Source organism: Dipteris shenzhenensis, chromosome 27, assembly GCF_047967505.1.
Source record: "Dipteris shenzhenensis isolate YYH24624 ecotype China chromosome 27, Dip_SZ_1.0, whole genome shotgun sequence".
NCBI lineage: Eukaryota > Viridiplantae > Streptophyta > Polypodiopsida > Gleicheniales > Dipteridaceae > Dipteris > Dipteris shenzhenensis.
The window spans coordinates 5,341,768-5,402,715 of NC_141622.1; the positions used below are offsets into that span (position 1 = coordinate 5,341,768).

General features: G+C 43.1%; 2 protein-coding genes across 4 annotated transcripts; one reads left to right on the forward strand and one right to left on the reverse strand.

Moving 5' to 3' along the window:
* Positions 1 to 10,914: 10,914 nt before the first annotated feature.
* On the reverse strand, positions 10,915 to 28,973 carry LOC147883779 (amino-terminal glutamine amidohydrolase). 3 transcript variants are annotated; one of them, XM_087398783.1, is made up of 6 exons: positions 28,771 to 28,973; positions 28,527 to 28,632; positions 28,147 to 28,224; positions 19,252 to 19,328; positions 11,428 to 11,552; positions 10,915 to 11,278 (listed from the first exon to the last, which is right to left on the reverse strand). In XM_087398783.1, exons 1-6 carry the CDS (start codon positions 28,833 to 28,835, stop codon positions 11,109 to 11,111), a joined length of 621 nt encoding a protein of 206 aa, XP_087254909.1. In that variant the 5' UTR covers positions 28,836 to 28,973; the 3' UTR covers positions 10,915 to 11,108. The 3 variants fall into 3 exon arrangements, with proteins under 3 accessions (XP_087254909.1, XP_087254910.1, XP_087254908.1); XM_087398784.1 differs by having other exon boundaries at positions 10,916 to 11,278; positions 19,198 to 19,328; positions 28,496 to 28,632; XM_087398782.1 differs by having other exon boundaries at positions 10,916 to 11,278; positions 19,198 to 19,328; positions 28,771 to 28,971.
* Positions 28,974 to 52,634: 23,661 nt separating this feature from the next.
* Positions 52,635 to 60,658, forward strand: LOC147883780 (C-terminal binding protein AN-like). The gene is made up of 7 exons (XM_087398515.1): positions 52,635 to 53,677; positions 53,922 to 54,090; positions 54,191 to 54,321; positions 57,425 to 58,240; positions 58,386 to 58,433; positions 58,608 to 58,724; positions 60,257 to 60,658. Exons 1-7 carry the CDS (start codon positions 53,018 to 53,020, stop codon positions 60,329 to 60,331), a joined length of 2,016 nt encoding a protein of 671 aa, XP_087254641.1. The 5' UTR covers positions 52,635 to 53,017; the 3' UTR covers positions 60,332 to 60,658.
* The last annotated feature ends 290 nt before the right edge of the window (positions 60,659 to 60,948 follow it).

Consider the following 60,948-nt stretch of genomic DNA (forward strand, 5'->3'; position numbering starts at 1 on the left):
CGATTTCTCTTGGGCCATTGTAGAGGCCCCACTACATCTCTACCATTGACTCTTGATGATGAAAATAACGCCCGCCCTACTAGAAGCCAATATATCAGTTGAAGTAGGTGGTTGGCTGCCTAAAACGAGTGCTCATCTTGAACACTAGATCTGCCACAATGTAATGCTGGATACCATTGAGAATGAACTTGTGAAGAGGGCAAGAAATTTTGGGCTAGAATAGGAATTAAAAACAAATCCTGTAGATCCATGATCCTAAGCTTTGTAGGACCAAGCATGGTGATTTCAACATTTCCAATTCACACGGGGAATTTTAATGTTGAAGAACATGCTCATGTCATTAAAAAATAGAAGTGTAGGTAAAGGTATTTGTGATGTACATTTGCTTTGAAATGGTGTTGCTCTGTGTGGCTACTTGCTCTCTTCCTATAGAATCAATCAAGTACACATCTTCTTAGTCTAATGGACACTGATCTTCTATAGGCATGTGGAGATCTTCAATGAACAATGTGGTTGAATTTTTATTTTCCGTAACATCTTTCTAAGTATGATTCATGATACTGTATACAATTATCAATAGCCTCAAAGTGAAAGGAGCTTAACTTCATTCTTTGCAGCATTTGCTCAATCCGCCATTTTTTTTTGTAGCACTAAAATAAACACAAAGTGCTATATTAAGAATAACTAACTTAAATTAGAGCATAGATTTCGAAAATATGTAAAGATTTAAAAGATGCTTTCTTCATTTTCTTCTACATAAGCGACATGGAGAGTGCCGAAAGGAGTGACTTGAAAATGGGGTAATTGAGTAGTGACCAAAACCATGGGAAACAAGATACATTATTGTTTCTATATCATGTTTTGAGCTCCTTCCGTCTTTCTTTTACCTAACATATGCAACTTGGAAATACAAGATGTGAGCTTTTTCTTAGTATTTGATCCTACCCTTTTGTTTTGTAGCACAGTGCAACTTAGCTAGTGGACTTAAAGTTTAACCTTTGACCTATGCCTATGTAGCTTAATTTGGAATTCTTTGTTCAAAAAGAGATCCACAAACATGATTTAGGGGCCTTGTCTGTAGGGTTTGGAACACGTACTCATTGTGGATGTCCTTGGCAGCGTTTGTGTAGAATAGGTGGGGGACCATGTGCTTTTCTGGGATAGGCCTTACGTAACTATTGTTTACGAATGTAATGTCATCGAGTGTCTGCTTACCGGCATGGATCCTGTTCAGGATCTCGAGGAATGGGCCCTCTTGTTGGTGCATGGGTATTGCATTTCAGCTATCGAGCAGGATCCAACCACAGACATTCCCCTTGATTGTTGCGAGAATATCCAGGCGTCCTTTATTGGGCTTGCCTAGCAAAGGTCGCCAGAGAAAATGATGTCTACTCCGCCAAATGGCTCATCGTGGTTATGCTTTATTTCTCGCATTCGCATGGCTGCTACCACGAATGTGTTTAGTCCCACAAGCGCGACCTCGTCGATGACCACTACCTCCACGTTTCTATATAGTGTGGATAGTTCTTGTAGCTTGTCCCCGCCCAGGGTTGTGTACGAACTGGTCAGTAGTGGCAGATGTAGTGCCGCGTGGATGGTGTTTCCTCCGATTCCCCTTGCCGCTTTTCCCGTGTGGGCAAGTAGCAAGGCCCTTGCAGCTCTAGATTGTTTGTGTCCTTGTGGATGTAAAATCGTTGTGGCATGTGATCTCCAACCTTTCCTTTCTGTGCGAGATACAAAGCGTTTGCTTGCAATTCACATGCAACCTGTCGTAGAAGATCATTGTTTCTGTTGATGTTCATTTTGTTATGCAGAGATGGTCAAGCGTGTTGGTGCGAAGGCAGTCGTAGAGATGGACGATGAAGCTATGTCAGTCGTCATAAGAGGTACATGTGACTGTTAATCTGTCAATGTTTTCTTATCCATGTGAGATGTGCAAATTCTGATTTCTAGTTATTCATCCACGCGTGTGTAGAGCTAGGTGCGAAGAAAAGAAACATGACGAAAAACGTTGTCCATCACTTTCTAGTTCTCCGGTTATGGTCTCGGGTCCACGCAAACCTCCTGCTCAATCTGGTTTATTGAGAAATTCTGCTATTAAGTTCACTTCGTCAAGCCTTTCAAGCAGCAACACAGGAGGCGTACGCTCAAGGTAATTCGTACAGTTTTTGTTGTTGTCATTTCTGATCTGTCTTTCTTATGTTCGATTGCAAATACGTTTGCAAGGTCTCTTCTCCAGGAAAATAGGTTCCCTAAATACTGCTATACCTAGAAGTCTTTTCAAGTCGTCTTTCTTTTGGCATTCTGTGACTGTGTCTTACTTGGAGGTGGAGGATGCATCCATTTCTCTTGAGCGGGTGTCTGCAGATACTCTGTGTTTGTTTCAGCGAAGAGTGCTCTGTTCACGCATAGCGAGCAAGACTCCTTTCTTTTGGCATCCCATGACAGTTTGTTACTGGGTGTCTGCAGATACTCTATGTTTCTTTCAACGAAGAGTGCTCTGCTCACACATAGCGAGGATGTGTTGTTTTCATGATTTGTTTTACTTTTTGGTGTTCGTTGACACCCTGAAACGATTTGGAGATTGTGTAAGAATACAGCTTCATTAGATTATTAGATGATACTACAGCTATTTGTTTACTGTGGTGGGCGATAACACAGTTTCACTGTTACTGGTTGGCAGGGTGGACACTAGTGCTTTTTACCAATGAAATGTAGCAATGAAACCTTTTTGAGTTGTTGTGCATGATGGGATTTGTTTAATAACAAACGTATTTGTTTAATTACAAAAAAAATTAAGTTGTAATATTTAAAGGTGCACATGGTCTATGAAATTTAAGTTGTAATATTTGAAGGTGTACATGGTCTTGAAATCTAAATTATACTAACTTAGGTTGCACATGATGTACGAAATATTTTAAATTGAGCATAGTGCATCAAGCAAAAACAACTTAAGAGAACCTAATAAAGCAACAACTTTAAATAGACAATAAAGCTAAAGATAAAAGAATGTGTGTTACATTTGGATTTTATCTCCAAACCACTTTTGAGAACGCTTCTAATGCACCATGCACGCATTCAACTTTCACCAACAAGCAAGTCAATTTATTTGAGGAAAACGCCGAGCAATGAGATCGAGCAACCCTTGGATGAGATTCCAAGCCGCGCTCTTCAAACTCCACGTAAAAACAAAGCATTGGCTCTCACACTTGGAGAGGGAGGTAGCTGCTACTTTTCACTACATTCTGATGCAACAACTTTGGTAGTGAAGGGCGAAGAGTTTAAAGGATATGTGCACTTTGTGTCGGAGTCAAGCATAGCTCATTGCGTGCCCTTTGCGGCATGGGCATTGCCAATGAAGCAAGGCACAATCTCCACAATAGTCAACACATTGAGTGTTGTTATTTTTATAAAGGTTGACAATGACAGTGGGGTAACAGACCAAGTGATCGTGGTGGCTAATGGACCGCGCGATCAAGACCGTGCAGTCGTGTCTTCCTTCAAAGTTTTGGATGTTTGAGCGTTCATGCATTCCATTTATAAATCATTTGCAGCTTTCATTTGTGACCAAACGTAAGAGCGTCCTGACGCGATTGATTCAAGAGTACAATGACGATGGCATCGTCATGTACACGCTAAACAATGTCTCCTAAATGACAACAAAAGAATGCTCTTGGCTTCTATGACTTCAGCATCCTTGCAGATCTTCCTGATGGTCAAAAGAAGACGGATTTGTAGCAAGTATTCATGGCTCAAGTTTCCAGGCTTGGTTACGGCCAAAGAGTAAGTTCTTTGCTTCCCCACCATTCTTTGCATGCATCGAGAACTAATACTTTTGCCTCGTTTGTGTTGGCCAAGTCACTAGAGTACTGCATTTCACAAACCTGAACGCACAACTAGTGGAGTACCAATGCGGTTCTTGTGGCCGTACATGTGTTAGTCATGATGATCCATCGCATCCTTATTGCCACACATGTGCCAACATCCAATACATCGCAAAGGTCCCATTGCTGAAAGGCTGCATTACTCACCGCATCGTGGCGATGATGTGACGGCGGTGACCATCCGAGGCGCACATGTTGACACTTTGCTTGGCACCCCTACACCCTTCTTGGATTTGTATAAAGAAAGTGTCTTAGGTGTTAGGTCCATGATCCTTGGCCTAAAACCAAGCGGTAGTTTCACTATCAACATTTCAGAGCACTTGGTGGCTTTTGAGCCAAATGTATGAAGTCTTGTATGCCTTTGTATTTGTGCTTCACACTTATGAATGGAGTTTCTTTTCTCGCTTTTGATTGTAAATGTGATTACAAAGTGAGTCATTCACAAGCTCCATCATCGCAGTATACTTGCACAAAATGGGTGATGAAGTTGATCTACTTCAATATGACAATATTAAGTGGGATACACTCAGGAGGAAACATCCAACAAACCATGACTTGCTTTTATGCATGCTTGAGTTTTTTCCTTTGCAAACATACGCAATGCTTGTACACGTCCTTTGCCACTCGATCTTCTCTCTGAAGGGTTTCCTATTACATCTCTCTAGAAAGAATTGCTAGAGAATTTGCATATGTCTACTCCCACTATTACGCCAACCGAATGCATTGTCTCCATTATCTCGAACGCAGCAAACTCGCGTGCACTGTTGTAAGATTGTCTTTTGCGTTTAGGCGATGTTTCCAATGCTGCTTCAAAGTAGCTTGGAAAGATGCAACAGGTACGCATGTTGCCTTTGTTGTTAACCAGCAAAGTGTAACCACGCACATCTTCATTGTAGATGAGCTGTGTTGTCCATCGGAGATATCTCTGATCCACCCAAGGAAACGCAAATGTGCTTATGCTAACTGGTAGCCAGAGCATGAGTAGCATTTGCTGCATTTAGTGCAAAAAATGCCAGAAGCACCCGCAAAAGCCCTTGCATTTACCCACTTGGAAACATTTCCAGAAGCTGGACACTCTTTATATGCAATTATCAAACATATGTACAAAGCAAAAAAAGATTACACGCTTCAGCCTAGCAGCCAGTGAACAACTGCCCCCACAAATTTTGCGACAACACGTTCTCGGTGAACGCTCTGGAAGGGCTACAGCTCTGTCAAATGGTCATGGAGCAGTTGCCAGCACACAAATTCATCCTACTGAAAGCAAGGCTGCTAAGAAGTACTTGTGCAGCATACGAGACACACCTTCATTTCCTTGTGCTTGCTGCAACAGCCTCGAATTCAAGGGCAAGATGAGGCAAGTATCTCTTGCAATGGCAAGCTTCATGGCCCAGCAAGAGATCACAGTGGACACTCAGACCGTTGGTTGCCTTATTTGCAAGCTTTGCCAAGTCCAAATGCATAAAGGCAAAGTTTCGCAACATGCCTTAAAAAAACATGCCTCTAAACATGCAAACACAATATGTTTGCATGCTCAATATCTTAGAGGCACGCTTAATCACGAACAGGCTTTTATGATAGCTTGATAGTCATGGTCGCTTTGAAATGTAAACTAGAGTACACGTAGGACTACATGAGTGGTCTCGTGCGACCTACACTAACGCTGCGTGCACTTAACGAGCTACTAACGACACCATTGCACAGAGAACACAATGTTTGTCTCAACCACCTTTGGTCTGAACACATTCGAACAACAGATGGTATGAGCAATGCGGAGCGAGCAGCCACACTACACAACACAGCAAATCGTAGACTTTGAAGACAAGACAATCAATATTGCACCATCACAAGGCTTCACTCCCCTTAGCATCATCAAGCACAAACATTGCAAAGAGTTCGCATTTCCAAACCTTTTCTATGGCTTCCCCAGGAGATACAACTTGCCTGCCCGTACCTCTTACCAAGACATTGCTCGTTGGGAGTTGACTAACAGTGACAGACGCTTTGCAATTTACATCGAGAATCTTTTCTTCAAAACTATGAAGGTCCTCGTTGCATGCGTGCTTTCATCTTCTTGGATTCGAATGCGCAAAGGCCAGTTGCATGGGCAGAAAATACAAGCGAAAGACATTGCACAAAGCACAAACATTGAACGGCTTTTGCAATTAAACATTGGCTACTGCGACTTTGAATGTTTGCGAACTTTGGTAGACTACAAACACAAACTCAAGAAAAACCTCTTTGCAATGTTGAGGCAACTTGGACCACCTATGTTTTTCCTCACCTTGTCCGCTGCTGCAGAGAAAAATTGGGAGCATCTAGTACATTGTTTGCACAAACTTAAACCAGCGCCACCAATGCAAACATCAGGATTCGATGCAAGCAATCTATGCAAACTTATTCGTTCCGACCCAATAACAATAGCAAGATACTACGTCCACAAATTTCAGCGCTAAAGAAGTTACTACGGCAAGACAAGGCAATCCTCGACAAAGTGCTTGACTTTTTCTTTGTCACTGAATTTCAAAACAGAGGAAGTCGGCATGACCACGGGCTTTTGGGGATAGAAGGTGCACCCGCTTATGGCGAGTGTGCTGCTGATGCAATCGAGAGCTTTGTCGACAACTACATAACCACAAACATTGACAAATTCACGCTGGTGAACATAGACATTCAGAGAGCCAAGCATAGGAAAACTTGTAGAAGAAGAGGGAATTCATGCCGGTTTCACTTTCCTCGCCTGCCCATGGCAACAACAACAAAAAATTTGATCCCACCTGAGGAAACGATGCCCACCAGTACACATAAAAAAACCTATAAGACAATCGTCTCTTTTTTGGAGCAAGAGTCCAACGAATACCTCACCTTCAAAGAGTTCTTGGAAGTTTTATTGTTCACTGAAGAAGAATATCTTTTGGCATATATTCCAGCCAACACTTTTTTTGCGCAGACATCCAAAGGATATATACACAAACAATTTCAACGTTTCCATTTCCAAGCTGTGGGCTGCAAACACAGACATTCAATTTGTTTTAAACCCCCATGGTGCAGCCACTTATTGCACCTCTTACATGACAAAGGCCAACCATTACACAGCAAAAGCCATGGCACAAGCCTTGCAAGAATCTTTTTGATATAGCACATCAGTAAATGAGCGCATTCACTGAGTCAAAAACGCAATCTTGAACACAACACATAAGCTCCCAACAAGTTGCATACCTGACATTGTCGCTACCGCTCACAACCGCTTCAAGGGAGTTTTCCTACATAAACACAAGTGACATCGAAGAACACACAATGTTTCTCAAACTGTGGTTTCAACTTGAGAGAATGGACCCCAGCAGCATAGACATCTTCTTCTCTGACGTAATCACCAAAAACAAAAAAAGGCCACCACAATTGCTTGGTTTGTGCCTTGTAGAATTTGTATGCACTTACACCACAACAGGCCCTGTACCCCAAAGGTGAAAATTATGTGCTTCAACAATTACAAAGAGACAAAGGACCCCGAGAACCACTACAAGGAACTTTGTTTGCTTTACATGCCATTCGACAGTGACGAACCTTCCATAAATGAAAGATTTTCCACGTGGCACGATCTCCAGTGCCAAGAACAACAAATAATAAACATCAACAAGAACAAATTCAACAAGGCCACCTCATTTCTTGAGCGGCAATGTTGCACATCAGCAAGGTTATCATCCACAAGCACAAGCAATAAAAATCATCAACGTGACATCAAGTTCGACTTGCGCGTAGAGTTACAAGGAGTCAACAAACAAAACCAACTCAACAAGATGCTAGATTTCACTTTCATGTGCATGCAAAACAAAGAATTCCACCGTCATTTTGCGAAGGTTAAACACTAAGCAGTGACTAATTGTTGAAGACATCATGCTAAAAAAACTGTCGGAACAGCAAACACCTTTTTGTCTATTTCTATCAGGAGATGCTATTTAATGCAGAACACTTCTTTAATGCAGAACCTCCAATCAAAATGCGGATATATATTCAATTTAACTGACCTTTTTGATGATAAATGGACTATATCCCAAAACCTTAGAACCGATCATAGAGATTACCTAGACTGATTGTGAAGCAACTTTGCGGAGATTGAGGGGATAACCATGAGTAGACGGGCTTATTTTGGTGTCTGAAACTATTTTTGGCCTGCCTTTAGGTAGCCTTGGTGAAGGTTCACCTTTCAAAAACCAAAAATAATTTCTAGCATTTTTTAGACGTGTTTTTTTTTTGCAAATTCTTCAATTGGATGGTGTGTTGACTTTAGAGCATGTCTTTCAAATTTGGGTGTGCTTTCTTTGGAAGTGCATTCATTCCCTCTCTCTCCTCTTCCATTTCTCTCTCTCTCTCTCTTTCTCTCTCTCTCTCTCTTTCTCTCTCTCTCTTCTCCTTCTTCCTCTCTCTCTTGGTAGGCCACATGAATGAAATTCGTCTTGTTAAGCCAATCTACTTCTTTGATGAATGGACCTGAGACTAAATCTTTGGGCAAGTCGTTGGGATTCTAAACCTTCGAGGAGATTGCAAGCTTACCTTGATTGAACAAACTTGTTTGATGCAAGATGAAATGACTGAGCTTATTTTGTCTTTGATAAGTGGAGCAATTTTCAACCTCTAGTCAAACCATAGAGATTAGTTAAAAAATGCTTCTAAAGCCCCCATGAGATCACATCAATACCTAGCATTTTGTGCAAGAAAGATATATCATTTGGTTCGCCAATATTTTAGTTTCTTCATGTTATGGTATTACTCTTTTATCCTATAAAACAAGAATTTACTTATGGTAATGCAATGAACACAATAAAAAGAGGGCCCTTTAGCTAGTACTTAGCCGGTGGTTGATAGATTCTAATTTAAAACCATAAATGCATAAATTGTCCTCTGCATTAACTAGCATCTTGAATAATAGCAATGCCTTAAAAAGAGGCCCCAAAATTTGAGAAGACACGATTGCTCATAAAGCTAGCTTCCCATCCATTGGTCCCTTAAATGTACAATAAGGTCGCTTATTTTCCAAACTTCTTGTCTAAGCATTATCAAGCCCATATAACCTTTTGAAAGTTTAAGCTATTTCACAATATTGACCCTTATAGCAAATTCTTTCCCCTAGACCCCTTGGAAGAGCAGATCCCAAGAACAAATCCACAAAGCTTTTCAAGTAGAATCCACTTTCTTACCCTTCAATATCACAAGAAGCTTTTATGAATTTGTTGCTCTTTTTTTTTTACCGACAAGTACTTTAAACTTAATGTTTTCTTTCTTCAACTACTATGGTTGCAACTCTCATAATAAAGACACTTTTAGATGCTTTATTTAAATAAAAAACACGCCACCACTATGTGCAATAATCTAATTAAAAAATATAGAAACCCAAGCATATTATTCCTATCATAAAAATATAAAATTTCAACTTTATAGTAATGTGATAAATGGATTCAACCACTTAGACCTCTTTGGTACAATCCACTCTTATTTCAAAAACATTTCTTCATTTTGCTAAAGCTTTTTGCATAAACTTGGCTACGTTGCTGTAACTCTTGTATGAGAGGATCAATGCCCCATTAAAAAACATGCATTGTGGTGTCTCATTTGAACGTGCGAATCTTTGATGGATACGATACTTTGCGCATGCCTCAACCTCACCCACTTTAAGGGTTCGTGCAAAGTATCATGCCCATCAAATATCATTTGCATGGTTGGGGACGTTTCTTTTCTTGTTTTCCACTAGTCATGCACGAGGGTCAAAAAACACGCTTTGGGATGTCTCATTCGAAGGTTTGAGTCTCCAATGGATATGATACTTTGCATGTGTCTCAATCTCATCCACTTTAAAACCTATGTAAAGTATTATGCTTATTAGATATGATTTACATGATCGGGGATACATTTTTCCTTGTTTTTCACCACCGATCATGCACAAGGGTAAAAAAGTACACATCAAGGTGCCTCATTCGGATGTGCGAGTCTCCAATAGGGACGACACTTTACACAAGCCTCAATCCCATACTCTAAGGCCAGTACAAAATATCGCACCCATCAGATATCGTTTGTATGATCAAAGATGCATTTTTCCTTATTTTTTACCACCCGTCATGCACCATATGAGAACAAAGGTACTTGACACCATGTTGGGTGTACAGGGTGCCATCTGGACGATGACATTGATAGTCTTATGGACACAGGTACGGAGATGGAATGAAGCCACCATGCGAGTTTGTGAGCTGCCATGTGAGCAAGCAAGATGATTGGTAGTGAAGCTACTGTCTCTTTGTTAAAATTAAGAGAGCCACATGGACCACCAAACCCACCTAAGATGGTTATCATACAACCCTAGATTAGGGTTGATTGGGGCCTACCTGCCCTATCTAGATTGGCCCAACCCTAGCGCCAATCTACTATTACACAAGGCCTTGTGCCCTATAAAAGGCCCAAGTGGGGAGCATTAAACATTTCAGTTCCAGGGCACTCCAGTGTGTAGACCGACAAACCGTTGGAGAGTGCATGAGTGCAACAAGAAAGGGCTCAACCTAGAGCAACTATTGAAGCTTACTACAGAGGCATGCAACAATTTAGAGAAGATCCTTTACATAAGGTGGAGCATATGATCCTTGTGGTGGTACATTACCTCAGCAGAGTTGGTTGCAGGTTTTGGTACAATTTTGAAGCTCCGATTCTTATTTCGACATCTATTTATGTGTACCTTTGTGGTGTTCTCTCTCCTAGATTTGCAAGTGCTTTCTATCTTCTTGTATGTACACGTGTTGTAGTGAGGCAATAGGTGTTGTATCCTGGCATGTCTTCCGCACTAGATGTCATGTATTCTCAGTTAATGATTACAAGGACTTTGGTTCATCTACATGTTGTATCAGCTATGCTATGCTATATACAAGTGTAGGTTCAATTTTTCCGACACATACCACCAAGCTGTTTTTTAATAGCAATGCTTTTAGGCTTAAATTTAGGAATGACAAAGGACATGTATCATCTTATCAAGGTGGCTTGCACTATTAAGGGGTTATCAAAAAGACGAAACCTAGGATCAAATGAAAACCAATGTTCACAACCTCCCTAACTTGCCATGCCCAAACAACAATCCTATATCAAAAGGTATTATACTCATAAACTGAGTAGTATCCTGACTTGAGCAAAAGATGTTCTCTTTACCAATCTAATTACAGAGAAAACTGAGCCCTCGGCCACCAGGAGCTAGGTTAGACTACCCAAAGCATCACTTGAAGAGAAGAAATCCTGAAAATGTGTCTGCCTTAGGACAACCCCCAATCTTTGACCTAAGCTCTTCTTTGTCGAAAACGCATCAAGGGATATGCTCTCATCCAACATGGTGATATACTCCTCTAGATTATGCACAGCTCCATCTGCAGAGATCAGCATGACAAAACACAGGCTCTGCCTATATGACTATAATATCAAACAGTCCTCCCACCCCACAAAAAAAAAACAACCAAAAACAAAAGAAAGAGGAAAAATAAAGGAAACAGTACATAGAGTACATTCAAATGCTTACCTTCTCCAATAATGCAATTATATGCTGGTGGGGGCATCTTCCAATCCCCTTCTGGGGTTCTCATATGCCTTCTATCAGATGCAAAATACTTCAAAAACAGTGGAGCTGCAACAACCCTGAATAGCCTGCAACAAAGTAATCTCCGACAGTCGTCACTGTTAAGCTTGAAAGGAACAAAAATAGAAAAAGTATACTACAATAAATGTTAAAGGCCCCCCAAAAGTCAGTTGTAAAAGAGCAACGCGAAAGAAAACCTTCAAAATCTTATTGTACATTAATTAAATCGAGGAACATAATTGTGTAAAAGTAAAACAAGAAAGTACAGTTCTTAATTTTACAACCATTACCCACAAGGCTACAAATCATGATGGAGGAGGCTGGGGAAAAAATAGTCTTTGCATTTGCTTACCTAACCTTCAACTGCTCATGAAGACGTGCTTAAATTACTTTTAATAAAGTTATGGTACTAGAAGCTTGAAGGGTTATCTGGTCACTTCTTTCTCTCTTTATTAGTGGGTAATTCTATTGAATTCTGGTGTAGACCATAGTATAAACATATGCACTCACACATACAAATCCACACACCCACACATACTCGAGCATCCATTTATACAAAGTCTTCGTACTGAGTTTCTGTTGGCACTCTGGAGGTGAAGGGCAGACTCAGCCATGACGAAGGCTAGCACTAAAGGAGAAGGCTAATCAAAAGGTAGTCCAAGATATCTTCATTCAAGCTACAACTGCTTGTGAAGACTAAACGATTGCATTTTTATGTATATGGTCAAGTCTGTCAATGTGGGTGATGGCACTGAGTAGTTAGATCTAAGGCCAAAGGCCTTGGTGCATATGTCACTAGGGCGTGATTTTTTGACCTTGCATGCGGCTTGCATGTGGGCAAGACCCTTGGAAAACAATAGGGCAAGGCCTTGGGTTGCTAGGTGAGCAAAGGACCCCTAGGCATAAATGTGCTTAGGGGTACCCGTATTAATTATTTGGGGCCAATGGAGTGGTCCAAAGAGGGGGCTAAGGGCACCCAAGACATATGCATGCCATGTGGCACTTTCCAAATGCACAGCCCCTTAGATGCATGTTGATGGAATTAGCAAGAAGGCTACTGGAAGCACCTAGGATCAACAGAGGAGCTCTTGGTCGGATGATAGATGCGAAAAAGGCTGGTAGGTGCCGGACTTAGATCACGTGAGCTGAGAGGATTGAGAGAAGGATACTGTACAGTGAGCCAAGGAGAGGATCTTGTATGACATACACATGGACTGTGTACGGTCTATGCACAAGCAAGTGTACGGAGTACTCACGGGTGTGTATGACCATCATACCGGCAAAGTATGGGCTCTGCACAGGAAGGTGTACTGGATAGCGTACGGATCTTGCACCGACAACCTATGCCATCGTACGGATTGCATATAGGCTGAGCACGGCCTCAATACGGACTGCTTGCAAGATCGTGTATGGAGAGCTAAATGGCTGTGAACAGATCATGTGCGTACCTTGTACGGACTGCTCACTAGCTACGCACGGCCATGGTACGGGCTGCTTGCTGAACAAATTTCGCTCAGGCTGAGATTGGCTTGATGTATGGATGGAGCAAGGGCCTGCTCACGTGAGTGCGCTGGGAGCCAGCCTAGTCACATGTAGTTGATTGTGAGTTTCTCTGAGAGTAAGTGGGCACGCCGGGTACCTTGGCCTATTTCTAGGCTGATGTTAGAATAGCTACTGGCCCTCCTGCATTTGCTGCAGCATTATCTCTCCAAAGTATGGGTTACTGACATATTGCTCCCTAATCTCTTCGAGATCCTATGGTAAGCAATGGTCACATTATTGACCTGGGGTCTTCGAGACGAGATCTACTACTCTATTCTGAGCTCCCGGTGTATGGACAATCTGAAAACGATACAGAGACATCATATTTTCCCATTTCATGTGCTTCTCTAAGAGCTTAGTCTGTGTTAGAAAGTATCTTAGACTCTGGTAGCAGTAAAATCTGCACCCCAAAGATAGTGCTTTCATGTATTTATGGCATGTATCACAGCTAGCAACTCTTTCTCATAGATTAGCATGTGCCTTTCAGCATCTCATAGTCTCCGGCTTTCATAAGCCGCTACATGACCATATGATGAGGTGTAGCCCCAACATATTCTCCGCAAGCATCACAATCCAGATCAAGGAGTTTGTACAAGTCAGGGACTACAAGAATTGGCTCTGTAGTCAACTTCCCTTTGAGTGTACTAAATGTTGTCTTTTGTGGTTCACCCCATCTAAAATTTGCATTCTTCTTAGTCAAATCATGCACGGAGGCAGCAATGTCTACAAAGTGCATGATAAATCTCCTATAATAGGAACAGAGGCCCAAGAAGTTGCGTACTTCATGCATAGTTTTTAACTCGGCCATTCCTGAATGACTTGTATCTTAGCAGGATCCATCTGTATTCCTTTCTTGGAAATAATATGCACTAGATAATGGATCTCTTCTAGGAATAGAGCTAATGATTACACAGCTCTTGAAAAACAATAGCAAGATGTTCCCTGTGCTCTTCTTTGGATTAGTAAACACTATGATGTATCGAAGAAGATACTAGTGAAATTCCTATAAGGATGAAATTTCATACATCATTCTGTTAAAGGTGGCAGGGGCATTTGTCAATCACCAAATACTTGTATAAACCAAAGGTAGTGCAGAATGCGGTCTTATACACATCCTATGGTTGTAGGCACACTTGATGATGACCACTTTTTAGATCTATCCCACTAAATACTGAAGCTCCACAAAGCTATTCCAGCACATCATCTATGCGTGGAATAGGGAATCTATTCTTGATGGTAGTTTTGTTTAATGTGCAATAATCAATGCACATACGAAGGCCTCTTAGGGTACTCGGCAGCCACATGTCGCTCATTTCCACATCGGAAACACCTCCCCTCTTTGTGAAAAATGGCAATCTATTCGGGGGTAAACTGGGAGTTTCCCTTGTAAGCTCTTGGCATCTGAGTGCCCCTCGGCTTTTAGGTTGAAATCTCTTTTTCTTCTCAACCTTGGAGAACTCTTTCTTTTCAGACTTGGGAAAATCAGGTTGCTTTCTTTCAATAGTCCATGCCTGCAAAGATGGCACGACGGCAGGGTCCTGCATGTACATGAGACTCGCTGCTAATTGCATTATATCATGTATGCCTCTTATAGGCTGGGTATTAACCACATCTTGTATCTTTTGTGAGTGACCATCCCTATACTTCCCGAGTTGGGTTTTCTTAGAGATCTTTTGAAAAGGAGCAACCTATAGATAGGCATCCCAGAATTTTTAATTGTAGACATCTATTGTATCCCCTGCATCCATATGCAAACTCTCCCAACCAAGGAGGATGTGGTCTTTGAATTGCATAGGCATAAATTGCTTATAAAAGGCTTTCTTAAAGCCCTTCCAATCCTTTCGAGCCAAGCCATCTATGGTCTGTGCACTCCACCATGCACTAGTTGTGCCTGTCACATGCAAACTAACCATGCGCAGTTTTGAAGACTCGTGAAAGCTCTTTATATCAAAAGCAGTATCAAATTGCCTTAAAAACTGCATAACCTTTTCAGATATGACCATACTGGCCATTAAAGGTGACAAATTTTACAAACTTCCCACCTTTGAATTCCCAAGGATTTGTTGCCTTAGTTGCTGCATGTTTTCGCTTGGATGTCCTCTTCTTTCTAGACTTAGGTGCCGACAACTCAGGAGAAGAAGATGAAGATGAAGAGGTGGAACTAGAAGAAGAGGAAGAAGAACTTGAGGAAGAAGGGCTTGAAGAAAACCTAACCTTGAAGGGGGGGATGTGAGAGAATGGGGAGAGAGAGAGAGAGAGCAAGAGAGTGAGAGCTAGAGAGCTGAAAGCTTGAGAGCTGAGTTGCCATAGAAGAGTGTGAAGAGTACAACTCAAAAAGTAAGAGAGAGGGTTTTATCCTAGTGACAAAACCTTAGTAGTCACTAACCATAGTTAGTGAACTAACTGCGGTTAGGGAGAAAAACCTCTTAAAGAGGGAAAAGTGCCCCTAACTAGCTTATTAAATTACATTGGTCACTACTGAATTATATCTATAATTCTAACACCCCCCTGCAGTGCCAATGTCATGTACAAGGATGATCAATCACCAAACGGATATAAGTTCAGGGCACTACGAAATGCCTCAAACTTTTCACGTGGTAGTGCTTTGGTGAAAATATCTGCAACGTTGTCACATGTGGACACAAAGATCATACTCATCTCTCCTGCATGCAACTTCTTTCTGTACGGAAGCAGGACCAGTACGGAAGTACGGAGTACGAAGATACAGAGTACGGAGTACGAATGACAATACGGAGTACGGATGACTGTACAGAGTACGAACGACAGCGCCACACGTGTTGCAGATCTGTACGACGCAGATCTGTACGGCGGTACGGACGGCATTGAACCGTATGAGACTGTACGACGATGAGCTGTACATCCGTACAGTCGCACGGTACTTCGAGTTTGCAGGTACGGAAGGTATGGATGCACTTCGAAACTGCAGGTACGAAAGGTACGGATGCAGCAGGAGCAATACGGCAAGTACGGTACGACAGGGTACGGACGTGCACATACCAAGTACGGATTCCGTATAGTCGTACGGACTGTACGGGCGAGCTGTAGCAGCAGGAGCGTGGGTTGTAGGCTGGAGCTGAACAGGGAAGAAGCAGGGAGCTGGATCAATTGCTCTGATACCAAATGTGAGAGAATGGGGAGAGAGAGAGAGAGAGAGAGAGCAAGAGAGTGAGAGCTGGAGAGCTGAAAGCTTGAGAGCTGAGTTGCAATAGAAGAGTGTAAAGAGTACAACTCAAAAAGTAAGAGATAAGGTTTTGTCCTAGTGACAAAACCTTAGTAGTCACTAACCATAGTTAGTGAACTAACTGCGGTTAGGGGAAAAAACCTTTTAAAGAGGGAAAAGTGCCCCTAACTAGCTTATTAAATTACATTGGTCACTGCTGAATTATATCTATAATTCTAACAGGGGATAGATCGGACATCCGTCAATGGAGACCAAGCACTTTACTAGATACCGCTGACAAGATCTTGCACTTAAGGCCCCACCCGCCATGAACGTAGAATGGTTTTATTTAGGAACGCAGCATCCTAGATAATATCTTCACCTTTTGAGAGGCAGTGAATTGGGCCAAGGAGGAGTCGCAACCTCTTGCTATCCTTCTCTTGGATTTCGAGAAGGCGTATGATAGAGTGGAACGGACCTTCTTGAAGGGCACCATGCAGAGATTGGGCTTCTCGGAGAGGTGGATCAAAGGGGTCTCAGGTCTTTAGGCAGGGAACTACAGTCAGGTGATCATTGGGCGGTACATAGGCAAGGCCTTTTCTCTTTCTCACTCGTTGGCAAGGTTGCCCCCTTGCCCCCTTCCTCTTCCTTTTCGTTGTGGAAGGACTGGGCTATCTTCTGCACTCTCAGGCGATAGGCCTCACAAGATGAGGCTCTCGATTGTAGGCTCAAGGAAGCGGAAGGAGGTACAAACGTAGAGCAGAACGCTGAAAGCCGTCACATCAACAACTAACAAATGAAAGTACAAAGTACAAAATAAAGGAGAGCCCTAGGACAGTGTCCTAGTGGTACCACTAGTACTAGGTGTCATAAGATACTTAAAGTACTAGGTGACCTAAGACACTAAAAGTACTAGGTGACCTAAGTGCCAATAACTAAAGCTACATGGCACATACCAAGGCCCAGAGGACATCAATACGACTAGGAGATGATGGCCAACAAACCCCGCTCCATGGTATGGGCTGAAGTATTTTGAAAACGTCCCAGAATACCTGGTATTTTTTTGTCATGGTGGCACATGTTCATCCCAAGGGATATAGCCACCTTTAAATGTACAAGGAGCTAGATCATGTAACAAAGGGAGCCAAGTGTAAAGCCTATCGAAAGACTTCAAACTTGGGACGAGGAAGTGCCTTTGTAAATAGCTCTACTATGTTGTCCTCTGTGGGAAGGTAGGAAAACTCTCTGTCTCCTGCTGACAAATGCTCTCAAACATAGTGATAGTGAACCTCAATGTGCTTGGTACACGCATGAAACACTGGATTACACGCAATAGCCAAAGCACTCTGGCTGTCAATGCAGACCATAGTGGAGGATGTCTCGTGGATACCAAGATCTGCAAGTAAATGTCGAAGCCAGACACACTCTACTATAGCAGTGAAGGCTGCCCTGTACTTAGCCTCACTGCTAGATGTGGCACTTGTTGGTTGCTTCTTACTAAGCCAAGAGATACATGAATTGCCAAGCAAAAAACAGTTGCCGGTATGTGACACTCTGGTGTCGGAACAACCTGCCCAGTCACTATCCGTGTAAGCATGCATGGTAAGTGAACCCTGATCACCATAGAAGAGGGCTAAATCCTGAGTGCCTTTGAGATATCTGAAGACTCTCTTCACTGCCTACCAATGTTGTGAACTCGGCATGTGCATGAACCTGCTGAGCTGGGATACTACATACTGTAAGTCAGGTCTGGTGTGGCACAAGTAAATGAGACATCCAACAGCGTGCTGGTAAAAAGTGATATCACATGGTGGGCTCATCATGAGCTGAAAAATTGAAGCCAGGGTCCGCAGGAGTAGAGATTGGCTTGCAATCCTCAAACTGAAAACGATTAAGGAGCTGTCCAATATACTTGGACTGTGTCATCATGATATCCCCCTCAACATGAGCAAACTGAATGCCCAAATAATAGTGCAATTGTCCCATGTCTGACATTTCAAAAGCTTGCTGCAAATCAGCCTTGAAAGCTGCAATATGCTGAGTATCAGGCCCCGTGATTAGCATGTCATCCACATATAAAATCAGCACTAAAAAATCAGATCCACTCCCACAGACATCAAGAGTGGGTTAAGGTGCATGAATTTTAGCATACCATGCACTGGGTGCGTGCTTCAAACCATAAAGCGCTTTTCTCAGCTGGCATACCTTGTTTTCAGAGCCAACAACCTCAAAGCCAGGAGGTTGTGTCACATAAACTTCTTCCTACAGATCCCCCTGAAGAAAGGCAGTCTTGACGTCAAGCGGGGGCACTTGCCAATGGTGATGGGCTGCAATGGCAATGACACATCTGATAGTAGTAATCCTGAAAGTGGGAGCAAAGATCTCCTCAAAGTCAATGCCTTGTTGTTGGGAATACCCTTTTGCAACAAGACGGGCTTTGTGTCGATCTATGCTGCCATCAGATTTCCTTTTTAATTTGTAGACCCACTGGGTACCAATGGCATGCTTGCCATGAGGTAGATCTACTAATTCCCATGTGTCATTTTTGGCAATAGATTGTAGCTTAGCTCTCATTGCATCCATCCACTCTTTGCTGTCAAAAGCATCTTTATGGCACAAAGGCTCTTCATTGCAAGCTGTGGCAAGGAGTGCAAACTCAACAAAGTGACGATGCATTTGTCTATTCCCTGATCTTGTCCGGGCAGCAAGAGGTTGATCTTGTTTGCTGTCCCTCAATGTGTCAAGAAGCCATCTAGGGACTTGCCTTTGCTGTCTTGATCGAGTAGATGAAGATTACTGCCCTTTAGTTTATTGAAGGCCGGTTACAGTAGGACTTGGAGATGCAGAAATATTTTGAATTACAAGAGTCAAAATTTGATATTTCAAGCAAAAATCACTGAGCTATCTTCTCAACGTGTACCTTTAAGTACATGACGGGGGTCAAATATGGTAAGCAAGTGTGCATGTGAACTAATGATTCGAGAATTCACCTGTGGAACTCTCGACGTAAATGTACCTTTGGTCGAAAAGTTTCTTTCACGTACTCTGAAAAAGGTGTCGGAAATGGAAGTTGTGTGTCCAAATCCCATACAGCCGCATCTGAACCCTTCTTAGAAAATGTCTGTAGAAACAACCATCCAGCCCAAAGAGAAGGTTATGTTGTCGGTCGTCATATTCAACAAATGCTTGCAAACACCTTCGGAGAAACACACAGATGCAAGCTACATCTTTGAAAGCATAACATGGAACAAGTGGTCATATTGAGTGGCCGTACTTGATGGAGAAAATACCTACCAAACAGTTCATACTTGAAAATTGTTCACTAGAGGTAAGGTTTAACAAAATAAAAAGGAAACAAGGCATCATTATCTCTCCGGGTGCAAGGAAGTTAAGACTATGCTTTGATACCTGACCATGACAAGAGGGCTTGAGATTCAACAGGCCAAAGAAGGTTTTTTGTGGCAAAAGAACCAGGAAGTGGCAGTAGCTTAATGATCGTATTAATCAAGTGCTGGTAGAACAGTTCGTTATCTAAAGGGGAATCCATGGTAAACCAAAGCAGGAATGTCCACTCCATATTAGTGTCACCAGGAAATGTGTCTCAGAGCTCCCGAAACGCCAAAACATTTCAGGCATTGAAACGTTTTAGTGAAATCTTGAAAAGGCAGGTGTTTTACTGCTTTAAATTATAAGCATTTGTTTTAAAAAATGTAAATACTTGTAAACTAGCTTATCTTTTTTAGTGCTGTTTGAATGCAGCCATTTCAGGGAAACCCTGAAACATTGCATTTTGAAATGTTTTAAGAAAACCCAAAAGTGAACATTTTCTGGTGACTATGCTCCATTTTGCCTTTCTTGAACAAGAAAATGATTCCAATTGTCAGACTAAGAGACCTGCCTTAAATGCAGCATACACAATAAATAGACAAGTAAATATGCACCACAGAACAAATCACAGGGGAGCTAGAGCGCTCCTACTTAGAAACAAGGACACCGATTGGCCCCAAATGTTGGTGCCCCTTGCGGTGTTTATTTAACATTCATTTGAAGCCAAGCGGCTGATTACAAAGGTCTGCACCATAGACAAACCAACGCCCGCAGACTCCCCGTCTAGCCCACCCTGTAATTCCCTGCTCAACTTCAAACGGTGAACAACATCCAATACTAGACAATCCTATATCCTCAGCCAACCAAAGTATGCAACAGACCCCAATAGCATCCACTGTCTGAAACACTCCTGCAATCACACATCCAAGTGCCCAACCAGCCAAACACGGCTGAACAACTGCAAGACAAAGCCCTCAACAGCTGAACTCTGGTGCAATCAAACAACCAAACACTTCCCAGTGAGTTTCTTCAATCTATAGCCTCCCTGGCCACTGCCAAACAGCATAAATCAACCCTTCTTCGCGAGGAAAGAAACCCAAACACAATAACTAGCCAGCAACCAATCGAGAAACGGCAAAAACAGGAAAAGACGAGCCTTCTTCTACCCGGAATCCACAGAAGAAAGGTCACCCTAGCTGAAAAACCCTAGATCCTACGGAGATAAGCTGATTCCGCACTGGCACAGCCCAGAAGCAGCCTAGAATAGAACACCCACGCCTGGAAAGATACCAAAACCAGCCACAACACCCGAAAAGCTCCAGAAAATCAGGTCTTAATCTCCTGCAAAGCCTGAAAGCCTGAAAAAAGCAAGTTGCAGTTCACCCGGAGCAGCTTGGTTAGGTCTAGAACTCTGGAACAGCCCTAGAACCAATCGCAAGCACCTAGAACAGCCTAGAAGAGCCCAAAAGCAAATCGCAAACTGGAACAGACACCCTGGCAGAAATCGCCACCTGCAACAGACTCCTGGATCAATTGCGATTTGCTCTGGCAGGCCCTGGATCACCTGGAACTGGCCCCTAGGTAAAAACGAATGTCCCTGGGAGGCTCTGGAACACCTGAAACTGGCCCTTGGGTAAAAACGAATTTCCCTGGCAGGCCCTGGATCACCTGAAGTTGGCCCCTGGGTAAAAACGAATTTCCCTGGCCGGCTCTGGAACACCTGAAATTGGCCCCTGGGTAAAAACAAATTTCCCTAACAGGCCCTGGATAACTGGCCCCTGGGTAAAAACGAATTTCCCTGGCAAGCTCTGGAACACCTGAAACTGATAATCTGGCTCCTCTGTAACTGATTTGGCCAACTGCATCCAAAAGAAGGGCTCCCTCCCCCTTTTAAAGCCCTAGGCTCCAAAAAGCAGTGTTTTTTGATTGCACCACTCTTTTGGCCCCTAAAAGCAGTTTTTTAATTGCACCACTCTTTTGGCCCCCCTGTTGCACACTTTGGCCCTAGGAATTAATTGCCTAGTCACTGGGCGCATATTCACTATTTACAAGGGCCCACTAGGAATTGTAATTCCCCAAGTCCCGCCCCATGGTCAGACCCTCACATCCTAGAGGCTCAAGGCAATCACGCGCAAATTACGGGAGTCGCAAATCAAAAGTCCCAAAATTTCACGTCCTCGTGACACCAGGTCCTTCAAGAACCTGCAGTTTAGCTGTCACAGCTTCCAATTACATATTTACCTCTCTGACCTCTTGACCAAGGGTCGGTGTCTTCAGACCTCCTCGATAGAATTTACGTGTATATGGAGATGGTGTCCTAGCTGCCACTGTAGCATATCAAGTCTTGTTGGCTGGAATCGCTAGGGTAGAGGGAGGATTTCGAGGGAGATTTCGAAGAAAGGCTGGGCCACTCTATGTTGGCCGTATCTGAAGAACCCCAAGCTGAGACTAACTCCCACCCTAGGCTAGGGGTTTCAGCTCAACCTGAAGTGGGGTTTAAAAAAGTAAAGTTAAAAAAGGAAAGCTGCTGCTCCGAGTTGAAGGTGAACGACCTCCAAACTAGAACTGATACTGGTAAAGGGGCCTAGAAAAAGAGTTTGAGCTGTGATCCATGTGGAGCTCTGTCCCGCGACCCTGCTTATGCTTAGTCGACCTTGTTGAAGAGGCTAGTTGCTAGTGGCGCTGGTTGGATTGCTGTCGGCGGCGCAACTAGAAAGCTTCCTAGATTCCATTCTGATTTTCCAGCAGCCCTTGGGAGGCCAAGTAAGCAGTTGATTTCTGGATCAGTTTGCAAGCAACTCCTGAGTTGGTTGAGATGTTGGGTTTCACTTGAAATCCTTGAGGCCCATCTGTACACAATCTAGTTTGTTCGTTTGATTTCAGCCTGCATACTACTTGGATCCAATCAATCAGAGTATCCATTGAAAACTCTTTCATTGAAGTTCCATGCATCTGTCCTTAGCAGAAAGCCAACGCAGTATTGTACTTACCATATGGCACATTGCCTACTGAGGCTTCTTTCTGCAAGGTTGCATACCTTCAGCCAGGGTAGGATGGCAGTTATGCAAATGTGGCCTCGTTGCCTGGCAAACCAAAGGGAAGTCTTGAGTTGACCACACCCAGAGAGATGCACAGTACTGCCATGCTTTACAAGCTACTTGGAAACAACTCTTGCAGCATAGTATCCAACACTTTGATCCGCATTTAGGTGGTTTGTCGCAAATTGGTTTTCATGAGATTTTCTTGACGTTCAACTAGCCAGTGTTGTGTTTCCTCACCAGCCTTTTGCATCCATTGCTTCGAATACATGATGACTCTCTCATGTTCCTCCTTAAACATAGGACAAACAATTCATGAGCTCAAATAGTGGATGAGCTCAGTCTTTGTGTAATTGGCATTCCAAACGCTGGGCTCAAGCATGTGCAAGTGTGACTCATGGTTCATCACAATTTGCCCAATAAATTGATCGAGCCATTCCTCAACATCAGCTCGTTGCTCATCTCACCTTTGTATCCCTATGCTTGTCATTTCTTGCATGCGCGTCAAGCAGATGTCCCCTTTCCATTGGGAAAAGTGGGCGTCAATGTTTTGGGGCAAGTTCTGCTGAGACTGTAACTGATCCCTGTTGGGGACTCTGATTATATGAAGGTTGACCCTTGACACACATGCAGCGGGGTTCATGAACCGATATGGTCAGTGCTTAGCCCAGCCTTTGTTTTCTTGACCTCACCTGCCATCCATCTTGCCAGTCTTGGTAGCTATGAGCAGACTCCCTCTTTATTTTCCTGGTTGCTATCCAACGCCAGTCTCCCCTTGGATACTAGCTTACAGACACTGGAAGCATCAGCCCTTTGAGTGCAATATGTACATATTGCACTAGCTTACAGACAATGGAAGCATTGGCTGAGTGCAATATCTCATAAGAATTTGTCACGAGATCATTCTATGGCAAGGCATCACTAGGCTCCTTTCCTGTTTTGTTGGCTAATGTATTGATGGCCTCTACATGTTGCCGGCTCCACTTAACGAGCATGGGTCATTTTTCGATTGGGAGTTATGGCCGTGTCTCAAGAGGATGTTGCTCTTTGCCACAAGGCAATTCCAGGGGCTGCTGCTAGAACATGCAATGTACCATCGTCACTACATAAACAAACTCATCATCATCTCTGCTGGAACATGAAGGTATCTACTCGCCTGATAGGGCCCCCCAGCGACAGAAAACGCCCTATTAATTAATTACTTGGGAAGGCAGCCGGTGGAAATCCAGATTAACCTAAGCTTGTGAAGTACAAAATCCAATTGTTACGATTAATCTAAGCTTTGCAAGTACAGTCTGCAGAAGCCTCCAGAAGCGACTGGAGGCAGAAGAATCCAAAAGCTCTCCCCCTCTATAAATCACTCACTCTCTCTCCCGCTCTCTCTCTCTCTCTCTCTCTCTCTCTCTCTCTCTCTCTCTATCTATCTACATATATATATATATATATATATAAGGAGGAAGAAAAGGGGGAGGAAGGGGGAGAGAGGAGGCATTGAGCAGGCGGCAAGGGGAAAGGAGAGGAGTGGGAGGAGAGAGGGAAGAGGGAGGCAGTGAGGTGGAGGAGGGAGGGAGAGGCTAGAAGGAGAGGGAGTGGAGGGAAGGAGAGGCTGAGAGGCGAGGGAGGGAGCAGCGAAATGTTGAGACTGGCATCTCCAGGGTAGGCTGGCCGACCAGCTCCCACGCAGCAGGGGGGCCAGAGGGGGTAGGCTGGCCGACCAGCCCCTGGCCGACCAGGCTCTGGCCGACCAGCTGGTCGGCCCAGTTGGCTGACCGACCAGGCTGGTCGGTCTAGGCCATCTGGCCGACCCCCCCCCGGCTTTCCCTATAAAAGGGTCTTCCCCCCTTCCTCATCTCTATCAGTAGCTCCTCAAGGCTCTTGTCTTCAGCCTGCTCCTGGCCATCCCCACCGGAGCCTCCCCTCAGCTGTTCTGTTGGCTGCCCACGCTCCCTCAGCAGATCCCTCCTCTTCGGGGCTCCTGCCTCCTCGCTCCAGGCTTCTACAGTTCCCCTCGTTCCAAGGTTCCTGCCTCTTCGCCCAGGCTCCTTCAGCCTCCTCTTTTCTAGGCTCCTGCCTCCTCGGTTCAGGCTCCTCTAGCCTCTTCGCTCCCAGGCCCCTGCCTCTTCGCTTTAGGCTTCTCCAGCTTCCGTGCTCTCAGGCTGCAGCCTCCTTGTGCCCCTTTCTTCTGCTTCAGTTCAGCCCCTTCTGCAGCCTCCTTGTGCCCCCTTTCCTATGCTTCAGTTCAGCCCCTCCTGCAGCTCCTGTTTCTTATCCTGTTCAGGATACCTTGTATTTCAGTTGCTGCCGTGGTTTATGGGCTGAGTTACAGCAGATCTGTTTGTGGCACATCTTGTTATCTCTAGTGTTCTCTGTGTGGTTCTGTAGCTTCAGTTTGTTTGCATCTTCCGCTGCCATTTTTAATATGGTATCAGAGCACCAGAATACTCTCTGATCTTGGAACTCCTGTATTGATGAAGTTGAAGAAGCTTGTCCTCGTCAGCAACTCTCTTTCCCGCTGACTACAGAGCTCTCTTCTTCCCCCTATATATATATATATTTTTTTGCTGCCTGTCGGCAGCCCTGTTCTAGACTTTGATCTGTTCACCAGCCCCGTTCTCTTCAGCCCTTGGTTGCTGTCCACTCCCTGGTTTCAGTTATGGCTGATGAAACAAAGGATTCTACTCCGGATCTTCGCGTTCCCCCTATGTCCAGTTTCTTTCAAGAGTCTGACAAGCCTGTACGCATTCCCACTCTTCCTACATTTCCAGATGCTCGGCACTTAGATGGGACCAACTATTCCCTTTGGAAAATTCAGATGGCGTCTGTATTGGAATCTTATGATCTTGCTGAGTTTGTTGATCCCGGGATCCCTCGTCTGTCACCTGAGGAGGAGCCACATGCTTCTCTTATTTGGGACAAATTGAATGCTCGTGTACGCTCGTTCATCTTTCTCATTTGTCAACCAGGGGTTCTCAATCATATCAAGCACCTTACTTCTGCACGTGCTATTTGGGAATTTCTTGATGGCATGTATCTTCGCGTCACTCCAATGAAACGTATCTCCTTGGAAGTTCAGCTTCGTCGCCTCGATCCGGCTACTTCCCCTTCCATACGGGACCACATCAATAAAATGCAGAGCATGCATCAGGACATCATCCATGCAGGCAAGGCTATCTCTTCCGAAGATATGGCTATTACTCTCTTATCTCATGTTATTACTGACAGTCGATATGCAGCATTCTATTCTTCTCTTATTACCTCTGGCCGCCTCAGCACCATCACTTGGGAGGAACTTGTCCCCATGATGATGGATCAGGAGGAACAGTTCATTAAAACCTCTGATGGTTCTTCTGAGGCTCTTGTGGCCCACCGTCCCAAACCTCGATCCAAGAATGCCCCGTCCTCTGCCACTAACTCATCTTCTTCAGATCCCTCCAGTGACCGTCCTGCTCCCAAAGGTAATTGCAATCACTGTGGCACTCCTGGCCATTATTGGCGCAATTGTCCCTACCGCAAACACAAACGAGCTGACGTACCCCTGGCCGCTGCGGCTGATGCCTCCCTTACCCCCACTCCTGCATTTGTTCACCTTGAGCTCTTGAATTCGGTACCCCTTCCTGCAGTAGAGTCATTGGCTCTCCATAGTTCCGATGCTCGTGAATGGATCGTTGATAGTGGGGCCTCTCGGCATATGACCCCCTCCTCCTCGCTGCTCCAGGATCTCACCCCTCATTCTGGTCGTGTCTGCATCGGCGACAAGCATTCTATTCCTGTTCATTCAGAGGGCTCTCTTGATATTATTCCTGATGGCAAAGGGGTAAACACTCTTCTCGTGTTCTTTATGTTCCGTCTCTCGGCTTTCATCTCCTTTCGGTTCATCAAATTTGTCAAAACAATATGAAGGTTGAGTTTGAAGCGGCCTCTGTTACCATCCGCGATCGTGCTACCGGACAGCCGGTTTGGACCGGCCATTCTACTAATGGTATCTACAAGCTTGTCGCCCTTCCCTCCCTTACAGGAACCTCTCTTGGCGACCTTTGGCATCTCCAGGGTAGACTGGCATCTCCAGGGTAGGCTGGCTGACCAGCTCCCACGCAGCAGGGGGGCCAGAGGGGGTAGGCTGGCCAACACCCCTGGCCGACCAGCTCGTCGGCCCAGTTGGCTGACCGACCAGGCTGGTCGGTCTAGGCCATCTGGCCGACCCCCCCTGGCTTTCCCTATAAAAGGGTCTTCCCCCCTTCCTCATCTCTATCAGTAGCTCCTCAAGGCTCGTCTTCAGCCTGCTCCTGGCCATCCCCACCGGAGCCTCCCCTCAGCTGTTCTGTTGGCTGCCCACGCTCCCTCAGCAGATCCCTCCTCTTCGGGGCTCCTGCCTCCTCGCTCCAGGCTTCTACAGTTCCCCTCGTTCCAAGGTTCCTGCCTCTTCGCCCAGGCTCCTTCAGCCTCCTCTTTTCTAGGCTCCTGCCTCCTCGGTTCAGGCTCCTCTAACCTCTTCGCTCCCAGGCCCCTGCCTCTTCGCTTCAGGCTTCTCCAGCTTCCGTGCTCTCAGGCTGCAACCTCCTTGTGCCCCTTTCTTCTGCTTCAGTTCAGCCCCTTCTGCAGCCTCCTTGTGCCCCCTTTCCTCTGCTTCAGTTCAGCCCCTCCTGCAGCTCCTGTTTCTTATCCTGTTCAGGATACCTTGTATTTCAGTTGCTGCCCTGGTTTATGGGCTGAGTTACAGCAGATCTGTTTGTGGCACATCTTGTTATCTCTAGTGTTCTCTGTGTGGTTCTGTAGCTTCAGTTTGTTTGCATCTTCCGCTGCCATTTTTAATACGAAACACAGAGGTAGGGAGGGAGGCGCACAGATGAAGAGGGAGGGAGGGAGACTCGCAGATTTAGGTTAATTCGCAAATGCGAATTGATAGCTTAGGAGCTCGGTTATTTTGCAGATGAATATGAAACAACAAATTAATTAATAGAATAGGTTGCAGACGCGAATAGGGAGATGCAATAGAGTGGCCCTGCAAGGGTTTAAGTAAAGGGTACCCAATTTATACCGCGAGCTCAAGTGTATAAGAGATAGCTTGTCACATCTAAAAGATAGGTGTTATAGGTTCAGAATTGTCCCAACTCAATTTTCAATATCTTTGGTAGATTATTACTAGACAAAACTACTTGCAACATTTTATCATCCTTCTGGTTGTCTGAATTGGATTTCAAGGTGTCTCTCAAGCACAATATTTTCTCACACAAGCTATGATTTCATTTGTCACAATCTCATGAATTTTAGTGATACTCTCCCTGACCTGGTTTTTTTAAAGTCTTTCTACTCCCTTGGGCTGTACGTCCAAGCCTCATCCAAACATGGAAGGTTTTCTTTTTTAATTCAGTTATCCACTTCGTGTTGCTTTGGCTTTCTGGCCGATGCTTTTCATCTTGTCTCTGTGCTTACTTCTTAATAGAAGGATCTTTTTATTTTTCCTTTTTCTTTGAGAACTAATGCAAAAACGTAAAGAGGTGTCTGCTACAGGGGGATGAGCACTCAAAGACACAGAGGTGATAGCAGAAGGATAAGAGAGAGACAACAAGATTGAACCTGAATGCAAATGACATGATAGTCCCAAATGGTGAAGCCATCTTCACTTGAACTGGCTTTCTGCCGCCAAAGGGGAACCTGAATGTCATCCAGTGCAATCCAACATGCGATAAATTAGACAAATGCTAGCACATTATCGGCCCAGCAACTCGAAACGAGACATTTGCATTGGGTGACGTTTGTAATTGATACGAGCAGAATAGTATCACTAGAGCAAACCGTATTTGCCTAAATATTCTTTTTAGTAGAACCTGAATGAAATAATTGTAAAAGCACAAGATTTGTAGACAGAAATCGATGACTATGACTGTCACGAGAGACGGAATTTGTGAGTTCACGGAAAATTAACTCTACTACAAGCACTCGGCCTATAGAGTTGCCTGTCTTCCAGCATTGGAAATGAACACGACGAAAAGGTCCGAGGCATCATGTGCTGCAATGTCACCCTGACAGAGCTGCTTACATACTAAGAAAACGTTCTCCTCACTGTAAAGAACAAACCCAGAACGCTAAGATTCGCGCAATAATTATTTCTTCGAGTACCATTCATAAACCAAAACCTTATAAGGAACCAAAAATCAACGCAGCATGAAGAAGAATGGAACAGGAGGGGAGAGGACGTGCCAGTAACATGCAGTGTAGGTGAAGTGGCTCAGGCGGTCCTTCATAGGGAGCTCCTCAAAGGACATCTTGTGCTTGGAGCTTATCTCGGAATAAAGCTATCCACTATGCAAGATGTATGATAGTAGGAACGACACGATTGTACGTAGTTTTTTGGAGATGCACCGTACCTTCTTCGTCAAGGTCGCTGGTCAGCTGAGATCTAATCTCAGTCGTCCATTTGCGACCCAAGGTTTGTGTAAATAAGAGAGTGGTAAGACCACTAAATGAAGTTTGTTCCAAATTGTTACAGAATAGGAGGGGAATGAATCACTCAAACCTCCACCCAAGATCTCTCCAACTCTTACACACACTCAACTCAGATAGATGATCACAGATGCAATAAACACTCACTTAGAAATAACTTAGACGGAGAGAGAGAGAGAGAGTATATTCATCCACCGGATGGTGGGCAAAAAAAACAGCTCATAGGGAGCAATACAAAATACAGCAAAGTGCTGGAGAATACTGAAGGACTCTCTCTCACACAAACTGCTCCAGAACTGAGTGCACAGCACAGCCTTGGAAGGAGGCTTTTAGTCTTGCACGAGATGCTGGAAACAATGAAGGAGTGGGCCTTTTATAGGCACTGCCCAGGTCCCTTGGGTTGACCGACCAGCAGGGTCGGTACCCTGTCTGGTGGCCGACCAAATGGCCCTAGAAAACCGACTAGGGTTGGCCATGGTCGGTGGCCCTGGTTGGGCCAACTTCAGGCCCCTATTTAAGGGTGCCCTGTGCAGCCAGTCTACGTAGCTGCAGGCGCTTCCAAGTGAGGCCTAAGGCCCCTGTTTCCCTGCTGTTGCAGGCAGCAACCAGCCCGTGTGCTGGTTGCCTATGATGCCAGCCTGAGTCTCTCTCTTTCCCAACCCTCCTACCTCTCACTGCCCCTTGTCCCCTCAAATCGGGGGCTCACAGGTGGGCACAGTGAGTTTCTAACACCCCCCCTCAATGTCACAACTGTGGGCCAATCCCCATGCGTTTGATGAGGTGCTCCATCTGTTCTCGAGGAAGTGCCTTCGTGAAGAGGTCAGACAAGTTATCGGCGGTCGAGTAGTACATAATCTCGATCACGTCGTCAATGATGAGCTCTCGCACAAAGTGGTAATGAACTTCGATGTGCTTGGTCCGCGCATGGTACACTGGATTCTTTGCAATGGCTGTGCAACTCTAATTGTTGCACATTAGCACTGTTGCGTCCTCTTGAGACACATCCATGTCCTCCAGAATCCACCTCAACCACAGTGTCTCACAAGCTGCTGTACACGCAGCTCTATACTCTGCCTCTGTAGATGAAAGGGCCACTGTGGGTTGCTTCTTACTCAGCCAAGAGATGGCACCAGATGCAAGTAAGAAACAATACCATGTTGTCGATCTTTTGGTGTCAGCATCACCTGCCCAATCACTGTCACAGAACCCGCCTAGTTCGATGCCTTTAGTGTAGGTGATCCCATAGGTGCAAGTACCCTTTAGATACCTCAGCACCTGTAAACTTGCATCCTAATGACTCTTCCTAGGAGAAGCAGAGAACTGGCATAAGAGCCCAACTGCATAACAAATATCAGGTCGAGTATTGGTAAGATAAAGCAAACTTCCTACCAATCGTCGGTACAAGGGAGTATCGATCGGCTGAGATGTGTCGTGAACACTTAGCTTGTTGAGCCCGACCTCCATGGGAGTTACTGCTATCCTACAATCCTCCATCTGAAATCTCTTCAGAAGTTCTCTGCAATATTTTGCCTGTGAAATGAAGATCCTGCTGTCTTTGGCCTGCTTTACTTCTATCCCAAGGAAGTAGTGTAATAACCCAAGGTCAGTCATCTCAAACTCAGACATGAGTAGCTCCTTGACCTGAGAAATCTTCTTAACATGGTCACCTGTCAAGATAAGATCATCAACATAGAGGATGAGTACCAATCGCAACCCCTTCTCAATGAACAAGTAAAGAATTGCCTCAGAAGGACTCCAACTTAGCCCTATCTTCTGAAAGAATACATCAATCCTTTGGTACCAAGCTCTGGGGGCCTATTTCAGCCCGTATAACGCCTTCTTCAACCTGCAGACCCTTAATGGGGACCCTGGATCTTGAAAGCCTGGTGGCTGCTCCATGTATACCTCCTCCTCCAGGGTTCCATTAAGGAATGCGGACTTCACTCATCCCCATCGTTTTGGTGCATAGGAGGAAGCATGGGCTGCTCTCCCATCGACTGCATTGCAATGTGCACAACCTCTCCGACCTTCTCGCAGATTTTGCTGGCCCATATGCTTCTCTGCCTCGGCTTGGGTCGTGCTCTAAAGCATCACCGATGAAGCATTCATGAATTTAGCCTTTATGCCATCAAGCGTGTGCATTGCAAAGTAGGAGGTATACCCTTGGGTGCTTCCGAAATGATAGCGTTTGGTTCTTGCTGTTCATAGCCATTTAAGCTGCTATTTTCATTAGAACTCTTCTCCCCACAACATCCTTTAGTATTTGCAGCTCGAATCACTTGACAATGACCATAGTTTTGTCCTGCATCCAAAGGCATCATCCATGGCTCTAAAGCATGGTTTGGCTGCATGCCATGGAGTGGCATAACATGGTTGGACTGCATTACAAGCAACGGCCTGACTACATTCTCCCCAGATGTTGGGTGTCTACTGTTATAGGCTTGCATAGCCTTTGGCATCACTCCCCTCAGCATCATAGCTCCAAGTTGCTCTATGGCATTTGTATCTCGACATTTAGCATAGAACATCGTTGTCAAATCTAACAGCTGAATATGTAAGGTACAACCACCATCATATATATCCCAACCGTGCAAGGTGTTTCGTGCTTGCAGTGCACTAGCCTGTGAGGCAAAATGCATTTCAGCTTGGGGTCCATTGGAAACTTGATGCATAACAATCTTCTCAATTAGCCCAAAAGGCAAAAATACTTTAGGTTCTCAGCAAAACCAGGTAGCCGAGAGGAAGCATAGAACCACACAGAGACAGGGCTTGCTATGCTCTGAGGGAAGAACCTTTCTAAAGCCTATTGGAGTGAAGCTATCAATACCGCCGTACACATTCTCAACAGGACCAAGATGAAGGCCATCAAGGACAAGACTCCATATGAGGCATTTTATGGTAAGAAGCCCTCTATCACTCATCTTTGCATTTTTGGTTCTAATGCATGGGTGCATGTGCACAAGGAAGACAGGACCAAGCTTGATTCCCAGAGCAGAAAATGTATCTTTGTTGGGTATAGCGAAGAATCCAAGGCCTATCGACTCTTCGACCCAGTAAAGAAGCAGATCCTTATCAGTCGAGATGTTGTCTTCGAGGAAAAGAAACCTGAACCTCAGGAGGAGAAAATTGTTCAACCCTTGAACCCACCCCGCCCCAGGTTGACCATCCAAGAGGTGGCAAAATCAGAAGCTGATGTTTCACAAGATACTGAGGAAGAGTAGGATGTTCCAGAAGCAGTTCCAGTTCCTCCTCCCACTGAGAAGCAGAAAAGGTTGCCCCAATGGTACCTAAGGACATTGGAAGAGTCTCGGGTCACCGAATTACCTGAGAGTAGCAGTTTCGGATTGCGTGGGACCCAATGTCTTCAAAAGACCCCATCCATGAATTTTGCGTTGGTGGCTTAGCTTGACAGAGCCAAGGACCTTCGAGAAGGCAAAGGACAATCCAGAATGGCAGGCTACCATGCAGGCAGAGATGGACGCTATCCTGAAGAACAATACTTGGGACTTAGTGGCCAGGCCCCCGCGACGGAAAGTCATCGGCACTAGGCGGGTATACAAACTTAAATACAAATCAGACGGTAGCTTGGATAAGTATAAAGCAAGGTTAGTGGTCAAAGGTTTTGCTCAAACTGAAGGCATGGATTTTGATGAAACTTTTGCTCCCACAGCCTGCATGGTTTGTGCTGTGGTGAGTTGTCGCTTGATCCCATGCTTGCGACAAAATGTGTTGAACTCATTTGAGGTGAATTCTCCCCCCCTGTCTGTGCGGAACGTCTTGACATCCTCCCCTGTCTCCTTTTCAACTCTGGCCTTCCAGTCCTTAAACTTCTCGAAAGCCTAAGACTTTTTAGCCAAACAATATACCCAAGTCATTCTACTGAAATCATCCACAAAGAGAAGTGAGTACCTGGATCCTGCCCACGATGCTGTAGACATTGGCCACAAATGTCGGCATGAACCAACTCAAGTGGTTTGCTAGCCCGAAACGAGGCCTGTTGTGGGAACTTATCCCTGTGCTGCTTGCCTTCTAGACAAGCCCTACAAACATCATCCTTGCTTGTAATTGGTGAAAGTCCATCCACCATCTTTGACTTTGACATTTCAGCCAAGATTCCATAGCTGACATGAAAGCGCTCATGCCAAAGTTTGGACTTTCTGTTGTCTTCATGAACCAACATTGCACTGAGACGGTACAGTCTATTCTCTTCAACTCCTTGAGCCACCATCTGTCCATTTGCTTTGGATGTCACGGTGACCTTGCCATCTTGAAAGAGAACTGCCATGTTGTTTTTGTCCATCTAACTTATAGACAATAAGTTCTTGCAAAGGTTGGGTACATAAAGTACTCCAGAGATATCCTTCTCCTCACCCGCGGTTGTAATGAAAGGAATGCTACCGATGCCCTTCACAGGACACGTCCAGCTATCCCCGACAGAAACTTTGGAATCTGGGTGTGTACTTTCCATGGTTTTGAACCAAGTCCTTTTGTTGGACATGTGCTTGGAAGCACCGCTATCAACATACCAACCCTCTTTACCTTCATTGACTGCATATGCTAAACAATGTTCACTGATTAAAAACAATTGTCCAGTCGTCATATTGGCAGAATCATTCTTAGGCTCTTCTTTGTTCCTGGCTTCTCTCTTCCATTTTTGATCTGCCTTCTTCTTTCGGCATTCTTTGGTGGAGTGGCCAAGCTTTTCACAGTAATAGCACTTCATTTTCTTCTTGCAATCAGCGTCCTCTGACTTCTTGAACTCCTTTGGCTTGCCTTTTCTAGGCTTGTCTTTGGCCACTAATGCCTTCTCGTCGGTTTGCATAAAGAGTTTCTCTCCAGCCTCCTCCTGAAGCAGGAGTGGGCCAAGCTCCTCAAAGGTGATTGGCTTAGTCTGTTGACTTGCAGTGACCATAGTTACAAAACTTTTGAAACTCCGTGGCAACTTGTGGAGTATGAGCAACGCCAATTGACTCGAGTCCACCTTCTAACCAACCGCTGCGAGCTGGTCTCGCACGACTTTCACCTTTGTCAGATGGTCATGCACACTATCACCCTCATTCATATCAAGATTATAAAGCTGATGCTGAAGAGTAATGATATGGGCTGTATTATCCATTTCATACAGCTCCTTCAATATGGCCCACACCTCTGAAGACGTCTCTGCCAATTGGATATGAGGAATCACAGCATCTGTTGTCATGCCAATTAGCATTGCTAAGGCTTGAGCATCCCTCTCCTCCCATGCACTGAGATCATCTGCATCTGCTTCAACTAAAACTTCACCTCTTTTATCCACAATGTCCTCTGGCTTCTCCTTGGTCAATCACTATCTTCCACAACTTCTGTGCCAACAGATGGCTTCGGATCTTGACTTTCCAGATTGGATAGTTCATCCCATCGAGCTTTCCAGCTTCACCAAAATTGGGAATAAATGAAGAAGGAAGATGACTAGGGAAGGAGGAAGGAAGAGTAGTGGGTGTAGAGGCTTCTGAACGCTGATCCATCTCGGTAAATAGCAAACTGAAAAATTGAAGCAAAAAAGATGTACTGACCTCCCGCGCTAGCCTGAGCTGAAAACAGAATCGCCTTTCTGCCAAGGGACTCCTTCCTTTAGAGAGTGCTTTGATGAAGAAGAGTTGAGAGCCTATGGCTCTGATACCAGGTTAGAGAATATGAGGGAATGAATCACTCAAACCTCCATCCAAGATCTCTCCAACTCTCACACACACTCAACTCAGATAGATGATCACAGATGCAATAAACACTCACTTAGAAATAACTTGGACACAGAGAGAGAGAGAGAGAGTATATTCATCCACCGGATGGTGGGCAAAAAAAACAGCTCATAGGGAGCAATACAAAATATAGCAAAGTGCTGGAGAATACTGAAGGACTCTCTCTCACACAAACTGCTCCAAAACTAAGTGCATAGCACAGCCTTGGAAGGAGGCTTTCAGTCTTGCACTGGATGCTGGAAACAATGAAGGAGTGGGCCTTTTATAGGCACTGCCCAGGCCCCTTGTGTTGACCAACCAGTAGGGTCGGTACCCTGTCTGGTGGCCGACCAAATGGCCCTAGAAAATCAACCAGGGTTGGCCATGGTCGGTGGCCCGGTTGGGCCAACTTCAGGCCCCTATTTAAGGGTGCCCTGTGCAGCCAGTCTACGCAGCTGCAAGTGCCTCCAAGTGAGGCCTAAGGCCCCTATTTCCCTACTGTTACAGGTAGCAACCAGCACGTGTGCTAGTTGCCTATGATGCCAGCCTGAGTCTCTCTCTTTCCCAGCCCTCCTACCTCTCACTACCCCTTGTCCCCTCAAATAGGGGCTCACAAGTGGGCACAGTGAGTTTCTAACACAAATATTGTGTTTTCATCTTGTTTGTTTGTCCATATGTGGTCTATAGTGGAGCCTTGAATAGTTGTTGGTTGTTGGATCAATTGTTGGAATTCTTTTTGTGTCATGAATGTAGAAAGTTGTGTTGTGGTACTAGTTGAATTGTTGTACTGAACATTGAAGTCCCCTGTGATTGTTGTTGGAATTCCATCTTCTATTTTGTGGAGTAGTTTTTCCAACAATGATACAAGTGTTGAATGTGGTGATGATGGTGACTTGTAGACATTAATGATCGATAAGCGAGAAAGATGCTTGGTTGTGAATGTTGTTAGAAAGCACTCGCATTTTTTTCGGGGATGTATTCTTTGTGTCTACAAGATTCAATTTTGTGTGCAACATGTTGCTATTCCAAACCCAGTGTTGTTTTGCAAGCATGTGAATTCAGGCAACGAGAGTGAATCTGCTTCTTTGTAATGAAGCTCTTGGAGGGAGATTATAGTGGCATTTAGGAGACTTTTGTCATGAAGTATGTCTTCATAGTTAGAAGTCAATGCTCTTGTGTTAAGAGATTGCAATGTCATGTGTGTGTTTGTGTAGTGAGAGAAGTCTCTTTGTTGTGAAACCCATTCGTTGACCTCTCAATCGTTGAATTCCTTACAAAACATTGATGTCGTCTTTGATGTGCTTTGGTTGCAATTGGTTGATGATGAAAAGATTCTCAGGATTGCATACATGTGAAAGTCTAGTGTATGTAAGGCCATGTGTCTTAATGAAGGAGGGGTCAAATGCGAGGTAATCCATTGACAAACCCTGGGAGAGATGGATTGTTCTAGCTCTGCAGCTAGTTGTATGGGAAATTGATGTCTGGAGACTGTGTTCAAGTAGTTCTTCCTAATTTGGAATTCTCTTGTGATTGGGTGTGTTGGAGTCCAAGTGGGTGGAATATTGTTTTGGTATAGATATGAGTTGTTGTACCATGTTCTTGCTCCAATGGCTTTATTGTTGTTAAACAAAACCCAAACCACACGTTGTTCTGGGTTCGTGCAAGAATCTTGGAACATGCCATCAGCACCATTAAACAACCCATCGGGAATGTCCCAATTGTCAGAATAGATTTCGACTATCATACTTGTGGCTTTAGATGTAGGGTTTGGTGCACGCCTGCTGTGTTTTTTGGACTTGTTGGAATTGTTATTGTTTTGCTACATGTCTTGTGTCTTTTGTCAATTGCTTTTAAGGTGTGTGGATTGTGTTCAAGCGAGGTTCAAGAATCTCTTGATTATGAGCATCTTTTGGTGCGTTTGTGTAGAACAAGTGAGGGACAAATTGTTTTTCTACTGGTTGACGATGATATTGCTTGTTAAGGTAAGATGTCTTGAGAAGAGTGTGTTCCCTAGTCGAATTCGATTGAGTATTCCTATGTATATACTATCTTGTTGACGCATTGGTGTAGTTAGTTCATATAGAAGGACATTGTCTTTCCAGAAGGATGACATTGTTGTTGATTTTGATGATTGGTCCATGAATATCCATGAATCTTTTGTAGGAATGCCTTGGCACAAATCTCTGCATGGGATAACATCTAGCCCTCCGAAGGGTTCTAGATGATTGTGCTTGATTTCGCGCAAGCACATGTCAACTACAACTAGCATTTTGTGACCAATGAGAGAGACCTCGTCAAAAACAACGACTTCAAGGTCTTTGTATAGTTGTGATAACTCTTGTGCTGAAAGGCTGGTGTAATAGGATGCCATGAGAGGTAAATGAAGGGTTGCATGTATTGTCGTGCCACCAATGTTGAATGTGGCTTTCCCAATGTATGCGAGGAGGAGTGCTTTTGGGAGCTCCAAGCTCGTAAATTATTTGTGAGAATAGTGTCACAAAAGTCCTTGAAGTATGAGTAACAGCAAAACAAATGTTTTGCTGGTTCCTACATTGCCTGTCAAGAAGAGATGATGTGGCTTTGTGGGCCGACATCTTTTCTTTAGTATGATGTCCTCAAGAATCAAACATTGCTCATCGTTTAGCTTCCTTGACGTGGAGTAGTACTCATTGTTGGGTATCAGCTTGTATGTTAGCAAGGACTTTTGTTGATGTTGAGAAGACTTTTGATCATTCTACATATCGATCCCAATGTCGCAAGTGTCGATGTAGGACCCATCAGATGAGGACAATGTTTTGGAGGTATTAGTTGACCTTGTGGGGAACTTTGGAATGAGTTTGTTAAATTTGTTTCTATTGAGTTCTATGATGTGTTTGTTGTCATTCTACATGTCATGCCATGTAGAAGTACTTTGATTAAGTTCTGCCTCAACACTACAATATGGTAGAAACAAAATGCATATTTCCCTATAATAATTCTCGGGATCGTTCATCTCGCTATAGTTATTGAAGTGGATGACCTTGTTCTTCTTCCTTTTTTGGTCTTAGATGGTGAAATTGTGTATTCACTTGCAAATGTTGCCAAGCAAATGTTGTGGAGACTGTTTGAGTGCTTCAGGTACTTTGCCATAATGTCAACGAAGAAGATGTCGATGCTTTCTCGATGTAGTTGTTGTAGTTACTCCCAACGTTTTAGCAAGTATGCTTGTTTATCATGAGGGTTTGTATTGATATATTGAAATTATCTCATGGAGGATGTTAGTGGCAATGATAGGACCAAGTACACAGTTTGTTGTTGCGAGCTAATATGTTGAGTGTTCAAGATGGCATTTCCAACTCCACAAATGCATTCATTTGGCACAGAGTTGGAAGAAATGCTTTATGTGAGAGCAGATTTCACTGCCTTTGTGGTTTCCTTGTGTATTTTTGTTATGTACGATGTGCAATATGCAACAGCTCCATGCGGGTTGAGGGTGAATTGGACATTTGTATTTGTTCCCCATAACTTGGACATAGTTGGATTGAAATTGTTTGTGTACATATCTTTAGGGTCCCTCTTCAAAAATAATGTTGACTGTGAAATAGATGATCGAATAGCGAGGATGTATTCTTCTTTAGATATATTTAATGCACTTAAGAAGGACATGTAGTCCAAAGACAACATTTTGTCCTCCAGCAAGCGAGCTAATCTGTTTCATTTTTCCCTGAGAATTTTGTGGTGGGAATCTTCTTGCAGTGGTAATAAGACTCGTGTAGTTTGCATAGGGAGATGTGGACTCCAAATCTACGTTTGTTCTTCCTCTTGAAGCATGTTTTTTGATGTTTGTGCATTTGTATGTCTTTTCTCTCAAGGGAAAATTTTTAATATCTATTGAGATGTATGTATCGACAAAGGCTTCGATCTCATGGTTGGATGTTATTCCAAACAAGGTGCATTTTCAACCCAAAGAATGCCATGATCATGTTGGCTTCCTCGATTCTAGAATTCTATTACAAAGAAGAAGAAGTGCACTTTTCCTAGTATAGTGTGATCCTTCTATAACAAAGTTTTAAGTGCTTGGAATCTATCTGCGTAATATTGTGCTATTGTGACTCGAATCAAGTTACGTGTTTCCATATTTGAGTTCAAATTGCTAGGCACTTGTGATGGGTTTAGCTATCTAAGAGCATCCATTAGCAGCTGCCATAGTTTTTCTGCTGATAATAATGTGATGAAGAAACATGGGGGGCCAAGTTGTCTCAACATTGCAAATATGTTTTTCTTGAGATGGTACTTATAGTCAATGGAAGTTCTTAGGTGGGTGAAGTCTTGAAATCCTATGTTTGATTGTAGAAGTTTTTCAATATTTGTATCCAAGAGAGCATTTTTTACTTGCAGAGTTTTGCTCTCGTTTGTGCTTTACACATGCAGACACAAGAAGATGAAAGCACTTGGCGTACCAAAATTTTCATTGTTTTGAAGAAAAGGTTGTCTAGTGATAATGTGAATCGACGATCGACAAGTTATGTTTCGGTATGAAGGGTGCTCGAGGATGTTGTAGTTCCGTTGATGGCCAAAGAATAGTTTGGGGTATGCTAGCTCCTCACAGAATTTGTCTTTGAAAATACTTAATGGAGAAAATCCTTCGGAGAGAGCAACAACAATAGTCTGAGCTTCAAAGTCAACCACTTGTTGGCTCGCATATATTCCACGAACCAAAGTTTCGATTGCTAGATCTTCTTCTTATGTGTCATTGTACTTGTCTGCATTCTTTTGCAAAGTTTCTTCTTCTTGCTGCATGTTTTCAATGTGGTTTTCGTCACAAAGAGGATTCACCTTGACATTATATTGTTGGTATAGAGGAGTGCCTAACAACTTGGTCAAGGCAAGCATAGTCAAAGTTGGTCACACGACACCACTCATGTAACTATGTTGATATGATAGCTTGCACTTAATTGATACAACAACTGTGTCATTGTAGCCCATGAACCTTGGCAACACACGTTGTGCTCTATCAACATCTACAAACACATTTACAATACTTCCGTGTAGTCCATATTGACCTTCATATGAAAGTTCTCGAATTTGTGCAAATGGTATTTAGATGGAGACCAATCAAGCCTCTATCTCATTCAGGTTCTTGTGTATGTTTTCTTGTCAACCATTGCAAGGTTTTTTTACTTATTAGTAATGGCACTTTCTCTCTTCTTACATCTTTTGAACAAAGAGAACATAAGACATTATTTTCAAAGAAGGTTGTTGAAATATTTATTCCATTGCTTTGCAAGAATATAGCCATATGTTGCTTGAGTTTCTTCATCTTTGAGAAGAATTTTAGTGACCCACAACAAATACATGGGAAGGTCGGAGTATTCAAGATCTTTTTAAAGTATTGTTGTTAATATACATTTTTGTGTCTTTTTCTTTTATGGCCACAATAACCTCTTTTGATTGTTGATGCTTCTTTTGGAGAGTTTGGTGTATCAAACATAGGAATGGGTGCAAGAAGAAGTCTCCTTATTTTCTATATTTTGTTTAAAGTGGATTGCACTGTATACTTACTTTCCAAAAAAGTTTTGCGAAGCAAGAAAGCAATGTCTTTCACTTGGAAGGTTGGGTTTTGCAAGACTACTTGTTTTAGTTGAATTTCATCTTCTTTACTCCATAATTTGTAGGTGCAGTTCCCACTCAAACAAACCAATGGAGTAATTGTAGAAACACGATTTGATTGATCCAATAACAAAGTGTTTCTACTCCCTCATTTACTTGACCCTACTGTGGATTTCTTTGGAAGGTTAATTCCGCCATACATAACAAAGCAAATGATGCGACAAAGATGGAATTAAAGCATTCTAGAATGTCAACAACTAGTGCTGCAGATGTTGAAGAATTCTGCACTAAGTTTTTCACATTAGAAATTGTTTTGAAGATGTGCCATGGAGTGCTAGAACTCCTACAATCGGAAACAATATTCTCAAATAAAGTACTTAACAATTGGTCATAACTTAGAGTTGGAAAATTTTGTAGAAGACACATGAAAACATTGGTGTTGATAGGATTTTGAGCAATAAAAGCTTGGTTTTTTGCAAATTGCCTTTTCTCAAGAAGCAAATGTATATCCATAGTGTGATCAAAGAAATATCCAACTACAAATGAATGACTTCAAAAGTACATTGAAAGACAATTGCTTGGTTTCAATATAGAAGACCAACAAAATATCTTATGAAAATGGAGACATACATCATGCATTCGGCTTGAATGCAATGACAAAACTAGAGCTGTTAATAGTGAAGCTTCCAACAGGCTTGCAAGTTTTAAGTTTACTTCATGCCATCATTAGATCTTCTTCATAGAATCGGAGAAAGGGAACACCTAAGCAGAGCACAATGTCCACATATGGGCCCTTAAAAGGAACCAAAACTTGCTCTCCATTGCGTTGCACTATGTCTCCAGTCAGGCTAGGAACTTGCAAGATACTTTTAGGGCATTTGCAAGAATAGAAAAATGGGTGAAGTGGATCCGTTCTTACATGAAATCCTCCACAATTCTCACACATGTGCTCCACAAGGTCAGTGTTCACATTCGTGAAGTCCAAAATCTCGGACACTTGCAACTTCGAAAAAACTTCTTTGTAAGTATATGTTGTGTGAACAAAGAAAGTGTAGAACTAGAATAGGCACATATACAACGATTCCAGAGATGGTCGTTATCTGGCGGGGGCTCACTTGCTTGCCACATGGTGGACATACCAATATAGTAGATTATCTACCATAGATACATGATTTCACCATGCCTCCCTCCCACTCGGCGTTGATCACTATGACCTGGCCTTTAGCATCTCAGCTACCATGCCAACCCCACAGGGGGAGCCCCACCTCATGACTAGATCCTCTTTGACCATGCCCTTCACCTAGTTACATGCGTCATCTAGCACATGAGCTTTGAATCTACTTGGAGATGATGTAGACCATGCAAACCACCTTAGATACCCTTGTCTCAATGGTACAGGATGTCATGTCTAGATCCTTTCCCATGACACGATCCACAGCACATGCCACAATTGGGACAATGCCTCATAATCCTTGGTATGATGACGAGTGCAGACAAATAAGATCTTACCTTACATGTGAGCAAGCCTTGGGCCATCTAGCCCCACATGAGGCCGAGTGGATTGCATGACAATTGACATGTCATAAGAAAGGGGCTTTCCTCACACACAAGATGGAGGAGATACGGTCCTTTCGAGGGGAGATCCTGCCATTCGATGGGGGCTCTTATCTGAGGGGAAGCCACATATCCCCATCATAGATCCAAAGGTTTGGCACACTTATGTGAGCTCTCTATGATGTCCCGATGCAAACACCGCCTGATATGTCATCCATGCCCACACCCACCATATGTCACTTGTTCACTAAATAGAATGTTCAGGGCATACTCTGCCGACTCTATAATTGGAGAGCTTAGGATTATGAGAGACTACAGATTAGAGTATTTTGCACATGGACAGGAGGTCCAAGCTTGATTTAAGCAAAGTTGTTCAACCACATTGTATGCCACGGTTCACCTTCTACTTGGAGCACTACCACCATTGTTCCCATATACAAACTAGGAGACCCCATGGGCACTAGGAACTACCACACCCTTATGATTGGCCACACTCTGGCTAAGATCTATGGATTGGTGCTAGAGAGGGAGATCAATAGTCCCACTGAGGCACATGGGTAGCAGACTCTACGCAGGCAGTTTTTGACGACAGCACTCCACCCTTGACCACATCTTCACCTTGAGGGCCATCATTGAGGAGGCAAATCCGAGTCACCAAAAAGCCTATCTTGCTTTGTAGACTTTTAAAAGGCCTTTAACACTATCCCATGCTCTTTATGATCAGAGGAGGCTTCAAGAGATGGAGATCCCAAAGGTTTTGATTTGGGGGGTCATGAGTCTATAGGAGTCCATCATAGGGAGAGTTCAGGCCCCGAGAGATATCTCAGACTAGGTTGAGAGCACCATTGGAGTGAGACAAGGATGACCTCTTTCACTGACCCTCTTTGGGCTCTACATTGATCAAATCACATCCTTCGTTGAGCACCTAGGAGGAGAGGGATCACTGCTAGTCAACTTGATGATATAGATATTGCTATATGCAAATGGCATAGTCCTCCTATCATCTTCAATAGAGGAGTTGTAGAAGCATTTGGAGGCACTAGAGGTGTTTTGCATGGAGAGAGGCTTAACAACAACCAACCTTGGGGAGTCCAAGGTTGTGTAATCTTCAATACCTCATGAGATGCTACACCAACATTGCTTCAATTACCGAGGTGAGCCAGTAGAGATAATATAGTCGTACACATATTTAGGCGCAATTTTCACAAGGCCAATTTATAGTATGTAACATGCAGTCGATGCCCAACTCAAATAAGGATAGGGATCCTTGGCCTGACTAGAGAGATAGTGCTTTCAAGACCCACTGACAAAGAGTTGTCTCTTGAACACCCTATTGAGACCGACGGCATGTATGCAACACCTTTCTAGGGGAGTGACATCTCGATAGCAGAGTGGAAGAGATTTGAGCGGCTACAAGTAGTCATGGGTTCCAAGATGATTCAAAGTAAGCCCTCAGTCCCACATCAGATACTACAAGCAGAGTTCACCATGACACCTTGATGCCATCTTTTAGATAATGACTTACCTCCACAAAGTCTAGGACCTACATTGCAGAAGAATTTCGAGACTAGCATTTAAGTCTTCCATACAACTAATAGAGAGTGGGATTGATACATGATATGCAAGCATCTCCACATGGTTTGCTAGCCATGGTATCCAGATTGAGACCGAATGCCCCCTTTCTAGTATAGCATGGATGCACCACCCGAGTCACTCGCTCGTGATGAGATTAATCACATCATACTATTACTCCTTGGTAAGGGAGTTCCCCATCACGATCCAATTCTACTGTGACCATTTCTTGAGAGTGTCAGAGGAGAGAGTCATCATTAGACCCCCGCTCCTTGAGGATAGAGGAGTATCACATGCATTGAGGGTTGCTATTGGTCAAATGTGGGTTTCATCACATCAACTACTAGGGATCAAGGAAGGGAGAGCTGCATGCATACCTAGAGAGAGGTAGGTCTACAGATTATGCACACTAGAGACAATTGAGGTAGAGGAGCATTTCCTATGTGTATGCCAAGCCTACTATGAGGTTTGAGGATGATATCACTGCCTCTTTCAGGAGGGGCATGGTTTCCCACTCTCTCAACTGATCCACTTCCATGATGAGGTATATATTGGGTTCTATATGATCGAGATGAGACAACACACAGACACGCTCCTATGACAAATCAAACACCAACATGCACTGATAGCACCACGGGGCATTGAGGTAGACCAATCACAGCAACATGTCATAGGATTTGAGTCGGTTCCAAGACATAAAGGAGTGGAGGATGAGGAGGTAGCAGATATGGAAGAAGTATGGATCAACAGCAGCAAGAGGGGCAACATAGTACGGCCGACCAAGGGATGCAAAGCCATGCAGGACATAGAGAGCGATCGGAGCACGCATGATCATGGTTTGACCCATCTCCACCCTCCTTGGAGGAGATCACTCAAGACATGAGGTGTCACCCTTGATATTGCTCTTTGGATATAGAGGTCGAGGAGACCACACCCTTTGCCACAGTAGGAGACAGCTCAACAAACATAGATCCAAGAGATCTTCGTAGCCCACTAATGAGCTACCATATTGCTGGGTTTGGCTACTAAGTTTTATCTTTGATATTTTGTTTAGCACTTAGAAAGGGCCTTTGCAAGCCCTTTACTTTAGCCCTTGTGGCTTGTATGAGTTTTCATTTTCATTTGTTGTACTTTGTCCCATAGGCCCGTGAGGCCTTCTGAGGACGTTAATACATCTTTCTTTCTTCTCTCTCTCTCTCTCTCTCTCTCTCTCTCACACACACACACACACACACACACACACACACACACACACACACACACACACACACACACACATGCGTGCGCGCACTTTTTTGGCTTGCCCATGGCAAGGACTAAGTGTTTGGGTGTATGTTTTCCCTTTCTTTAGGGAATGTGTAAGCTCTTAAAGATCAAGATAATGTTGGGGTGTCATGAAGGGAAGTGGAGTTAATGGGCATAATGTTGGGGTGTGGTGGAGTAAGGTAGGCATTAGCAAATGTTAGGATGAGTGCTAGTATTTAGTGAGGTGTTAGACTATGTTTAGGCTAGTTTAGGTGTTAGGTGTAGCTATTAGGGTTTGGAGAATGGACATAATAGTTTAAGTGAGCTTTCAGGGTAGGTTTTGCAATGTGCTTTGTTAGCACTGCCCCTAAAAGGGGCAAGCTATAGCGATGTTTTAGTTGCCCTTTGAAATTGAGTAAATAAACACTTGGCAGCCATGGAAGTGTGAAATTGGAAGACGTGATACCCGTGCTTCTCTCCTAGTCTATCTACCTCAGATTTTCCTTTCACTTTCCTTCCTTCTGTCCTCTCCGCCTTGTCTTTCCAAATGCATTGTTTCCTCCTTTCCCCCCTGTCACCCCTCCTCTTGCCTCTGCTTCCTCCCCCCCCTTGCCTAGCATCTCCATGGGTTCGCATCCTTTTCCATGCTCCAACAGGCCATGCATAACTCTCTGATTCTATATCCATGCAACCTGTGTGCAATTTTACATTTCTTATGGGGATTTGTAGTTGGTGTGTTTCTTGTGGTAATCATGGAGGATGCTTCTTCTAGTGCTTGGCAACTTATCTCATGTAGAAAATGTATCATTCCCTTCATCTTGCTCATACATTGGATTTTACACATAGATCCAATCAAGTGCCCACACAATTCTATGAAACTCATCGTGCAAGATCAACAGTGTCTCTGGTGATGGTAGATCAAAAAATGCGCCTCGTGCCTCCTCATCCGCTTATGAGGAGCCATTCCATCAGGCTGCAATGCCTTTACGGCCTCTCTTCCAAGGAAGGGATGTTTTACGCTTGAGGAAGAGTGGACAAGGTGTTTGCTCGTGGGATAAGGATAGACAAAGAGGGGGATTCACAAGTATGAAGGTTGACAAGATGGCGAGATCTTGAGCCGTGTGATCTTCCGGCCCTCATAGTTTTCCATTTCATAGATGCACCCAAGTTGATGCTCAGACCTTTGTGACTATTGTTTTCATTTTTTTGAAGAATAGGTTTCCTATGTTTCTTGCAAATCTTCTATTTCATTTATTAGTTCCCACTTTGTGATTGCTTGGTAGTTACCATGTGACACCTCATGGTATATTCTTCTTTATCCAAAGAACAATGTTGGGAATGACATTTCTTAATAGAATGTGTCCTTGAATAAGCTAAGTGGTGAATAGTCTTATGATGATGCAATATGGGTATGGAGTCATTGTGGTCAATGACTTGTTACAATGCATACAATCCATCAATTTTCGCAAGGTGTCATCATTAAAGTCTTCTTCGTTTGGTAGTGTTGCTATAGTCAAAGTGTTTGGTTGTTTGATCCTTTGTAGTGAAGCAATGTGGTCAACCTGCATAGTTATTCTGAATGTAGAGTGGTGTTGAGATAAGCTTATGGAGTTCTTTCATTGTTAGTAGTGGGCGAATGATTTCACTCATGTAGAATGTTTGTATTGAAGCTTGCACAATTCCCACTAGCATGGATGCTTCATCATCTAATTGCAGAGTGTGTCATCAAAAGCCTAAAAATATCTTCATTTCTTGTCGCAATACTTCAAACGCATGATTGATCTTGGTCGCATGCTAGCACGGCAAGTCGTAAGTGTTTTGGTTTCCTACTTATTCTATAGACCTTGTCCTAAATTTGTTTGTCTATCATAGTTGTCACTAGGCGAAGCGTCCTGAATTGAACTGCAATTGTTTGAGCAAAAAGTGTATTGTTAGTGTCAACTTATGTGTTTTACTGCAAGTTAAATTGCATCTTTGAAGTGTTTTGAGATTACTTTGAGCTAGGAATATGAATAAATTATCTTGAAGCATGTCAATGATTAAAATGCCCTTTGCTTTGCTTCCACTGGCATCAGAACTATGAGTTGTAGTGTCTATTTTTTAGATCCCACTGCACGTTATAATTGTTAGAGACCACTACATCAGTTTTGCAGCTATATCAAGATATGTTGACTTAGTGTCTTCGAGTTCGAAGTTGTTTGCACCAAACAAGAAAGTCTTTGTCTAATTATCGATTCTTCAAGGCTTGGTTCATTGGTGTCTTGGAGTTCAAAGTTGCTTGCACCAAGAAAGAGAGTCTTTACCTATCTATAAATTCTTCCAGGCTTAGTTCATTGCCTTTGAAGAATGAATTCCATAGAAGCATGGTGCTATGCTCTCTAGCTCGTACTTATTCAATCATTTCTCAGATCACCATTGATTCCAGCATCTCTATAGGAAGCTAATGGCCCATAAAATGTGCTAATGCAAGGGGTATGTTTTGATTCAAGGGTGATGACTTGATGAAAGCAGGGTCAATTTGCAAGCGGTGATATTTGCAGCAATGAATATTCCAAACAAATGATTGGCACATCAATCACCCAACAAGACTACTTTGAGCTAGAAATATGAACAAATTATCATGAAGCATGTCAAGAATTAGAAGTATGTGGGCTTTTCTTCCACTAGCATTGAAACTATAATTGATGGTGTTTACACTTTTAAAGCCTCTATAAGTTATGATTGACAGAGTCCAGTTCATCAATGCTGCAAGTATTTTTGAGATGTGCTAAATGAACAACTTTGAAACATCTTGGAGTTCAAAGTTGTTTGGAGTAGGCAAGAAAGTCTCTGATCTTGTTATCAATTCTTCAAGGATTGGGTCACTATCTTTGAACAAGAAATTCCATAGAACGAAAGTGTCATGCTTTGCAAAATGTATATTTTTCAAGCAATTTCATGACCACCATTGTCTCTAGCGTTTCTGGACATAGCTCATTATAATGAGCCAATGTGAGGATTGTGTTTGTATTTAAGGGAACGCTTGGATGAAAGTAGGGTCGATTTGTAGAGCACCAATGTCTTCAACAACCAACATTCTAGACTAATCGTTGGTGCATTGATACATGATTTAGAGCTAGAGAATTCAACTTTGTATGTGCTTGCAACTTTATAAAGTGCTTAGAATGAGAGCAATAGTGCTCTAGACAATTACAATCAATGATGCTTACTCATTCTGATCGAACTTGGAACAGGTATTGCTACCAGCTTTGTAAGATAACTTGAATGAGAGTGGTAGTGTTCCAGCATTCAAGAGTAGGTCTATTTCAATTTATCTTGGAATACTAAGCAATCCCTTCAATTCTTTCCACATTCTAACTCCTGCATTCTATTTTATGGCAGTGCAAATTTATTAGTTTTATAAAATGATTCAAAAGACCTATGATGCACATACAAACCCTTGGCATGTTATGAAATCAAAGAAGTAATAATGAACTCTTTCACTTCAATTTAGAGAACGTACGCTGATTAGGCAAATATAATCTTTGAAGGAGCTTAAAATGTGAAAATTGTTGGCACATTTTGGAACCAAACATCTAAAAATGAATTATATGGCTTTGACTTTTCTTTCAAGGTTGGCAACACGTTTTAGAATGAAATTAATCAAAGACACTTCATGTTTCCCACAATGCCAAAAAAAGGTTGCAGATGCTTGAAAAATGCTCTGCAATTAAAGTAGTGAAAGTTAGATTATGTGTGATGTAGAAAAAGCGGTACAAAAACAAATATTCAAAATATTTGAAGCAATACAAAATTGAATAAAAGAGATTACATACTTTATATCAACACGAGAAAATTTATAGATATTTGAAATAAAAGAAAATCCATAGATATTTCATAGAAACTTGAGTATAAAAAATATACATTTGCTATTAAAAAATGTTTTCTAAACCTTGAGTACAATGTGTGTAGAAGATGCCTTATATGTATCACATAATTTCCATAAGTCGAATGTTCATCAGCCTGAATGTTTCAATATCAACATTACAAAAGATTTCCTAGAATATGTAGAAGAGAAGTGATAAGCATTACTTATGGATACAATGGAAACAACAGACTTTGTGGATTAAAATTTCCAACCTACAGCAACACCTAATATCATTTATTGAAGGTCAGACATCTACTTCATTTGCTTGGGCTTAATGCCAATGATGTGACCCTGATGATTTGGCAAAAATACATCAACTTTCCTCATCCTACTAAGCCTAGACTTTGCATTGATTGAATTCTTGGAATATATTAAAATAAAGGGCTACTCGATGGCAAGAACTCTATCTACATTCATACCATGAATATCTTTGGCAAGAAATCTATCTACATTTAGATCATGAAGCAAGATATTCATTTGCGTTGCATTGCACCATGTGATCCTCACTTGCTAAGTTGCAATTTGATTTACTGTAGTATGTTTGAAGCGTTCACAACATAAAAGTTTGAGACCCTATCAACCAACCTTTGTACTCTTAAACGAGGTGCACATAGATTTGATTTTAACAGTATTTGGCTTCACGATTTGCACGGATCCAATTTTAAAAAATTATTCAACATGGAAAAGGTAAGGAAAATATTTTCAGCATGGAAAAGGTTTTAAAAATATTTTCAGCATGGAAAAGGTAAAGAAAATATATATTTCACCTTAAGGAAAAGAAAATAGGATATGAATTTGCCACAACTATTTTGCATACAACTACCTTCTTTCCATAGCTCAATTCTAAAACTTATTTTGCAAATGCATCCATGAGCTGAGCCTCTACTTTAGTAGTGGAAGAGGCTATCAGAATGGTTCCATTCAAGATTGATGATGTATTGCTCCTTTTCTCCACATCCTTATGTTGTGTGCAATATGTATCATTGAGCCCCCCCTTCTCTTGGAAGTCACTCACCATGCAATACTACTCAGCATGACGCCAAGGCACAAATAAGAGCTACAATTCATGTGAGAAAGAAATGACTAAATCATAGGAAAGAACTAAATAAGTTTAACCAAAATAGGAAGCAAAAGTAGTATAGTAGCTCTATCCTATTAAAAACAGCTCGTCAATAATTATTACTTACTCGAGTTGGCTTCCAATTGCTTTAAAAACAACATCCATTTTCAAGACCACAAAGCCAATTGTATACAGTAATCTCAATGGGAAGGCCTAGTTATGCTTTGTGCAAATGAAATTCCTAGTAGAATTTCACTGATTGTTCTTTTTGAGGAAAAAGAAATACTACAAAGAAATGGCTTAGACTTGATTATAGCAGTTGTAGCATCATTATGTAGCAAGAAATCGCATAAAATGCCATCATTATAGTTCTTTGGCTTCGTAATAGCACCCTCTATGCATATATAGCTATTCACCTCCGTAGTGTCTACAAAAATTATAGTTCTTCGGCTTCATAATAGCACCCTCTATGCATACATAGTTGTTCACTCCACAATGTCGGCAAACCTTGCTATATAAATACTTTAGAAACCACTAATGTAACAATTTTGTGAGCATAGTGGTCCATCAAGTCAGCTTTCATTAGCTTCATCCAAGGCCCTTACAAGGCACCGTGGTATGTGCCATATTTTACTAGAATCTTGCCTTTGAATGTGAACCTAGTAGAGTTTTCTAATAGATGTTTAATCCATAGCAATGGCAATGTAACAATGAGCTCTACCAATTGCTTGCAAGGGATAACTGATGTTTTTCTAGAGGCTTCAACTACTTCAAGCTTCCAATAAACTATTGTTGTAAATTCACATACTTCTTTCTTAGACCCTGCAAAGACCTAGCTTCTTTGAGGAGCTTGTTTTAAAGGCCATCAAACTCTCTAATCAACCAAAGATATAGAAATGAAGGCTAGCATATTGTCCACTCTTCTCTCTACCAAGAAATTCTTTCTTTGAAAAAGGTAGCAAGTTTGAGTCGTTTTCTAAAGTCCAGACTACCTTGACTTTTCTTTAAGATGTTGTGCTTAAAGGAAGTATTCCTCAGTGTGATTGAAGAGTTGGAAGATGGCTTAAAAAGTGCTTATTAGTCTCAAAACTAGCAAATGATGCAGCATGAATGGAAGATGCTCTCTTGCAGTCTGGCTTTTTGAAATGTAGATCACCAAGGACTTTGACATAAGTTTTTCGAATCACATGTTCATATTAAACTTTGTCATAAGTAGTCCATACAAACAACTTTGAGTCAATTGTATGGATTACCATAAATTAGATCCCTCGGCTATGCTTCGTCATTGAAGACACTAAGATTTTCTTTTGTAGCTAAGTCCTCATGCTTTTGGTACTCCATAAGCATAGAACTACAATAGTTTTCTTTTCTAAGCTAGGGAAGCCCATCACATGGTATTTCTTAATTTGTTAGCCTGTTCAATCATATTGCTTGAATCACATAACTGCATATCAGCTCAATAATTAAATTAATATTTCCACCACAATCCATTGTCAATGCATGTTGGCATTGAAAGGCTTAAAGGCTATATCTCAACAAAGTTTGTCATATTTGAAGCACAGAGACATTAAAAATTTCATTGGAATCTTGAAACACAAGTCCTAAGCCCAAATCTTGCCCAAATCAGTGCTAGAGACCTATTATATTTATACCATAGGCTTAGACAGGAGAATATTAGATGCTACATATGGGCACACATATCAATGCATAACTAGTTGTCACACAGGAAAGCTTTAGATCTTAGACATAGACAGACATAAGTATGTGCAATTGCTCTTTACAATTCAATCTCAATTCTCATAGATCCGCTACAACATCACACATAATAATCTCTCGCGTTATTTTTGATGCACTTATCCAACTTTTCATAGCTAGCTTTTAGAAGAGCTTTACGCAAGCAGCTTTTTGAAAAGAGGGCTATTTTGGGAGAACTAAGCTCACAACAAGCTGCATACATTGCATTATCGTTGCCGCTTTCAAGCTCCGCAAAGGCAATTCACCTTCATCAACTCCAGCTTTCAAGAAGAGAAGACACTACTGCTGCTAAAGTGCAAAGCAAGCTTGCAAGCTCTAGTTGATCATGACACCAACATATTCTTCGAGCAAATCATAGAAAATGTAAGCACCAGAGCACACTAGATGACATTTGTTGCGCTGAATATGCGTCGTAGTACAAGACAGGAATGGCAGACCAAAAAAACATAGAAATCCACAAATCATGTGTTTCATCCACTACAGTCAACATGAAGACCCAACACATTTCTACCACAAGAATTGCCTTTTAAAATTTCCATTCAAAAATTTTGAGCAAACCTTATTAGCAAGCAACAAAACATGGCATATTGGCAAGCAACAAAAGGTGGCATGATGAAGACAATAATTCTGATTGGTAATGACAACGACTCAACACAGTCACTTAGTAGTATTAAGCCATCACAATATTGGATTGGATATGCCAAGACGTAGAAGCAAATCAAACAACAACCATTCAATGCACAAGGCCTACAAATTCATGCCTAATGTCGATTATCATGATGCAATCAGAACTTTAATCAACGAGTAGTGACTACTTAATGATAGTATAATGCTTCGAAAAAAAGTTAAGATCCTCAAAAAGCTGCGCAGCTGAGGTTAACTAGTGGAGTTGGCTCTGGCAAAACATTCGTGCTGCACATTATAGTCTAAGGATGTATTCCACACTACGCACAAAAAATCGAATGTGACATCGAAACATTGCTCGTGGCCTACACAAGAAAAGCAGCATTCAACATAGGTGGCATAACCATTCACTCAGCAATACACCCTCCTCTAATGACTCAAACATGAACTCATCTAACAAGTGAGAAGCTAGACAACCTCAACACACTAAACAAGAAGGTAAAATTGGTTGTCTTTGATGTTAAACTTACGGTGTGAGCATAGCCAATGGTGTGAATGTATATACTCCCCAAAGCCATTGGAGCACTTCCATTCTACTTCCGTTCGAGTAAGAACCTCCCTAAACCCTTGTTCAATTGGGGCTTCCCGCTTTTGTGTCGATGTTCAGGCAGCCCTTGCCATTTTTGAAGTAGATCCTCAGATGATCCTCTCGGGATTCTCCACACCCTGTGTGGGAAGAAAAGCCGAGCTCTCTTCACAATTCCGGCATTGCCATTGTCACACACTTTGCCTCCGCCCAAGATGCTTCATCCCCCAGACAGTTAGTTACAAGTTGTTCAGTTCGCAGAAAAACCCACCCCCTTCTTGCCTCTCAATTCTGCAGCAATTGCACACACACACACTCCCATCTTGCTTCCCAAACTTCTCTGCATTGCAATGGCGGTCGCCCTTTAACGACGTGTGGCCGGCAGCGTCTCTATTAGGATGACGAAAATCGAGACAGGAATCCGCAAGAACGGGGGGAGACGACCTACTATGCTAAGAGGCATCGATTCAGGGGCGAATGGGGACGAGTTCTCCCTGGTTGCAAGAAGGGACAAGGGGAGCTCAGGGTCTCCGTTGATCATAGCTCTCAATTGCCTGGAAGATTTCAACTTGGAAGAGGAAGCGCTTGCAGGAGTGGCCCTGCTGCAGCACGTCGGGCTCACTCAGATCTCCGACGGAAGAATCGAAGCAGCCGTTGCAGTCCTCTTGCATTCTCTCGTCTTTCTGCCTCGCGCTGCTCAGCGTCGTTTGCAGCCCTGGCAGTTGATTTTGTGCCTCGGATCGGTCGATAAGGGAGCGGATTCCTCTCTTGCCAATGAATTAGGCCTTCATCTCCTTCATGTAGACTCTGGGCGGGCAGAAGAAGTTGCTGATACCGTAATGGCGCTTGTCTTAGGGATGCTCCGTCACACTCATGTTCTCGCAGCACAGGGTTTCGCTGGTTCAGGGTGGCTCGGTACCATTCAGCCAATGTGCCGCGGAATGAGACGATGCCGAGGCCTTGTAATGGGAATTGTGGGTCGATCTGCATCGGCTTGCGCTTTGGCGTCTAGGATTCTAGCTTTCAAGATGAAGGTCCTCTATTTTGAGGTCGAAGAGGTAGGTCTGTCTATCTATTTTACACGGGCTGCGTTTGCAATTGCTCTTTCTTGGCAATGGCAACTATTTGTATAATTGTGTTGCGTCGCCCGGGAAGATTATTTTGGAATCAAGTCATTTTGAGTTTCGTTTTATCACCAACTTTTGGTCGAGATATGCGTTGTTACACTGCCAATTTTGCAAACAATCTATTAAGCCCCATTGCCAGTGTTGCCTAGTATGCTAAGAACTAGGAACGCTGCAGGGAAAGGATGGAGTTTTGCATGGAAGGATGAGCTTCCCCTCAGCTGCCAGAAAGGTAGAAAGTTTGAAGGAGCTTCTGTCAGCCAGCGATGTTGTATCTCTGCATTGCTCGCTCACAACTGAAACAGTGCAGCTAATCAACGCAGAGGCATTGCAGCACATTAAACCAGGTCGCTAGCAGTGCTTCTTCCTTTCCCATAGCCGTAGACAGGTTGAAGTTTTTGGATTCTTTAATTATACCCTGATATTGAAATAATTGCCGATGCTCAGGAGCATTGCTCGTGAATACCAGCAGCTCTCACCTCCTTGACGACTGTGCCCTAAAGCTGGCACTGATAGATGGGACTGTTGCGGGATGCGCTTTGGATGGTGCAGATGGGCCTCAATGGCTGGAAGCCTGGGTAAGACCGCAGTCTGTATCATCTTGTATTTCAAATCTTGATAAATTCAGTACGACTCATCTCACGCAAATATAATTCTGAGGTACCACATGTTTTAATCCATGTCAGCCAATATTCAAGGAGGGGCCAGGCACCAGTAGGGGCCTGTAAGTATTTAATTACGTTGTCTTCTTACTCAAAGCAGGTTTATCTATGCTGTGCCATCCATATCAGCGAGTGAGAAACCTTCATCCCTTTGGTTTACAATCTTTAAGAAAGCAAATAAACAATGCAGTCTGCAAAGCATAAAGGAAAGCTGTAACGCCTTACAACAGAGCGCGTCTTATGATTTTAGTACTGCACTCTACCTTGGGCATGATGAGGTTTTGTCAATTATTTGTTTGTCTAGCTCGCTTCAGTTGGTCTCAGAACTTTGTGCCTATGGCAATTTAGTTGAGCATGCTTGGGGTTCTAGTTATATGATAGCTAGGCTGGGGGCAATAATGAGATGATTTTAGGAATGACAAATGTGGGCGTTTATACGGGTCCCAATGGAGAAAGACATTTGAGGCATTGATGTAAGCCAAACTGGAAATGTCAGAGGTGTCACCTATATAGTCAGAAGGATCGTCAAATGGGATTGATGAAGATATTTGAGGCAACAATGCAGGTCAAACTGAGAAGGCAAAGGTGTCAACCATCTGGTTGGAAGGATTTGTCAGAATTTCAGGTGCTAAAGTATGCTCTTTTGCACCGCAGAAAATGCAGACAACTCTCTCCAATACGCAACCACATACTGTAAATGAAACAGTGAAATAGAGCAGCATAGGAACTTCACTGTCAAGGAAGACTGCAAAAAGTGAGGTATAGATGTAAGTGAAGGGCTGCGGAAGTCTGCTCCTGCATGCCTTTAGAAAGGCTTCGGTGGGATACAGATAATGGAGCAATGGGCTCCTATCTTAGAAACGGTGAACAGAATGCAGGCCTCTTCCCTCAAGATTGGAGAGCCATTGGGAAGCAAGAAACTAAGATCTTCACAGTTTTTCTAATTCTGAAATTATTTTCTTTGTTAAAGTAGCAAAGGTCTTGTTAGAAGCACATTGATATTTCAGTTTTTAACCCATGCAATCATGAATCATGTGGCATTCATCTTTCCCCGGGTTTGGAGAACCTATGAAGGCCTATTTCCATGAAGATTGGCCCTATTGTTAGTATCTCCTAAAAGAGTTTTGTTAAATACTTGTGAAATTCCGCGTACAAGTTGTCTCGATTCATGATTTGTATGACGTGTAGTTTAGTTCCAATCTTTGTTCCAATGATGTTGGCTTTCCTCTGTAAGTGTATATGGAAATGAAAGACTACAATGAGAAGATAAATAACTCGCGGAGAGCTCCTAAAGAACTGCTGAGTTTAAAGACTTTCAAGTCTTGGAGAGTGATTGCCTGGTGCAATCCCAAGAGCAAAGAAAGACAATGATGATGCTTCAGTTTATTGATGTTCCATTCTATGGATATAAATTTGAAATGGATGTTAATAAAGGGTGTGAGTGATGGGATAGGGCCCCCTATATTGCCCCCTCCATGAAGCTTTTATGAGTACCAATGTCTAAAGTTTCAATAGTGTCTTGGAACAATGAAAGCAAATATTGAGCAAGAAATGTTCACATTTGAGAGAGAGAGAGAGAGAGATTTATTAACGTTTGCAGAAGCCCTCATGGGGCTCTGAAACAAGGTGCGCACATCCACAAAAGGAGAAACCCTTACATCTCTGAGTGTCAGAGAGAGTCGGAGAGTGCACAAGGCATCTCAGCTCGACTTATATAGCACACTACGAAATTCTAATACTATCATGAAGTGGCCTTCATTACATCATTTTTAGACTGGAGTCTTTGGATCTAGATTTGAAGTCTCTGATTAGCACTATACCATTGCAATAAGCAGCCTAGTTATATAGTACCTCCTTATTCCCTTTTGACCTCTCTATCTTGCACACACACACACACATACACAACCCCATCCCCCCCCCCCTTTCCCCTCCCCCAACAAAAAAAGAAAAAAGAAAAACGGAAAAAAGGTACTAATAATCTCAACCCCTACTATCGTGGCCAACTTTTGGCCTTCATTACAAGAGACACCTTTTGTTTAAAGGGGCATAGTCCTACTACTATGGGAAAAGGGCATTCAGGCAATGACACCCATCCCTTGATTGAAACTTGTGCCTTGCACAAAAGGCCATACCCTTGTGGAGGACAGCACACCCCTCATGAAGGAGCACCCCCCTTTGTCGAATGGTTGCACCCTTTAATGCCATGCACACAAAAAGGTGCCACACAACTCTTCCAGAAAAAGTCTACATCAGTGTGCCTTCTAACGGGCCTCCCCTTGACTGCCCACATTTAGAGCCTCCCCCTCCTTCAGAGTGCAACAAAAGGAGTTGCCCCACCCTGCCTACCCTCCGCACATACCCACTCATCCACCCCCTGCTTTTCTGCACATCATGTCATTCACCTCTCCCCCAATATTCTTGTGGAGGTTCGAGAATGATGAATCAATTCTTACAGGCATTCTTTTATCTTATTGAAAAATGATTTTTTCATTATTGTCATGGCCTGCTTAAGCTTTATATTGGTAATGCTTTCTTTGGGCAAACCTTCAATAATGGCTTTTTTTCATATTGTGATACTAGAGATCAGAGCGCTTTAATATTGCGTGTCCGATGTGACGATCATAATTATGATTGGTTAAGTTTTAGGTAAAAATTTGTAGACTGGCTATAGTCACAAATTAATCTGCTGAGATTGCATGGGTACCATTTAAAAATTCTATAGCTCTTTGGAACCGTGCAGATGACCAGGTGATTTAGTTGCTTGATTTCTTTCTAAATGTGCCCATGCTGAGGCTATTCTGACTTGTTGATTGAAAATGTTCTATTATGTGGTGTTGATTGCGCTTTCCTTCACCAGAGGATTGTGAAATTACAGAATTCTGATGGCAATTCCTTTTAGTGGGGGCCGGGGCAAATCAAAACAAAGTTGCATGCGGTATTCTCCTGTAACAAAAGTGGTACAGCGTGAGAGAATTGATGTTTAGCAGGTGGTAAAATATCTTGTATCCCTCTCTTGCAGGTTAGAGAGATGCCAAATGTTTTGATACTGCCTCGAAGTGCCGATTATAGTGAGGAAGTGTGGATGGATATACGGGCAAAAGCTGTCACAATATTACGTTCCTTTTTACTGGATGGAGTTGTTCCCAGCAGTGCCGTCTCTGATGATGAAGATGATGATAGAGATAATGCCTGGCAAGACGAGAGGCAAGATAAAGAAGATAAGGACACACTTTTGTGGTCCAGAGATGCTGAACCACTGCTGGGGGATACTCAATTAGGACAGGAATTCCGGCAAAAGCAAATGTATTTCAACACTCCAGATCCTCGGCTTCAAGAGAGTGGCATTCCACAATCTGTGGGCCAGCGTGATGGTAGGAGCCATGGCAAAGGCACTGGGAAAAAGGGTAAGAAGCGGCCTGGCCGACGGAAGTCTCAGCGTAGCACAGAGTCTGTATTAACAGAAAGAGAGACAAACTGGGTTGCCTTGCAACGAGACGACCCAGAGGCAAGTATCAATGGAAGGGATCAGGTGCTAAGCTCTAGCTCCCGCTTTGCTTCACCTGAGGACTCGAAGCCAAAAAGGGAATCAGAGTATTCACTGGCTGCTGACGTGACATCTGAAAGGTGGGGCCCTTCAGGTCTCAGCAAGGGGATCTTTGGACAAGCAATTGATCTGATCAAAGAGGGATATGTTGTTGCTCTGCGAGCAGAAGATGGGTGTGGTTACCATGTAGCACGGCAACGAGGTCCAGGTCGTGGATGGTGTTTGGACACAATGTCTAATGTTACTACTCGTGATCCAGCAGCTCAGTTCCTTGTAGTCTTACGAAATAGGGTAACTTCCACCTCAGCCCCGGTCCCCTTTTCAATGTCTGTCCTTTCCATGAATCTGGGCGAAGGTCAGCTTACGATTTCTTTTACTGCTACTTTTGTTAAGCTCTAACAACGACATGAAATTGAAGTCTCTCTGAATTTTGAAGGAGAGGATTGGCTTACGGTCCCTTGCAGCTGGAGGAAAACTGTTACAGGTGAGTTTGGTTGGTTGCAACTGTAGCAAGGCATCGGACCGTTTTACCCACCACGTAATAGTCACACGCTTTTGCATTGTGAGATGACTTGGATTGAGAGTTTTCACTTTACGTTTCCCAAGCATGAACCTCACATGGAGATGCAATGTTTTGTTTGTAATTAAATGCTCTCAGGCCAACAGAAAACTGGAGCTTGTGTTCGTCAATCACACGTTTGATGTGTGGGAGAGCTGGGTGCTAGAAGGTGCAGTCTTGGAAGAATGCAGATTAACCAATAGCAAATTCCGCACTGTAAGTTCCTGTTGTATTTCATGTATGCTTAACATTTTTGTGATTGCTGTGCCACATTTATATGCATCAATCGTTGCCAAAAAGGGCACTTTTCTATTTCTGCACCCGGTTCTGTTTTGGTGGTTAACCAGGTCACGTGTTTGACTATTCCACTTCACTATTGCAGAGCATGAGAGTTTTATCAGGTGAAGCAAGGTGGGCCTTTTTTGGGGGGGGGGCCGCGGGGGGGGAGGGGGGGGGGCGCACAAGGAAGGGCCCTCACGGGGTCATCAGATGTCAATCCTGGAGATCAAACTCAACACACGCAACAACAAGAGTCACTCCCGTAACCAACAAGTCTGCTCAGAGAGAGAGAGAGAGAGAGAGAGAGAGAGAGAGAGTCTCTTAATGTCCACAGGAGACCAACAGGTCTATGGGTTCAAGGAGTGCATAGACCACTGCTAATACATCCGTTCAAGGAAGTAATAAATACATCAGGGCCGTGCCCTCATGATATACAGCTGCCCATTTTCCATCCTTCCTAGCAGCCTTGACCTTGGCCAATTCTGTGGCCTTTTGATGTGTGAGTTCCTCGGCTATTCATATCTTGGTCCCTTTTAGCTTGTAAGATAGGCGAAGAAGCTTAATGCGCATATCTCATGTGCTGATTGTAATAATGGCATGCCTTTTAGAGTGGCAAATATTAGTTGTGGAATCTGTCTTGTCTTCTTCCTCGTCTGCCAGCCATGCAATACTTTCCTATAGTCTCATTGTATCTTTGAACCAGCCTTCAGGAAGGCCGCCTATTCTAAACTTCAGTGCATCGCTGCGTTTGGCGTCATATTCCTTGATATCATCCAGAATGTCAGTTTTATTTGCCTTTGTATCCACAGTGGTCTTGTAGGTCTGCATTATCTCGTCGATTACGGCTTGCTTCCTGGGTTCTTCAAGAACATGGATTCGTGTGTCTATGGCAGTAATGGGCTCCTTGGCTTCTTGGATTTGCTCTTTAATCTCTCGAACTAGGTTAGGTTTGCCCTGAAGAGTGGCCAGCCCGGTTTCAACCTTGCTGAACTGATCCTTCAGGGCAGTTTCGACCTTGCTGAGCTGATCCGTCAGGGCAGAATTTCCATTTCGTAGCTTGTCGATCTTGACTAATAGGAACACCTCCCCTTTGAGTAGTCAGCTTGGTTGGTGTTACCAAAACGCTGGCAAAGGATTTCCTTGGCATCTTGCCTGTGACAGACTGAGCAGACATCCGCTCCAATGGTGGCTATGTCAATCGGCTATGTTGATGGATCACGTCTCAGCACTAACTGCCATGGCCCTACACCAGGCGAGGTGTGAAGAGGTGGGTGTGGGCAAGCAGCAGCAGAGACGGAGCAAACAGCAAACAACAAAAGAGCAGAAGGCCTGAATTGGAGGGGCTGAGCAGGAAACCTGAGCTGAAGGCCTGAGCGAAGAGAGGAGAGGAGAGCTTGGGTCGACGGAGGTTACGAGAGAGAGAGAGAGAGAGAGAGAGCTCAATAAATTGTATATTTTTTTCCCTGCAGGTTTCTTTCAACATTGCTATAGAGATTCTTGCAGTGTTAGGAGAAGAAGATGGAGTAGCTCGTTGGTTGACTTAAAACATTTACTCTTGAAGTGCATAGAAGAGGGCTTGCATTTTTGCACTTCATTTGTATTCAAAGCATTATAGGAGATTCACTCAGCTTGTATATTATTGGTTGATTGGTAGCCTCATGGCTCTATTGACAGGCAAAATTTAGTTAGAATTTGTAGAAAATACCACAATGGTTATCTCCCCTTTGAGAGTAGGAATTAGCAGTTTGTGTCTATTTCCATAAATTATTAAATATAATTTCTTTTGTTTGGGAGCAATTTAATCGCTTGGCCTTGTGGGGGTTGGTATCTTATCAACCTTGCGGACATTTTTAAAGAGGAACTTCTTTGTAGCAACCCATTTATGAAGTAATTGTTCCTTAATTGGTTAGTCTTACATTGATTGTCTTTTTTGTTGCTACTTCAATAAGAACCATTATGTTTTTATTTGTGGCAATGGAATGATTCATGGATTGATTAATGCTATGAAAAGAAAATGGTGTATTTTCCATGTGGCAATGTGATGATTCATGATTTGATTAGATGCTTGGCTAGTAGTTTTACTTTATCCCTATATGTGGGGTTGATGTGGTGGAGGGTTTAAGGCTTTTAGATGAAGTTTGTAGCTAGCCTTCATGGTGAA

Bases quoted from the DNA above. Each gene is read 5' to 3' on its own strand.
- LOC147883780 (XM_087398515.1), top strand. From the start codon at position 53,018: ATGACGAAAATCGAGACAGGAATCCGCAAGAACGGGGGGAGACGACCT. The intron at 53,678-53,921 runs GTAGGTCTGTCT...GGAACGCTGCAG, and splicing joins TCTATTTTGAGGTCGAAGAG to GGAAAGGATGGAGTTTTGCA. The intron at 54,322-57,424 runs GTAAGACCGCAG...CCTCTCTTGCAG, and splicing joins CTCAATGGCTGGAAGCCTGG to GTTAGAGAGATGCCAAATGT.
- LOC147883779 (XM_087398782.1), bottom strand. From the start codon at position 28,835: ATGTCCTTTGAGGAGCTCCCTATGAAGGACCGCCTGAGCCACTTCACC. The intron at 28,225-28,526 runs GCAACTCTATAG...GATGACATTCAG, and splicing joins TTTCCAATGCTGGAAGACAG to GTTCCCCTTTGGCGGCAGAA. The intron at 11,279-11,427 runs GTAAGCATTTGA...TGATCTCTGCAG, and splicing joins TAATTGCATTATTGGAGAAG to ATGGAGCTGTGCATAATCTA.